This window comes from Moschus berezovskii, chromosome 22 (assembly GCF_049115385.1).
Source record: "Moschus berezovskii isolate FMDL1 chromosome 22, NW_MosBer_1.0, whole genome shotgun sequence".
Lineage (NCBI taxonomy): Eukaryota > Metazoa > Chordata > Mammalia > Artiodactyla > Moschidae > Moschus > Moschus berezovskii.
The window spans coordinates 51,471,487-51,541,281 of record NC_142481.1 but is presented as its reverse complement, the minus strand read 5'-3'; the positions used below and the strand labels follow the sequence as shown (position 1 = coordinate 51,541,281).

General features: G+C 53.2%; 2 protein-coding genes across 6 annotated transcripts; one reads left to right on the top strand and one right to left on the bottom strand.

The window, feature by feature from the left end:
• Positions 1-28,564: 28,564 nt before the first annotated feature.
• Positions 28,565-32,968, top strand: FOXF1 (forkhead box F1). The gene is made up of 2 exons (XM_055413002.2): positions 28,565-30,128; positions 31,559-32,968. The coding sequence occupies exons 1-2, from the start codon at positions 28,997-28,999 to the stop codon at positions 31,717-31,719; spliced, it is 1,293 nt and encodes a 430-aa protein (XP_055268977.1). The 5' UTR covers positions 28,565-28,996; the 3' UTR covers positions 31,720-32,968.
• Positions 32,969-39,343: 6,375 nt separating this feature from the next.
• MTHFSD (methenyltetrahydrofolate synthetase domain containing) lies at positions 39,344-63,784 on the bottom strand. Of its 5 annotated transcripts, XM_088830618.1 has the most exons (9): positions 63,720-63,779; positions 63,086-63,264; positions 60,140-60,243; positions 59,038-59,151; positions 56,975-57,088; positions 53,946-54,036; positions 51,645-51,757; positions 51,265-51,390; positions 39,348-46,108 (listed from the first exon to the last, which is right to left on the bottom strand). In XM_088830618.1, the coding sequence occupies exons 3-9, from the start codon at positions 60,200-60,202 to the stop codon at positions 45,626-45,628; spliced, it is 1,104 nt and encodes a 367-aa protein (XP_088686744.1). In that variant the 5' UTR covers positions 60,203-60,243; positions 63,086-63,264; positions 63,720-63,779; the 3' UTR covers positions 39,348-45,625. The 5 variants fall into 5 exon arrangements, with proteins under 5 accessions (XP_088686746.1, XP_055268975.2, XP_088686744.1 ...); XM_088830620.1 differs by lacking the exons at positions 59,038-59,151; positions 63,720-63,779 and adding an exon at positions 59,184-59,297 and having other exon boundaries at positions 39,344-46,108; positions 63,007-63,528; XM_055413000.2 differs by lacking the exons at positions 59,038-59,151; positions 63,086-63,264 and adding an exon at positions 59,184-59,297 and having other exon boundaries at positions 39,345-46,108; positions 63,720-63,784.
• Positions 63,785-69,795: the final 6,011 nt, after the last annotated feature.

Below are 69,795 nucleotides of genomic sequence, written 5' to 3'. Positions count from 1 at the left end.
TAGGCTCTTGGGTGGGGGACGGGTCTGGGAGGTTGGGATTCTCAGCTTGCTACTTCCCAGCTGCGTGACTCTCTGAGCTTCAGTTTCCTCTCAAATAAAATGAGGATGGATGGAACACCTTTTGAAATACAAGGCTCTTAGCACAGTGCTACACAGTGACAGTCCAGTAAAACTGGGTGACTATTTCTGAGTGTTTGTTTGGGGCCTGACAGACCCAGCTGTCCAGAGCTAGGTTGTCCAGACTGGCCATTAGGAGCATCGTGAGGACGAGGACTCAGCCATACAGCAGTGAGGGGCAGGCCTAGCACCGGCCGCTGGCTGCCGTCCAGCCATCATGAAATCTCCCCCGTGGTGTGTGCCTCTCCAGCCACCTCTGCCCCGGGATCCCTGTGCTGGATGTGGGCAAAGACAGCAGCTGTTTTCAGTTCAGTTCAGTTCAGTCCAGTCGCTCAATTACAGTGCCTTTTCTTTATATCTTCTGCTTCTTTAGGTCCACACCATTTCTGTCCTTTATCGAGCCCAGCTTTGAATGAAATGGTCCCTTGATATCTCTAATTTTCTTGAAAAGATCTCTTGTTTTTCCTATTCTGTTGTTTTCCTCTATTTCTTTGCATTGATCGCTGAGGAAGGCTTTCTTATCTCTCCTTGCTATTCTTTGGAACTCTGCATTCAGATGCTTATATCTTTCCTTTTCTCCTTTGCTTTTCGCTTCTCTTCTTTTCACAGCTATTTGTAAGGCCTCCTCAGACAGCCATTTTGCTTTTTTGCATTTCTTTTCCATGAGGATGGTCTTGGTCCCTGTCTCCTGTACAATGTCATGAACCGCCGTCCAGAGTTCATCAGGCACTCTATCTATCAGATCTAGTCCCTTAAATCTACTTCTTACTTCCACTGTATAATCATAAGGGATTTGATTTAGGTCATATCTGAATGGTCTAGTAGTTTCCCCTACTTTCTTCAATTTCAGTCTGAATTTGGCAATAAGGAGTTCATGATCTGAGCCACAGTCAGCTCCTGGTCTTGTTTTTGCTAACTGTATAGAGCTTCTCCATCTTTGGCTGCAAAGAATATAATCAATCTGATTTCGGTGCTGACCATCTGGTGATGTCCATGTGTAGAATACACAGAAGAACTGTACAAAAAAGATCTTCATGACGAAGATAATCACGATGGTGTGATCACTCACCTGGAACCAGACATCGTGGAATGTGAAGTCAAGTGGGCCTTAGAGAGCATCACTATGAACAAAGCTAGTGGAGGTGATGGAATTCCAATTGAGCTATTTCAAATCCTGAAAGATGATGCTGTGAAAGTGCTGCACTCAATATGCCAGCAAATTTGGAAAACTCAGCAGTGGCCACAGGACTGGAAAAGGTCAGTCTTCATTCCATTCCCAAAGAAAAGGAATGCCATAGAATGCTCAAACTACCGCATAATTGCACTCATCTCACACGCTAGTAAAGTAATGCTCAAAATTCTCCAAGCCAGGCTTCAGCAATATGTGAACCATGAACTTCCAGATGTTCAAGCAGGTTTTAGAAAAGGCAGAGGCACCAGAGATCAAATTGCCAACATCTGCTGGATCATGGAGAAAGCAAGAGAGTTCCAGAAAAACATCTATTTCTGCTTCATTGACTATGCCAAACCCTTTGACTGTGTGGACCACAATAAACTGTGGAACATTCTGAAAGAGATGGGAATACCAGACCACCTGACCTGCCTCTTGAGAAACCTGTATGCAGGTCAGGAAGCAACAGTTAGAACTGGACATGGAACAACAGACTGGTTCCAAATAGGAAAAGGAGTACGTCAAGGCTGTATATTGTCACCCTGCTTATTTAATTTATATGCAGAGTACATCATGAGGAACGCTGGGCTGGAGGAAGCACAAGCTGGAATTAAGATTGCCGGGAGAAATATCAATAACCTCAGATATGCAGATGACACCACCCTTATGGCAGAAAGTGAAGAGGAACTCAAAGGCCTCTTGATGAAAGTGAAAGAGGAGAGTGAAAAGGTTGGCTTGAAGCTCAACATTCAGAAAACAAAGATCATGGCATCTGGTCCCATCACTTCATGGGAAATAGATGGGGAAACAGTGGAAACAGTGTCAGACTTTATTTTTTTGGGCTCCAAAATCACTGCAGATGGTGATTGCAGCCATGAAATTAAAAGACACTTACTCCTTGGAAGGAAAGTTATGACCAACCTAGATAGCATATTGAAAAGTGAAGACATTACTTTGCCAGCCAAGGTCCGTCTAGTCAAGGCTATGGTTTTTCCCGTGGTCATGTATGGATGTGAGAGTTGGACTGTGAAAAAGGCTGATTGCCGAAGAATTGATGCTTTTGAACTGTGGTGCTGGAGAAGACTCCTGAGAGTCCCTTGGACTGCAAGGAGATCCAACCAGTCCATTCTAAGGGAGATAGATCCTGGGTGTTCATTGGAAGGACTGATGCTAAAGCTGAAACTCCAATACTTTGGCCACCTCATGCAACAAGTTGACTCACTGGAAAAGAGTCTGATGCTGGGAGGGATTGGGGGTGGGAGGAGACGGGGACGACAGAGAATGAGATGGCTGGATGGCATCACCGACTCTGTGGACATGAGTTTGAGTGAACTCTGGGAGTTGGTGATAGACAGGGAGGCCTGGCGTGCTGTGATTCATGGGGTCGCAAAGAGTCGGACACGACTGAGCGACTGAACTGAACTGAACTGAATTACAGTGCCTACCTTTTTTTTTTTTTTTTAAGATATTTGCCAAAGCCTACCCAAGATACTGATGCTGAAGCTGAAGCTCCAATACTTTGGCCACCTGATGTGAAGTGCCAACTCATGGGAAAGATGCTGATGCTGGGAAAGATTGAGGACAGGAGGAGAAGGGGGTGACAGAGGAGAAGATGGTTGGATGGCATCACTGAGGCGATGGACGTGAGTTTGAGCAAGCTTTGGGAGATGATTAAGGACAAGGGAGGCCTGGCGTGCTGCAGTCTAAGGGGTTGCAAATTGTTGGACACGACTGAGGGAATGAACAATGACAACAGTTGGGGAGGCTAATGGGGCTGGAGGACCCACTTCCAAGATGGCACCCCCGCCCACCTACGCGACCAAGAGCACAGCCAGGGCTGTGGGCCGGGGACCTGGGATCCTCTCCACGTGGGGCTCTCACAGGCTGCTGGGGCTTCCTCTGAGCATGGCGGCTGGGTTCCAGGAATGAGTCTCCCAAAGCCTTAGAAGTCTCACCCCGTCGCTTCTGCTGTCCCCTTCTGGTAGGGGTGGTCACAGAGCCTGCCGGGAATCAGAGGGAGGGCCCAGCTCCAAACCTGAAGCGGGGGCGGCAAGGTCTAGAGGAGCGTGAGGACCAGGAGAGACTGGTACGCTCATCCTTGGAACCGGCAATCTGAGTTCAAAGCCCTGCCCAGTCCCATCTATGCTGTGTGGCCTTGGGCAAGCTCCTTAACTTCTCTGAGCTTCAGTGTCTCCAGATGCAAAATGGGGTCATTCTGCCTAACGTTGGGAAAATTAATAAAAGGAGAACCTGGTGTGCTGTGGACTTAGAATTTTATGTTGGTGTCCTTTCCTGTTTCCCCATTGTGATGTTTCCAATTATACAGAGAAGCAGCTTTAGAGACTGGTGAACTCCTACGTAACCAGTAGTTTCCTTGCAAGTCCATTGCATGAACCCGACAGGATCCAATAGAGAGCAGGCAGGAAAAAACACTTGGTTCTCAGATCCCGCACCAGCCCTCAGGGGTCTCTAACAATTCTCTGTCATTCTGACTCGATACAAAGAATCCCTGTGTCTCAGCTCATTCTTTCCTGTTCCTGGGGCATCCTGCTCCGGTGCCCTTGACTTCTCTTCAAGACAGGAATACAGACCTCCAGCATCCCCTTAGCATTGCTGCCAACTCCCAACAGTAAGAGCAACTTTCTTGGAATTTTCTGACACCTTCCCACCTTCAGGCCAGACAAGAGGTCCCCGGGGAAACTCCAGGAGCGCTGGTGAGTGGGATGGGTGGATGTTCTTTGCTCCAGACCGAAGGGCCAGCCACTGGAAGTTCTGACGGCTGTGGCCCGAGACTCAGGGACAGATAGGGTCCCAGGAACAGAGTCCTGTCTAGACGGTGGAGGCTGCCGGCTTTGGGGAGGCAGAGCAGCTCTAAAGCCGGCTCACACCCTGAGCCAGTCAGGGAGCCCAGCGCGCTGGGGAGCCTTTCTCGGAAAAGGCCCCGCTCCCTTCCCACGAAACGGGCAAAGCCCCAAACTCCTCAGATGCTGCCACACACACGACTCTGTCTGGAGCCCGAGCCCGGTTTCCACGCTGGCGGGATGGTTTACCTATTTAAGTCATTGAACCCTTTCTGTTTGTTTCACGAGGAAAAAAAGATCTGTTTATTCTAGCCACATTGTTTGTTGTTTAAAGGAATGAAATAATTAAAACAAGAGGAACTTTCTGTAGGCTTGGATGTTTTTCTTTACAAGCTTAGAAAATGTATAGATAACATTATTTATCTTTTTCTTTTACAACACAATTTAATGAATTTTATTCACTGCTCAAAGATTTACAAATATCATTTATGTAACAAATACACACAAAATTATATACTTAAATCTGTACGGGTTCCTGGGGCTGCCAAAACAAAGCACCGCTACCTGGGGGGCTTAGAACAACAGAAATGTGTTCCCTCACAGGTCCAGAGGGGGAGTCTAGAGTCCAGGTGTGCATAAGTCTGGTCATTTTGGAGGAACCGCCCCCGGCCTCTCCCCCTGCCGGCCGCTGGTGCGGTCACGATGCCCGCCCGGCACATAGACGCGGACGCTCCGACCTCTGTCTCTGCCGCCATGCGGCCTCGCCCTGCATCTCTCCGTGCGTTCTCCGCTCTGTGTGTCTTTCTCTTCTTTTTCCGGCTGCACCGGGTCTTAGCTGCAGCATGTGTGATCTAGCTCCCCGACCAAGGATCAAACTCAGGCCCCCTGCATTGGGAGGGTGGAGTCTTAGCCACTGGACCACCAGTGGAAGTCTTTATATCTTTTTTAAAACTACCCTTATTGCCCATCTTTGTCTAAGCTGGATTAAAAAAAAAAAAAAAACTAAGACAGCAGGCACGACAGTCCCGTCCCAGGCTATGGGGCCGCCCTAGCTGTGCTGTCTCCATCACCAGATGGTGGCTCTCCACACCTCCGGCGAGCACTCAGCATCCTAGCAACACCCCTCTCTCCCCACCCTGTCCATGGGGACGGCCCTGGAGGGCAGCGAGGAGCAGCCATCCACACAGGAGCCCACTGTCCTGCATATTTTGAGGGCGTAAGCACCCAGGAGGATACGTGACCTGCTCAAGGTCATGGTCAGTGAGGCAGTGGGGATTTGGACTCTTGCCTTACAGCTCCAGAGGCTGAGCTCCACCTCAGGATGCTCCACTGCCTCCACCCTGGTTCTGAGGGTCCTGCGCTTGGAAGCCGTTCGTGTGGCTGTGAGCAGCTCCATTCCACCGTTTCAGCACTGCATACGCTCTACTACATACACACAGCTCTGTGGTCCAGTCCATCCCCCTGGAAAGGGACATCTATGCCACCCCTCGTTCCAGGTTTCCCAAGCTCCACGCTGAGGAACAGTCTAACTTGCTCCACACTGGACAGACATGAGACTTAGTTTATGCCCACACTGCTGCTGGACTGCAGGATCTGGGTTTGGGGTACAGTGTGGACCATTTCCATGAAGGCATCTTATTCAGTCAGGATGTAGGCTGTGGGAGTCTGGACACTTGTTCTCTGCTCATAGTCAGGGACCCCGAGAGGGCCAACCTTTAATGTGGAGGTTGAGGTCAAGGTGAGAAAGGCCAGGAAGGGATTCTAGAGTCCTGGTGGACACTGAGCTCATAGGCCACTCCCCACAGTGACCAGAGTGGGCCTTCTCCAGTGCCAATTAACCCACAGTCCACTCGTAAGCTCCAAAGATAGTCTTGACAGTGCCAGCCCCCTTGGAGGCACAGGGCAGCCCTCCATCCAGGACAGCTGGCCCTCTCTCTGCTCTGGGCAATAGGACGATGGTCCTGGACATCTGAGCCTAGGTCCTACAAAGGCTGGAAACCCCTACTTCTCTCCTCTTAGGATCCAGGCACCTACGGTTAAGACGCAGGGCCACATGGTGAGGGCACAGGGAGGAGAACTGAGGCGCTCCAATCTAAACTCTCATCTGGGCTCCCAGCACTAGCCAGGAGAGCAGGCCAGCCTGGGTGTCCAGCCCGGGTGATGCAGTGGAGCATCACAGGGAGTGGAAGAGCTGCCCAGCTGAGCCCAGTCCATCCACAGAACCTCAAGAAAGAAGAAGACGGTGATTGTTTTAAGCTACTACATGTAGGATGGTCTCTTACTTGTTAAGAGACACAGAAACAGGTCCACGGATGCACACGTATGTCCACCAAAAGGCACATCCTAAACAGTCACCCTACGGGTGATGGACTCCATGTAGAACCAAGTGCACGACATCCAGCGACAGCAGAAGGAATTCAGAGCCAGGTCCCATCACACCACGGGATGCCGTGTAGCCATGGGGGAGAATGAGCCGTGCAGCTCCCGGCAACCACCCGGGTGAGCCCCAGACACACAGCGCGGAGGGCAGACAGACGCCGGGTCAGAGGGGCACACCCCGTACTGTGTGGCCCCTTCAAGCCGTGCTCACGTGAGGCAGGCTCTCTCTGCTGCCTCGTGGTCCATCATGTGTACACACGGGGTGTCCCAGACACCCCGGAGGCGGGGGGCGAGTGGACTCATCACCTCCCACAGCCCCCGCCTCGTGAACCATCACCCTGGGGGTAAGGAACCTGGGGGCACAGACTCCAGTCCATTGTGTGTGTGTCGGGGGTGGGGGTGACTGGAAGAGGCACGAGGGGCCTCTGGGGGCAGGTTGCCTTTGAGAAAACCCGTCCAGCTGATTTGTGGACTTCTAGGTATGGAGGTTTTATTTCAATATAAAGTTTACTTGAAAAATGTAAATGAGACTTTTTCTGGGTAATCTACAGCTGTGCAGCAGGTCGTGCCAAAGTGCAGTGGCTTTACTATTTCTCACAGGGTCCGTGGGTGGGAAAGCCAAGCAGGGCAGGCCGGACGGCTCTGGTCGGGCGCTCTCATGTGGTTGAGGCTCCATGGGGGCCCGGTGAGGTCATCCCCCGGCTCCTTCACTCACAGGTCTGGGCCCTGGGCTGGGAGCCTGGAACCACGGGGGCTGGAGCTGCGGGGGCTTCAGGGCCTCCTGTCTCCATGGGGCCTCTCCACACAGTGTCTCCAGCACAGGGCTTCTGAGGAGCTGACTCCCTTCAAGGATACTTGAGGCTCAAAGGCATGTGTCCTCAGCGGGCCATATAAGCTGCCCCCTTGCTCCCCTACCCTGGACATCACCCATCTCACTTCCGCCACATTTTATCTTTGAGGCAGCCTCAATGTCCTGCCCAGCTTCCAGGGAGGGGCATCCAGACCTCCATCCCTCTGGGAGAAGGGGGAGTGAAGAATTTTCAGATATGCTTTAAAACCACCATTCTCTTTGCCAAAAACCTTCAACAGTTGACCACCATATTCAGGAAGAAGAACTAAAGAGTCTCTTGATGAAAGTGAAAGAGGAGAGTGGAAAATGTTGGCTTAAAACTCAACATTCAGAAAACTAAGATCATGGCATCCAGTCCCATCACGTCATGGCAAATAGATGGGGAAACAATGGAAACAGTGACAGATTTAATTTTGGGGGCCTCCAAAATCACTGCAGATGGTGACTGCAGCCATGAAATTAAAAGATGCTTGCTCCTTAGAAGAAAAACTATGACCAACCTAGACAGCATATTAAAAAGCAAACATGTTACTTTGTTGACGAAGGTCCATCTAGACTACTGATTTTTTCAGTAGTCATGTATGGGTGTGAGAGTTGGACTATAAAGAAAGCTGAGAGCTGAAGAATTGATGCTTTTGAACTGTGGTGTTGGAGAAGACTCTTGAGAGTCCCTTGGACTGCAAGGAGATCCTACCATCAATCCTAAAGGAAATCAGTCCTGAATATTCATTGGAAGGACTGATGCTGAAGCTGAAACGCCAATACTTTGGCCACCTGATATGAAGAACTAACTCATTGGAAAAGACCCTGATGCTGGGAAAGATTGAAGGCGGGAGGAGAAGGGGACAACAGAAGATGAGATGGTTGGATGGCATCACCGACTCAATGGACATGAGTTTGAGTGAACTCCGGGAGTTGGCGATGGACAGGGAGGCCTGGCATGCTGCAGTCCATGGGGTCGCAAAGAGTTAGACACAACTGAGTGACTGAACTGAACTGAACCATACTCAGGACAAAACCTGCACTTTCTGAGTCCCACTAGATGGGCAGGATCCCTCTGGCCCCTGCCCGCTTTTTCTCCTCTCTTTCTACTTTGGCAGCCTTCTCTGCTTCCCTCTTCCCTAACTCCAGGCACGCTGGCCTCCTGGGGAGGACCATGGCAGTCATCCCCCTGCTGCGTGTCAGGGCCTCTGCCCCTGCTGAGGATGGCCTCCTTGTCATCAGGCCTTGCTGACTTCAGCTGAGCCCTCCTCTCCCGTCACTCCATCTCACTGCCTGGTTTTCCATCTTCACTGCACTTCATTCTGTTTGAAACTAGCTTTCCTGTTTGGCGTGTCCTTTCTTGCTACTAACTGTCTGCCCACGAGAACGGAAGTTCCGTGTTCACCACCTCAGTGACGTCTGGCACATCTCTTGAATGAATAGATGGATAGCTAGTGGATGGAATGGTGACACAGAACTATGAACAGAGCCCTCTCTGGACACAGAGGGCGGGACCTGTGTTGCTGGCTCCCAGTACCCACTCCCTTTTCATATGCATCTTCCTGATCCAGAGAGTCAGGAACTACATTTCCCAGACTCCCTTGCATCCAAAGTGCTAGCTGCGAATGAGATTCAGCCAATGAGATGCAGCCAGAGACGGAGAGGAGGCAGCCTGGAGCAGATTGGCTCCTGCTGGGTTCTGCAGGTGTGGCAGCTCCCAGCGTCCAGGGGGTGGGAGTGAGAGGATGGGGGTGGGAGGCAATGGGCGCGGCTTCCCAATCTGATCCTAGGCACAGCCACCCTTGAATTCAGCTGAGCCAGTGGCAACCCCCTGCCTCCTGTCTGAGCTGAGGATGCAGCTCTCGGAAAGTCGGTTCTAGAGGCCCCGCTAGAATGCACTCCTTTAGGCTGTCCAGTCATTTTGGAGGCCCAGATCCCCCGTGTTAAGCCCCATTCTATGTAAAATGCTTGGAGGATATCGTCACATCAGTCGTCATGGCTGGGATGTGTAAGCAGATGAAAAGCTATGACAGTGCAGTGTACAGCCTCCACATTTATACAGATGAATCAGCAGATTTCAAAACATCCCGAGAAACATGGGAGGCCCCAGCCCACCTCATGGAAACTGGGCACAAGACCAAGAAGTACGCAGATGCTCAGAATGTCCAAGTCCACTGCTCACCTTCCTACCCAGGTGTTTAGTACAAGACCTGGTTGACCGGCCACTCTGACCATTCTGTACAACAGCAAATACAAAATCCTTTTCTTATGCTACATGACATGGTTTTTTGGCTTTTTTTTAATGAGGGAGTGGCAGAAATCCGTGTCACATGTGATCTAGTCCTGGCACCACCACTGAGCCTGCTGTGCCAGCCTGGATGAGCCTCTTACCCTCTCTGGGCTCCCTATGTCTCACTGTAAAATGGGAGAAGGAAAGGAAACCATGTCAAGTCCCCTTTTAGCTTTAAGTGTCTACGATTCCTTTCTGTTCATCTCTCTCTGTGCGTGTGTGCTTGTATATATGTGGTGTGTGTGTGTGGTGTGTGTATATGGTGTGCGTGTAGTGTGTGTAGTGTGTGTGCGCTGTGTGTTTGTGCAGTGTGTGTGTGTGGTGTGTGTGTGGTGTGTGTATGTGGTATGTGTGTGTGTGGTGTGTGTGTGTGGTGTGTGTTTGTGTGGTGTGTGTGTGGTGTGTGTGTGTGTAGTGTGTGTGTGGTGTGTGTGTGTGTAGTGTGTGTGTGGTGTGTGTGTGGTGTGTGTTTGTGTGGTGTGTGTGTAGTGTGTGTGTGGTGTGTATGTGGTGTGTGTTTGTGTGGTGTGTGGTGTGTGTGCGTATGTCATGTGTGTGGTATATTACACACACCACACACACACCACACATACATACACCTTATCACTGAGCTCTGCATTGCTCCCTGCCTCCACTCCCCACCCCACTATGTTGGTCCCTATGAGGACAAGGTGATTTTTAATTTAAAAGAAATTTTTCTACCATAAAAATCATCAAGTATACAAAAGTGAAGAAAATGCTCTGCCCAGCCCCGTCTGCCCAACTGCTGCCCAGTCCTGCTTCGTCTCCACCCCTCCCCTGCCCCCCGGCCCCGGGTTACTCTGAAGCGCACCCCATCGGTACACACCTCACTCAGTCTCTTTAAAAGACAAGGATGGAGCTGGTTTAGACGGTGACGAACTGCTGCTCAGACAAAGCATTTTGCATCCCAAAGCTGTCTTCGAATTTGGGTCACGTCTTCCCAGTTTGGAAAAGTCCCCTCATCAAGAACACATGTTCCAGATGCCTCTGAGGCATCAACAAGCACATCCATGCTCACACTCAGTTTTTTAGAAAGCAATTTTTAGAACTTCAGGAGTGATTCTAGGATGGTCCAAAGTCCACTGTGCTTGGAAAACTCTGAACACGGTATGGAAAGTGGGCTGTTTATTTGAAAACCTACCTGTGCCAGGCCTCAACCTCTGCACCACCACCTACAGCTCCTCACCCTGCATCTGAGGGTCTGTGTCAGTGGTTGTGAGTGGACAGCCAGGACCCCAGGGATTGAGGCTCTGGAGCCAGAGGCTGTGTTGGCCCTGGGCTCTGTCATTCGGAAACCTGTGATGGGACGAGCCAGGCCTTCTATGGCTTCCACGACCCCATCTGCAGGATGGGAGCAGTCCTCTCAGAGTCGCTCTCAGAAAGCTCTTCGGGGGATTGAAGGAGGTAACAACACTCTGCGTGGCGCCTGATGCACAGGAAGTGCTCCACGAACACTGCTGTCCTGGGGCCATCACTCTGGTGTCCTAACTGAGATGATGGCTCCCAGTGGCCAGCGTCAGTCTGTGCACAGCACCGGTCTCCCTACAGGTCAGCTGTAGAAACCCAGGCTAACCTGAGAGAGAACAGACCAAAATATAACCCCAGAGGGAAAATGTTGTCTCATTAGCCTAATCCTTCTGGATCTTCTGCTATTTCCTCCGCTGCTTGAGTGAGCCTGACACAAGGCAGGCATTCAATCTCAACTCTTGCAGGGGAAGAAAGCATAGAAACACTCTTCTGAACAGAACGAACTTAGTTTGTGCAGGAGTCACCATTTCAAAGGCCTGGAGAGCACAACTGGAGGATTGTATATCGTAGGCCGGGCTCTTCACCCGAGCAGCTGGCCCGCCGGACGGTAAACACACTTCTAATGAAATAAAAAGTTTTGGGCAGCAGCGTCTCCATGCCAAGCTGAATGTATTTGTCATGTTGGATGGAGACCCTCCCAGCAACACAACCTGAATGGCAGCACGGAGCCCAGCCCTGCACAGTGAGCCTGTCTCCAAGGCAACTCCAGCCTCTCTAAGCTGTTGCCTTGGGACCCACCTGAGGCCAGTGACTATGAGGGGACACATCTGGGGATGCTCATCCGCCTTTACCGCCTGTGTCATTCTTTGCCGTCTCTGCTCTGTGGAGTTCCTGAGTAATACAGCGTGCAGCCCAGAGACACTCCAGCTTTTAAAGCACATTGATCCCTAGCAATAGACCATACGTATATTTATATTAATTGACCAACAAAAGTTACATCTTGTGATCTCATTTAATGAGAACTCCATAGGATTAAGTATTTTTAAGATTTATTTATTTTTTTGGCTGTGCTGGGTCTTCGTTGCTGTGTGCGGGCTTTCTCCAGTTGCATCGAGCGGGGGCTACTCTTCATTGCAGGGCACAGGCTTCTCAGTGCAGTGGCCTCTCCTGTAGCAGGGAACGGGCTCTGGGTGGGAGGGCTTCAGCAGTTTTGGCTCTTGGGCTCTGAGAGCACAGACTCAGATAGTTGTGGTGCCTGGAGGTAAGCAGCTCCTCGGCCTGATGGAGTTTCTGGGACCAGGGACCTCTTGCATTGCAAGGTGGATTCTTAACCCCTGGACCACCAGGGAAGCCTGTGATTAAGTAGTGAATTTCTCCCTGTGCCATTGGAAAAGCCTGGATCCGCATCACCCAGGGGCAAAAGTCTATGCAGTGCCTGGTGTGTGCGTCCTAAAGGTGACAGGCTGGGTGACGGGCTGGTGCCTCAGAGAGCTGATCAAACTGAGAAGGAGGGCCTGACGTCCAATGTGAGAGGTAGCCGGCCTGGCCTCCTGAGTGCTAACACAGGAAGGAGAAACAGAGGCTCAGAGGTGGGTGGCGCCTGGCCATGATTACCGAGCTGTGAGAGAGAGCGTGGCCTGGCACTCAGCACTCCCCTCTGGAAGTGGCCACGACTGGGGGGTGCTGGCGCCCCTCCCCCTTCCAGGAAGTTCAGGGGGACCCCCAGGACTGGCTGCTGTCTCACTGCAGATGGGCAGCATGGGAGCAGGGAGGTGGCTGAGCTGACAGGACTGCACCTGGGCCAGTGAAGGCCTGCAGAGGGGAGGTAGAGTGGGCGACCTGGCTGCTCGATGTGTGTGTGTGCACGTGTGTATGCATGTATATGTGTGTGTGTATGCACATTTCATATGTGTGTTCAACAGGAAGGTCTAGGGATCTGCTCCTGCCCCAACACAACCCACATCCCTCTGGCAGGAGCTCCCAGAATCTCTGGGCAAGATGTCCATGGGGGAAGGGATGGGATTTTGGTGTCCTGCCCAGGCCGGAGGCCAGGGGAGTTGGGCCTTGGCCAGTGTGGGTGAGGGGCCACGGCCACTTTTCCCTAGGACACACCTGCCCGGCCTGGGTAGTGGGGGCCCACCAGCCTTGTGATTAATCTCCTCCCTCGGAGGCCCTGGGCAAACATTTAGACTGGGGACTCCCTTGTTTCATTTGTCCAAATATTTGTAGCCTGTGGGTCACTTGGTCATTTCCTGAGAGGCTCAATTTGAGGTGGCTTCGACCCACACACTCTGTCCCCTCAGCTCTGCAAGGGCCAACTTGAGCATCTCCAGCGTGTATGGAAGCACAGCTGGTGATGGTCTGCGCCTCATTCAAACTGGGCGCATTCAACCCCGGACGCCAAGTCTCCCCAGCCTTACCTTCGTTCACTCATTCATTCCAGCACCCTATGAAGTTGCTTTTTTTTTTTTTTTTTATCAGCGTCTTCATGATTTTTCTTTGGACCATCATTTACTAAACTCCCTCCTGGGTCAGACTTATTATCCTGAGCTGCGAGGGAGAAGGTGTTACTTCTCCCCCATTTCACAGATGAGGCGACTGAGGTGCAGAGAAGTTAGGTCACCCACCTAATGCTGCACAGGAGAAAGAGAATCACTCTAGAAGCCACATGCTCTGACACCACACCCCACCCGCCAACTCCCGACCATTCCGCAGGCACATTCATGTCGCTCCTCTGCAGTGCAGCTCCCTGCGCCCTGGGGCGGCGCCTCCTGGGTCCTGGGAAGCCGGTGGGGGCCTGGGGCAGGGGCGCGGTGCGAAGGCAGCAAGGGCCGGCAGCGCAGTTTGTCCTGCCTGGGGTCGCCTAGAAGCCGGAGCCTGTACTTAGTTCTCCCTGGTAAATAACAGCTCTGGTTTCTGCTAAAAGGATTCTTTCCCAGAACACAATAATTTTCATCTCCTCCTTGCTACAACCCCTAGTTTATGGCTAAATATACGCCATAATGAGCCGCTGGCCTGATAGCGTCGTTAAGGAGATATTTGACCTCGGGTTTAATTGCAGGATGGAATAAATGGCTGGGACGCGCAGAAGGGTCCCCGCCAGCTCGCAGGCAAGTTCAGGGCTCGGCATCTGGCATCCGCCAGCCCCGGAGAAAGTGGTGCGGCGGAGAAAGCGGCTCCCGCAGCGCCTGGGCCGCCGAGGAGGGCGAAGGCTCAGGAGCCAAGTGCAGCCATGCGGTCCATGTCAGCGCCGCCTGGAGCCCTTGGGTGTGCGTGGATTTGGGCGGCTGCTGGAGCATGGAGAGTGGCCCTCTGGCGACTAACTCCCTCTTTTTGCCTGGACCGTGCTTTCCAAAGCCCCTCAGAAAAAAGCCCCTACTACCCTCCCACCTCTCTGCTTCCCCTTGGCAGAAGGCAAGGCCGGTTAGTTGGGCATTCAGCTTGGGATGCGCGTATCCACCAATCGCAACAGACTGAATACCGGTTTGAAGTGTTCCCAGCACAGACGGCTGGAGAGGGCGAGGGGAGAGAAGGCAGCCGGGACGCGGGCGCCCGGCACCTGTTGAAGGCTACGGAGAGGGAGAAACGCGCGCAGGCGGACCGTTTGGTGACGCGGCCCGCAGCCTGGGAGGAAAGTCGCCAGGGGCTCCGCCGAGCGACCGGCCTCCGGGCCGTCGACCCCGCGGCTTCTGCGTGAAAAACGTGGCCTGTGACCTCGGCGCCCCCGGAGGAGAGGGGTGGATACCGGCCTGCGGCCAGCGGAGGCTGCACCCGGTCACCCTCTTGGATTTTTCTCTCCGCTGCTCAATGTCAAGGCTACAAAAGCCGTCAAGGGAGTGTCAGTTGAGCGGAGGGCTTTGACAAATGGTAACCGTTTGAAAGAAAGGAGTGCCAATAACCGTGACTTGGGCCCAATTTATTCCATCTTGGTGGTTCTTATTTGGGAGACAGTGTGTAAGAAAGGGACTCTGCACAGCAGTGAAAGCTACAGGAATGCTTTCTCCCCAGTGCACCTCCCACCTCAAGATCCTTTGGTCTTGACTTAAGAACACCCGCACCCACCCCCCCACCCCCAACAGCTCGACTGCCTCCATTACCTAAGCCCCGGGAAGTACGCCAGGATCTAACCTCCCAGACCCAACAGAGGGGTCCGAAGTCAGCTCCCAGGGGTTGGCGTGGAGCCCTGAAGTGGCGGAGTGAGGGAGTGGGCACAGACTCCAAGTTACCTCCTCTCCTGGAGTGAGTCCTCCCCACCCCTGCCCACAAGCTACCTAAACCTGGAGTCAGTGTTCCGTCCAGTCTGGGAAGAGTCCACCTGCAAAGTCTATGGCTAAGGGACAACTCCCTATTTTCCTCTTCCTGGAAAAAGTTTCCTCTCTTTGGGTCCCACAACCTCTTTACTGCTTGGGTTCTAGTCTGATTGCTGAGTCGGGCCAAGCCTGGCCAGCAAAGCCTATCTGAGCACTGTCTGTGGACTTTGAAGTACCCAGGAACAGAGACTGAGAACCCGGAGTGTGGTGCCCGGATGCTGCTGGTAGCTCCAGTTCCCCAAGCTGAAAGCCCAGGTGGACTGTTCTCTGGGCATCCTGTACACAAAGTTGGGAGGGGCAGAATGGATCCAGAAGGTGGGAACAGCATCCATGCAAACAGAGCGTGGTGAGGAGCTACAGAGATGTATCCGACAGCCGGGATCTCCCAGCCCAGCCCTCCAGGAGATTAGATGAGGTCCCACTTGACCATACAGCTGCCAGGCTCCCGGGGCACAGTGTTTGGAGAAGGGCTGGGGGTGAGTTTCCAAGAGGAAGCATGTGGTTTTGATCCCCGAGTCAGCATCACTGTCTCCGTCCAGCACACCTCCCGAATGCAGTGAGAGCCTTCCCGGCATCTCCCCACAGGGCCCTGCTTTTTCTGCTCTGGTTCTCGTTCAGCTAAAGGAAAAGGAGGTGAAAGCCAGCACAGGCCGTGCTGACAGTCAACGGAGGAAAAGAGGGCGATGGGTGTGGAGAAAAGGAGAAAACAGTCTCTTGATCTGAGTGAACTGAGGTGGCCTTTGGAAAGTTAAGGGCTTTTCCCCAGCAAAAAAGTCATCAGGGCCAGAAAGCAAAAGTCAAAGCTTGGGGTAATTATATTATTTTAAAAGAAAAGAGACAAGGGAAAGGCTGACAGCAGGGCAGGCTTGAAGCTGCATCTGCCCCAGCGGGCGGCCCCAAAGGACTTGTCTGGGTGCTCTCAGGGACGCTGCAGGACTTGAATCGCGATTTTTCTTCCCCAAAACCTGACTGTGCTACTGAGGGTGGCGGTGGTGGTTGGGGTGGGTGATAGCAAACAGAGTCCCCACTCTGCAGCGCGGAGGGAGGACACAGGATCATTTCACCCAGTGAGAAGGTTCCGCTGAGAGTCCCAGGGACCCAGGGTGAGTGCCTTTTGATTGGACCTGGGAGGCGAGCACCGCGAGGGCCTGAGGCTGAAGCTCCATCGGCGGGCTGTTTGTAATTCCATCCTTTTTTCATTAACATAAACACCACTTGAACAAAAATATACAGGGCCACCTACTTTGCCGGGAAAGACGGCCCAGCGCCCACCGGCCCCTGCCGGCCGGGACCCCTGCCCTCGCGGCGCGCCCCGGGGTGTCCGGGTCCACGCGATCCAAGCGGCGCGCGGGGCCCAGGCGGCGGCCGCCTTTGTGTGACTTTGGTGCTTGAGGCCTCCCGGGTCTCGGGCCGCCCCCCCCCCAACCCCACAGTTCAGCCTGTCATCCCTGCGGGCCGCCACCGGAGCCCCGACGGAGGTGCTGAGTTGTCAACGTAAATTCCTAGTTAAGCCACTTGTTGATAAAGCCTCGGGGCAAATTGGTCCCTCTTTACCTGCCCGACCCCCGCCCTTGCCGGCGCGGTCCTAATTGCAGCAGGAGCTGGTGGCAGGAGGCAGCCTTGCGGCGAGCTAATTAGGTTGGAACCCGCGCGGGCTTCGTTCAGCTTGATGCCTGTAAGGATGGAGGAAGAAGCCGGGGGCGAAGGGTGGGGGGTCCACGCGCTCTGGGACCTCCGGCCAGGGGTGGGCTTTTGGTGAAGGAAGAGAAATAATTGCGGGGTGGTCTCTGTGGTCCACGTAAAGGGACGCGGCGACCGTCTGGCGGCTCTCCTTGGAGCGCCGGTCTCCCGCGTCCGCGTCCACGCAGGCTTGGCCTCTACCCCGCGCGCACCGCTGAGCGCTCGATCCTTGCGCCGACCGGGCTCTCCTCCAGCGCGCCCCGCCCCAAACCAGAACTCAGCCCAGAGCGGAGGTTCTGAGCTTCGCTCTCTCCACCCCGCTTTGGACCCCTCATTTCGGGACCCACACACGCACGAATTAAAAATCGAGAGGGTTTTGGAGACCGCAATGGGAAATGAACCTGCCTGGTCCAGGCCCCGGGTCCAGACTGCGTCTCCCCACGAGCACAGGCAGGTCAAGAACAGAGCCGATTCCGCGTCTAATTCAGGCCCAAAAAACGTAGCTGGAATTGTCCACAGAGGAGACTTCTGACGATTTTTCCTCTTAACGTTATTACCTAATTTCTCGTCTCCGCTATTTCCCGTTACCCATATAGACACATCCCCAGCAATTTTGCACTTTAAGTGAATTTTCCGGTTTTGCAGAAGAGAGGAGAAAACAACACTTGGAGGCACCCGGGCTTCCTGAACCTTAGAGTCTGACTAGGCGTCTCACCCTCTAGCGGTAACCTAGGCTGCATCCAGAGTCCAGCGGAGACCCTTCCTATCCACCCCTCTCCCCTCGTGAGTCCAGCGCCCGCCGTATCCGAGACTAGGCAGTCCCACCACTGTTGAAGGGAAGCGACGGGGCCGGAGACGCGCTCGTACTTGACTTCCAGAAGGCGCCTCTCCGGGAGCGAGAGTCCTGGGTGCGCCTGGGCGCCCAGAACCCGGCCTTTCCGCTCAGACGCCCGCAGGAGAAGGCTGAATCCGCCCTCCTCGGCTCCCACCCAGGCAGGACCAAGCGAGTAAGAAGGTGGAGCTCACTGCCCCCATCTCCTAAGACCTTGCCCCTGCCCGAGAGTTTTCGAATTAGCAACTCCAGCATCCGGCGCACGCCCCCTCCCCGGGGATGGTCGAGGTAAAATAAACACCGCGTTCAAGCAAGCAGAACCCATCATTAGCCCAAACCATGGTTAAAATAATTGATTCGTCGCAGGAGAGGGGCAGTAACCAGCCGGGTCTGCCCGGACCCTGCCGCCGCCGCCGCCTCGGTGGACGACGAGTCACGTCGCAGCCAGGCCGGCCCCGACCCCGAGGGGTGGCGCGCGCGGCGCGGAGCCCCGGTGGGCCCGGATCCCCGCGGAGAGAAACGCGTTCTGAGCTTGCTGCGCGAGTCAGAAGCCACCGTTTCGGCCGAACGCCAGCTCTCCACAATTATTTTCTGGGAGGCGACTAAAGAAGGCTCGAGTCAGACTCCAAAGCTAGAGTGAGTCTTGGCTGCTTAAAAAGGAGAGAGAGAGCGAGAAAGAAGTTAGGGGCAGGTAGGCGGCCGGCGAAGGGGCAGACGGAGAGACTGAAGCTAAGTCCTTCAGAAAAAGGTGCTTTGCAAAAATCGCGGAGAAAGCGTGGGGGTGATCGCGAAGGAGTGTTAGGATACTCACTACGGGTCTCCCACAAAGGGCAAATTTGACTCCTAATTGAGTTAGTTTTCATGGAGAATTACATGGGTCTTAGCCCAATTTAGGGGTGGGGTGGGGATGACCCCGCCGAAGCTTAGCCTGCAGTTGCAACGTGAATCCAGCTCATTCTTAACCTTTAACAGGGGAAAGGGAGGTGGCAGGAGAACGAAGATAAAAAGATCATCTTAACCCTGAGATATAACAAAATGTTTAAAATATTTTGAGGTTTGCGCTTTTAAAAATAGCAGGTCTTCCCATGTCGGGGATAGAATTTTTGCATGTAATTAATTTCTGATTATTAAGAAAAATACCTGGGATAAAATTAATTGGTGACGGAGGAGAGGAATGAAGTATTTAAATGAAAACCAAGTGCCCCCAGGAAATGTTTTTCAAACGAACCCCCTCCTGGAGCCGTGTGTGATCAAACTGCTCCAAACTTTGGCGTAGCTCAAGCATTGAGAAACTTCGTTATCAAAATAAAAGAACCAGAAAGTGTGAGTGACTACTTTATGTTTACACTGTTGTTTTGTAAATTTTTAAATTCTATGGGGTATGAAGCGGCTGGCTGATAGGAAGGTGGGCATTGGCTGAGATGCAAAAATAAGAATAGTATCGAGGGACACGGAGCAGTTTTAAAGGCAAGGAGCCGCACGGGGCCAGCTCTGCAAATTGCCTCAAGTGGAGCCCCAGTGCCTGGGCTGGTCAGGACCCCTCCCCCCACCCCACCCAGCAAGGGATCCCACTGGAGGTTTGCTCTTGGGGGAGACAGAGACCCATAGGCCCCCAAGGAGCCAGTGTGCTCCAATGTCTGTCTTTCCCCAAATGCTCCTGCACCCATCTAACTCCTCAGAAAAGAGTGGTGATACCCTCTTGTCAGGGCGATACCCTGGGGGAGGGCAGTCGAGGGTCTTGATGAGCCCCCACTCCTAGCAAAACAGACGCCCTGTTCAGAGCGGGGATGTTCAGGCCAGGCCCCATTGCTCACTGTCCCTGGCGTTTCTCGGAAAATGACTCTTGGGGAGGGGGTCAGTGATCCCGAGCCCCTTTGTCCCATGGGTTGGGGGTGACTGGCTGGAGGGTACTCTTTTGTTGTTATTCGAGGTGGAAAGCTGTGGGGGACGTGAAGCATAGCCTCCCTTCTTCCTGGAGGTGCCCGTGCTGGGACGACCCTCCTCTACTAGTGCCCTTTCGAGGAGGAGGGAAGTGTCTGAAACTGGAGCCCTCACTCTGGGCCCTGCATTCCTGTCTGCAAAGTGGGCTCAGCGACAGACAGCCCGCTCCTCAGCCCAGCACGGCTACACAGCAGGCGCTCAGTGGTTCCCTAAAGGCAGCGCTGTTCTCATTCGGTCTTCACAGGGGCCCCAGGGTGGCAGTATCCGTATTTTCACCACCATGCAGATGAGAAGAGGGGCTCAGAGAGATCTGGAAGCCTCACAGAGACTGCCCAGCAGCTGGGACGGAAGAGGGAGGGGTGGGACTCTAACCCAGGTATCTGTTGGCTGGGCCCTTGCCCCAGAGCTCCCTCCCCATGAGGGATGGGAGCCCTCAAGGGGCTCTGCAGAGGGTGACTGGGGACCAAGCCTGGCTGGTGCAGGGGCACATCTGAGACTTCATCAACCTGCTGGGTGTCAGCACGTCAACTCTGAGTTGTCACCGGCCAGTGGAGGCTCTGCTCCACCGACCCACGGATGACGCCCTGCCCGCTGAAGTAGGTGCCACACCACTAGGGGTGGGGGCAAAATAGGGTGCCCAGGGGAGGGAGCCTGTCCAAAGTCTCATGCGAGCTGACCCTCTGTTCGAGTTCACGCCGCCAAAGCTCAGTCTGCCTAGGTGAGACCCACAGAACCTCACCCCGCACCCCCAAACACCAGGGATGAGACAGCACCCCCAGTGATAACAACCAGGTCAAGCCTTACTCCCAGTTGGACGACTACCACAGAGAAGGAGGTGCTGTCCCTGTCCTGGCTCCGCGACTAAGGCACAGAGAGGCGAGGCCGCCCTCAGGCCACGCAAGGAGAGGCAGAAGCCAAGTCTCTCTAGTTTTATTTAAGCATGCTGCCCTGGTGTGCACGGATGTGGCTGCTCCCACCCCCAACCTTTAGCCCCCTCTCAGACCCTGCTCAGAGCTCTTCTGTGTTTCTTCTCTGGTTCTCAGGCTGCCCTGTGAATGGGTACTGACCTTATCCCCCACTTTAAGATAAGGAAAACCGGAGGCACCCAGAAGTGAAATCACTTGGGAAGGCTCTCCTGGCTTCGCGCTGCCCTGGCCTCCTCGCCCTGCTTTCCTCCCCCTCGGGCCCCCGGGGACACTGGAGAGGGCCTCACAGGCTTTCCTGGGAAAGCCCACCCCAGGGCTAATGGGGATGAGGTCTGGGACCCGCTCCTCTGAAAATGGGACACAGAGAAAATATCAGAGTGGCCACTGCCTGCCCAGTGCCTGGAGCCGCAGAGGGAGACGTCCAGTTTGTGCTCAGCTGGGGCCATGCATACATACACACACACACACACACACACACACACACACACCCTCTGAATCCGTCTCTTCCTCCTTAGATGTCCACTCTGGCCTCAAGCAAACCCCCTGCGCCCCTCTGGGGGAGCCCCTGCTTCTCAGTCTCTGGGCTCCGGTGACCTCTCTGGAGCGGGGAAGGGTCTCCCTGTCTCCGGTCACCCATGCCTCCGCTCTGGGCGCACAGGGCAGGCCGCCTCGCACCACTTGGCTCCAAAGTGCACCCTGTCGTCTCCTGCACCACACACACAGAGCTGGCTCCCACACGGAAAGTGCAGAAAACACTGCAGAGAGGCTGTGTGGAGAGGCTGTGCAAGCCCACACGCCCACGTGCAAGTCCTGGCGGGGGCGGGAGGGGGGCATGCCCTGGGGCTGCCTGGATACAACCCTGCTGGGACAGAAGGACCCAAACCTCACCTAGTCGGGGAGGCATGGGGAGGGAGCATCACCTCCATTTCCTCAGCAGACCAGGGGGCTGTGGGCTGCCCTCAGGCAGGTGGAGCCTCTCCCTTCCTTAGCCTCCCTGGGCTGCTCCAATTCGGTTTGCTCCCTAGAAACAGCACTTGTTTCCGTGTTTTCAATACCCTCTAAGAGGGAATAGAGCTTTGCAAGCTGTCAGTGAAGACCAACAGGCACACTTTGAATGCACACACCAGCAAGTTTCTGGGAGCAAATCGCAACTTTTCATGAAGAAACAAATCTGAGCACCGCCCTTCACCTTGGCCTTGCTCGGCCTGGCCCTCCCTTCTCTCATCTCACTCTCTGACAGCCCCTTCTTCCCCACAAACTGTGTAGGTTATCGTATCTCCCCCTCAAGCCTGAGAACCAGAAAATACCTGATGTTTAATTTTCAATGTATTTTCCTTTTTTTTTTTAAGTCAGTCATTTTCACCCTCTTGGTCTTCACTGTCCACTCCCCCAGCCTCCAAAGGACTTCTTTCCATTGGTCGCCCCACCCTGCGAGCCAGTGTTGAGGACTGGCCCCTTTCTCTCTGCTGCACCTTTTGGGAAATGCCTTTCTCTCCCTCCGTGTGGATCCCTTGCTCAAAAACAAGATCTGGGAGGCACTCCCTCTGGCACACACATCCTCACTCCCCACCCCCATGCTGGGACGAATGTCTTCTCTGTCTCTTTCTGAGCCCAGCCATCTAGGCAGCAGGGATGAAGAGATCTCAGCTGCTTTGGAGCCCGCCCGTGGGAAGGAGCACAGCCGCAGACCAGGCATCCGGGGCTGGAGCCCCAGGACGCGCACTGTCCCCGGAGCGCTCTCTGTTCCTCAGAGCAGGATGCACCGCTAAGGCCAGAAAACTCCCAAAAATCTCGCGGGGAAGAGGGCTGTAAATTCCTGGTTTGCAGCATTGTCAAATATTTCATTGAAGAACGTCATGGAAAATGCGTGCTTTTGGGTAAAAGGCCAAGTGGAGGGGCAAGCTCAGGACTGCAGCAGCACAAATACGAGTTTCTTTCTCTCTCTCTCTCTTTTTTTTTTTCCTTGACCAAAACATGAACTTCTCCGCAATGTACAACTGACAGGGGAGATAAACTGCCAGGCCTGGGCCATGGATGGCCCCCACCACAGCTGCCCCCCAAGCATGGTCCTGGGGGGGTTCCCCACAGGTGGGGTTTCTGAGCCCCGTCTGAACCAAGGGGGTGTGGCCAGGCCAGTGCGACCAGAGGGTGTGGCCCTCTCCTCCTCACCTGGGGTACCCCAGGAAGACTCTCAGAGGGCCCCAGACTCTGGCTTGCCCTTGACAAGAGAAGACAGCGGACTGCCTAGGTTTGGAGTCTGGCTGGCAGCAGCAGGCGAAAAGTGCAGCACGGAGCGGGAGGCTTCCCAGTGGCATTCCCTGGGAGCCCTGGGGCTCCCCAGGATTTGGGGCCCCCTTCTAGTGCTCACCCTGCCTGCATGTCTCTGCGACTTTCCTGTGTGGGCTGTAGACAGAAGCTCGCACGGCTCTGCGGTCACAGCCCTGCAAAGACTCGCACAGAAGGCAGATGGTCCTCCAAGCCATGCCCCCTCCCCAGCACATCTAAGGGCAGGAAAGCTGCTCTGTCGCTACAGACAGAGTAGGAGAAACCCGAGATCCAAACAGAACCTGCCTCCCAGGGTTACCGTGAGGGGTTCCGACCTAGAGTGGACCTTGGGGTGCCTAGTGAGGGTACAGAGTCGGGCCTCCATGGCCGTTGGCTGTGTGATCTCCGCATTTTGCTTTCGGGTGTTCGGCTGTGTGCAGTCTCCTACTCACATCGCCACACCCCACTGCAAACACACCGCCTGGCGCTCTGGGTAGACGCGGCGTCCCTGTGCAAACCCCTCTCCTTGCAATAGCAGCCCAGGGCGCTCCGTGTGCACAGGCCTGAGCCACGTGCAAAACCGCTGTGTCGTGTCCAACAGGACCCGTTAGAACCACACCTGACAACAGTGCACACAGCTCTACACCACATGATCCAGAGCCTGTGACATTCTGTCCAGAACATGCGAGCCTGTGCATAACCCGACTACTCTGTGCGCACAACCCCAGTCACACTACACCCACTTTATGATAGCCGGTGTACAGGACACCTCCCAGTGCACTCCAGTATTCCACACACAGTGCCCTACACTGTTCCCATCTTAAAATATCCACCACCATGTACCCGCGTTAGTGATGTTCAGCCTAAGAAACAGTCATGCTTGCACACCTCGTGCTATTCTGCGCATGCAGGCCTGACGCTGTGCCCCCACCTGACACAGTGGCACGCGTGCTTGTGGGGCTGTGCCGGGCGCCCTCTGACAGTGTCCTGCACAGCGGCGCTCGCCAGGCGTGTGCGCCTTTAGAGTTTGCAGAGAGAAGCATCCCACTGCGTGCACAGATCATCCTACAGCTGTGGGGAGGACACCCGCTCTCCTCCTGACCCTGACTTTCCCCCCACAGTCTCCCGACCCTGGGGCTATGTTTTCACCACAAACATCCCTCCCCCAATCCCCACCGAGGCCCCCAAGCCAGGCGGCTTCCTTTACTGCCCAGCGCCCACGTTGGTCTGGGGTCCGCCCGCACTACCTTGTGTCGCCTTTGGACGTCGCCCGGGAAGGGGTTCGAGGGAGCGGGGACGAGGGCGGCGCGGGCCGGCGGTAATGCAGAGCAGGGGCGGCGGCGGGCGGGGCGGCTGCCCTCGCGGTGGGTGGTCGGCGGCCGCCCCCGCCCCCGCCCGCGCCCCCGCCCGCGCTGCCGGCCCGGGCACAATCCGAGCTGGATCTGGTTCCCTGCTCGGGTTACGGCGCGCTCTCGGCCCGGGCGGCTTCACTTAAGCAATTAGCCAGTAAAAATACCTCGGGCTTGGGGAGTGGGAGACATGGCAGGCGTGTCTGTTTTTACAGCCCCCTCCCCGTTTGGGGATTCCTGTGGCTGGCGCTGGAGCGCAGATTTGATTTGGGGTGGCAGGGGGTTCTTGATGGATCTTTAGCGAGAGCAGAAAGCAGCCGGAATCCCCCGTCTGCATTTTCTCCGACCGTCCCTGGAGCTGGGCCCCTGGGGGTTTTGTTTGTTTCTGTCTGTTTGGATAGCCTGGCTTTCTGGGCAGTCTTGTCTAACTCCCAACAGCTCTAAGAAAAAGATGCAGTTATTCAGTCCCATTTTTTTTTTTTTCAGATGAAGACACTAGGTCACAGCATGGGGAATCACAGCTAATAACACTGTATCATATACTGGAATGGTCCTGAGAGATCTTAAGCGTTCCCACCATAGAAAAAGAAATGGTAACTATGTGACAGGATGGAGTCACTTTGCAACACATACATGTATCAAATCAACTGCACACCTGAAATTTAACCAATGAGTCAACTGGGGAAAAATAAATCAACAACTCCTGCCTGCTCCCTGCCAAAAAAACAAAAACAAAAAACAAAACCCAGGAGGAACTAATGCACAAATGGCTTATGCAACATTCCTACACAGTGAAGTCTGGATTCAAACCCAGACCACATCCGATTGTGGGTCTACATGTAGAGGGTCTCTGCCCTGTACTTGGGGGCTGTATCCTAATTCTGCAGGGTGACCTGGGACACGGGGCAACGTCACTGAATCCATCTGTAAAGGGAGGGACACTATTGACCTGGTAGGACCGTCTGTGAAGGTTAGAAAAGTATCTTCGGGGGTGTTAGCCAGAGTCTTAGGTTCAGTTCATGGATGCGAGGTTGTGGATTCACAGGTGGGCTCCATGAATTTGTTGAAACCTTGAAAATCATTCTACAAAGGTCTTAGGTATATGTCCTTTGGAAGGGGTGTGTGTAAAGTTGTAGATTTCAACAGCTTATCAGAGGGAGTCACAGCCCAGAGAAAGGTTAAGAACATCCGAAAGGTGTTCATAAGGCGAAGTTCAATTATTGGCTGCGTGGCCAGCAGTCGGTAAGCTCTATTATTACCACGTGCTTGAGGTGTCTATTATTCTATCGCCAGCAGTTCTCTAAAGGGTCTCAGTACCCTTGAGCCTGGAAAGCCAGGGGTGGGGTGGGGGCAATGGAAGCATTTCTGAATTTGCTCTCTCCACCCCAGGCCTGTGAGGAGGCATCTGGGAGGGTAAAATTCCAACAGCCAGCCTTTGGAGGTGGAGAACCATGGCGAGGTGTTCGCTTGGCAGCACTGGCCGAGCCGGGCCAGGGCCTCAGTTTCTCCATTTCCAAAGTGTCCGATCTACGAGAGCTCTCGGCAGCATCTGAAGAGCCCAAAGCTTGGTCTCTGGGCACCTGGAAAGCCCTCCTTGCCATGCCTGTGGTTCTCTCCAGAATGGGAGGCCTCCGGATCACAGAGCCGGAGCACATTTCCTCCCCCTTTACCTGCTGCCCCAGTGGAGATGTGGGGGCAGGGAGAGCCTCCCTCTGCCACGCTCCTGAGGCTTGGAGGCCATTCAGCCCCTCCCTGGGCACAGTAACTGCTGGCCTTCCCCCTGCAAAGTCTGTTCTACTGCTAGACCTCAGGGGTAAATGGAGGCCAGGTGGGGCCCAGCTCCACACTTCCTTCCAGGAACGCCAGAGTTTTTCCCCAACCCACAGGAGCCCCCACAGGGAGCCAGTGAGAAGCAGTGATGTGCAGGAGCTGGGAAAACTGATTTGGGGTTAGCCCAAGGATGGACTCTGGAGCCCTCTCCCCACCTAAGAGAGGGCCTAGAGGGAAGGGGGTTGCTGGGAAAAGGCCCCCCCATCTTCATGCTCCATACAGTCCCCTCATTTTGGAGGCGAGCTGTCAGTGGGGGAGGAGCGAGAGAAAGGGAGGGGTCACTATCACTTTCTGGGAGCCTTCGCCCATCGCTGCCTTGGGAGAGGGCCATCTCCCTGGCTAGCGTGTCTTCTATAAAGGTCAGACTCGTTCCCAGCAGCGGGCGGTAGCGACCCCTTCGCGGGACTTCCCTCCCGGCGCCGCGGGGCCTCCTACCCTGCAGCTGCCGTTTGGTGGAAGAAAAAAAAAAAAAGTGATGGAGAGAGAGAATATGAGAGTGCGTGTGCATGGACGTGTGCGCGCGGGAGTGGAGCTGCCATGCTTGTGCGGCCGGCTGTGCGTGGGCGAACGCGCAGGGCAGGAGTGTTTGCACGTAACCGAAAGTGTGTCCTCAGCGGGTATGCATGGCCTGAGCGCTCGTGCGAGGGCTGGGGCGCCTGAGCTGTGTGAGGGGTGTTCTCTGGAAAGACGGATGGAGGCCGTGCGCCGTGCTCAGGATGCCTGCGTTCGGCGGGTGCCGGCCGGGCTGTGTCAAGCGGAGATGGGTCTGCCAGCGCGCCTCTACCTGCGCGAAGACACAACCACACACTACGCGGTCACGTCTCTCACTCCCCCCTTCCCCAGCCGGCCCCTGCCAGCGTGCGGAGCCGAGACCGCGGGAGAGCCGGGCGGAAGAGCGGCGCAGAGAAGGTGGCTTTGCCTAGAGCGCGCTCCGCCGGGGCAGGCTACGCCGCCGAGACGCCCAGCTCCTCGCACTGACGTGCCAGGCGCCCCGAAGGCGACGAGGCGTCTACCGCCGAGGCTGCAGGCGTCGGAGCGAGGGAGGGGTGGGTCAGCGGGTGACAAGGAGCCCAGAGAAACCAGGGAGGCCGGTGGGCTTTGAAAAGCGCCGCGGTGCCACACTTCGAGCCCGGCACATGCCTCTCGCCCCTGCTCTCGCCGGGGCACGGCGTCCTGACTCCTCGAGATGACCCGCGAAAACACTCCTCGCCTTCTTCCTCGGAAGTCTGCGGAGCGAACTGCACTCACCTGGCTCCCCGCGTGCGACGTCGCGCCCGGCTCCTGCGCCGTCCTGCGCTCGGCGCCTCCGCCCCCCACCTCGTCCTAGCCTGCACCCCAGCGCCCGGAGGGTGGCGGAGGAAGGCTGCGTGCGAGCCCCCTGCTGCGGGCAGCCTGGCGCGCGAGGGCCGCCCGGGCCCGTGCTCCCCGCCCGCGCAGACTGCCTTCCGGAACCTGGCCTGGCGCGCAGTGTCAGAGGCCCCCGCGGCGGCGGCAGGCCGAGCCCACAGGGGCATTAGGCCAACTCCCCCCCGCGCACGCGGAATTCTATTATTATTATTAAAGAATCCCCCAGAACGTGTTTACGTTGAGCCGTATAAACTTCCTGCCAGGGCCTTTACCATCTGCGAGAAATCGGAACCTGCTCTTGCGAAGCGGGGACACAAGCAAGCATCGCGGGGCCAAATAGGCGGGTTTTCAGCGTGTATGTTGGGGGTGGGGGTGTCAGCTGAGCTATGTGTGGGCTCAGATCAGAGCGTGGCTGGTGTACACACGAGTGAGAGTAGGTGCGAACTAAAGCTCCTTTGGGCCTTTTGTGTGTGAGCGAGCGCGTGAGTGGGCACGCACATGCCTGAGCGCCATGTGTGCGTGAGTGGGAACGAACGCGGTTGTGTTTGCAGGTCTGAGTCTGCGAAATTTACCGCGTTTGCCTGTGCATCAGTGTACGCACGAGTGCACAAGTTAGTGAATGCGCCCCGCCACTCGTTGAACGAGCCCGTGGGGTCCTGGTTCCCCGCAAGGCCAGAGGTTCTCACTCGCTCCCCGAACGACCCGCGGCGCCGGAGACAAAGCTGCAGCGATCCGCCCTGCGCTTTCGTTTTCCGCCCGCGCTCGGCTCCAGCGGCTGCCCGCCTGCTCGCGCGCTGCTGGGCGAGTCCGAAAAGTCCCGGGCGCGGCGCAGTCCTTCCAGGGGCGGGGAGAGAGGGTAGGCGGTCCCTCGCTAGAACACCCGCCCGCCGGCCGCGGGGACTTGTAGCCGAGCCGGCTGTGCCCGCGATGGCCACGACCCGGCGGCCACAGTTGCGATTCGCCACCGGGCAGTACGCGTCGGGGAAGGCCCGGGACTCCGGCTGCGTTTTCCTCCGCGCGGCCCGGGTAGGGAAGGCGGGGTGGGGGGCGGAGGGGGGGTGGCCAGCGCGTAGCTGGGCTGAACCCTGGGCCGAGGGCGCATTAACACTTGCTCGCCAGGTTGGTGGAGGCGGGGCGGGTTCCGCAGGCGGCCGCTGGGAGGGGAGGGTGGGGGCCCTTTAAGCGCCCACCACCGCGGGGTGCCGGAGGGGGGCTGGGAGGGGAGGGAAATCCTGGAGGGTCTTACGCCGGCCCGCGCGAGACGCCGCCGCCGAGAGACGACACGGAGCGGGCGGCCTCGGCTGGAGTCGTGGAGCCGAGCGCCGCGGGTGGCGGGGACCGAGCGCTGTTCCCCGCGGGGGCGCACAGCCACAGGCCCGAGAGGGGGTGCCTCCCCCGCAAAAAAAACCGGTGTGTGTGTGGTGGGGGTTCCTTGCGGCCTCCGCCCAGGCTGCAAAGAGGTTGCTCTTAGCCTCTGCTCGGCTCCTTCCCTTGTGGGAGGGCGGGAGGGAAAGAGGGAGGAGAGTGGGGGGGAGGAGGGAGCGGGAGGGAGAGCGGGGGGCTCTGCGCCAACCGCCCGCGGACCCGGCCGCTCCTCGGGGAGGACGAGCGGGCGGGGGAGGGCGCGCCGAGGCTCGCTCCGGAGAAGCGGCCGCCGATGACGGCAGAGGTGCAGCCAGCCCCGCGCGCGCAGCCCCCTCCCCCTCGGCCCCCTCCCCCTCCCCTTCCTCCTCCTCCTCCTCCCGGCTCTTCGGCCGCGCAGAGCAGCAGCGGCAGCGGCGGCGGCGGCAGCAGCCACCCGATGTCTTCGGCGCCCGAGAAGCAGCAGCCACCGCACGGCGGCGGCGGCGGCGGCGGCGGCGGCGGCGGGGGAGGCGGCGCGGCCATGGACCCCGCGTCGTCCGGCCCGTCCAAGGCCAAGAAGACGAACGCCGGCATCCGGCGCCCGGAGAAGCCGCCCTACTCGTACATCGCGCTCATCGTCATGGCCATCCAGAGCTCGCCCACCAAGCGGCTGACGCTCAGCGAGATCTACCAGTTCCTGCAGAGCCGCTTCCCCTTCTTCCGCGGCTCCTACCAGGGCTGGAAGAACTCCGTGCGCCACAACCTCTCGCTCAACGAGTGCTTCATCAAGCTGCCCAAGGGCCTCGGGCGGCCGGGCAAGGGCCACTACTGGACCATCGACCCGGCCAGCGAGTTCATGTTCGAGGAGGGCTCCTTTCGGCGGCGGCCGCGCGGCTTCCGAAGGAAATGCCAGGCGCTCAAGCCCATGTACAGCATGATGAACGGGCTCGGCTTCAACCACCTCCCGGACACCTACAGCTTCCAGGGCTCTGCCGGCGGCCTCTCGTGCCCGCCCAACAGCCTGGCGCTGGAGGGAGGTCTGGGCATGATGAACGGCCACTTGCCGGGCAACGTGGACGGCATGGCTTTGCCCAGCCACTCGGTGCCCCACCTGCCCGCCAACGGCGGCCACTCGTACATGGGCAGCTGCGGCGGCACGGCGGCCGGCGAGTACCCGCACCACGACGGCTCAGTGCCCGCCTCCCCGCTGCTGCCCGCGGCGGCAGGCGGGGTCATGGAGCCCCACGCCGTCTACTCGGGCTCCGCGGCCGCCTGGCCTCCCTCCGCCTCGGCGGCGCTCAACAGCAGCGCCTCCTACATTAAGCAGCAGCCCCTGTCCCCCTGCAACCCCGCGGCCAACCCCTTGTCCGGCAGCCTCTCCACGCACTCCCTGGACCAACCGTATCTGCACCAGAACAGTCACAACGCCCCTGCTGAGCTGCAAGGTGAGTGGGGAGCCCCGAGCTGTCCCCAGGACTGAGGGGTTGGGGGTGGGTGCGGCGGACATCTGTGAGCACATTACAGACCTAGCCCCCAGACTGCTGGCGCCCTGGTCTGGAGCCTGCGGCCACCTCCGTGGAGTGCCAGTCCCCAAGCTGCACCATGAAGGCCTCAGCTCCCCAAGGTGTCTCTCGGTCCACCTCTCTCCGTCTGAGGGCTGAGTGCAGCCTGGAGTCCCCCCATAGACTAACATTCCGTTTTCCTTTCTGTTTCAACGCCCATATAGATGCTGGCTGCCCCAGCCTGGCCAGGTAGGCCCCATCCTCACCTCAAAGACTTAGACTCCAATATTCTAAGTTCCCTCAGGTCCCTTAGCCCCCTGACACCTGGGCGAGTTCCCAGGATGGAGCTGGCCCATCCCTGGGGCAGCTGGCTCGCTCTCTCTGCTCTCTCTGCTTCGGGAGAGCCGCCTCTGCTCTGAGCCGGTCAGGACGAAAGAGTTAGGCCCAAAGCCGGCGGGGCTTGGCGCTGGCGCTCAGAGGCTCAGAGCCTGGCCTTTCGGGAACCAGGACTGGGGCATGCGAACATTGAGTCTGGGGCTTTTTGTGGCGATAGAGGCTGAGAGGGACCCAGATCAAAGGTATGAGCTGCGGGCCCCAAAAGACTGTTTCTCAGGATCCAGGTTTCCAGGCCCACAGGTACCACTCCGCTTCCAATCCTCCCTGAGAAAAAAGATTCACAGTCATCTTCCCCTCTGGATCCTCAGCATGTGCTAGCAGCCTTCTGGGTCTGGTTCTTGAAAGAGCTTGGAGGGATCCAAGCAGGGGCCTGTCAGGAGTCAGCTGTCAGCAGCCTGCGGGAGGCAGGAGCCGGGCCTGGAGGCTGGAGGGCTCTCTCCACGGGGGTCACCCAACTGGGGCTGCTTCAAACTCCAGTCGGGGTTCCAGCGGTCCCACAGGCTCGGCTCCTCAAAGACCCTTCCTCTGGAGAAGCCCTCTTTGCCCCTGTGTTGGCCCCTGCCGGCTGGCTTGTTGCTCTGGGGACACGGCCGCCTCCGGGGGCTGGAAGGTGGCTGCCCGGCGCCAGGCCCAGGCCTCAGGCTGCCCTGGAAGTGGAGGCCGCTGGACCTTCCCTGCTGGCCTCTCTCATCCCTTCCCTGTCAGCCACCGGGAGCCCCCAAGCCAGGCTCGGTGTCCACGGAGGGAGAGGCTGGGGCAGCGGGCACCCAGGGTTGCAGGGATCCTTGACCGTGTCTGGGGAATCTTCCCTCTGGGCGCTGGCCTGAAACCGGGAACTGGGACGTGGGAGGCCTCGGCCCAGCAACGAGCCAGGCAGGCCTGCCCCTGGGCGCGCCCCACCATAACGGTGCTCCACCTGGAGCCCGGGCCTCCGGAGGCCACCCTTGAATGCCCTCTTTCCTGCTTCGCCCCCGCAGGCATCCCGCGGTATCACTCGCAGTCGCCCAGCATGTGTGACCGAAAGGAGTTCGTCTTCTCTTTCAACACCATGGCATCCTCGTCCATGCACTCGGCCGGCGGCGGCTCCTACTACCACCAGCAGGTCACCTACCAAGACATCAAGCCCTGCGTCATGTGAGGCCACAGCTCCAGGGCCCCTCCGGGCAGGGCCAGTCGGGCGCAGGGACTTCGGAACCCGTCACCAGAAACTGCTTTATTTTTTATTTTTATTTTTTTTTTTGAGGTATAACCGTCAGCAGAAGAAAAGGGTTTGACCCCTCCCCAACCGGATTATTGGGAAAGGGATCCCGCGAGGCAAAGACCAAGCAAGGTCGGCACCTCGACACCCCCCCCCACCACTCCCTCAACAGTTTTTTTTAAATGGTGATGGCGGGGCCTGATCTGACTGCAGCTGTTGATAAATAAGTATCTATTTTTGATCGACTGAAGCCGGCTGAGAAGGTGCTGTGTTGGGGAAGAACTCTCAACATCTGAACATGCATTTCTGCTACGGTCTCTCCCCCTCTCCCCCTCCAACGGCAAACGTCGGGGAAGGTTTTTAGGAGAAAGGCAAACAACGTGTGAAACCGTCATTATCAAATACTTTTATTTTTTGGTTGAGTATTTATCGTTTTATTTTTAATTTTTTTTTTTTTTTGGAAAGAATGTCTTGGAATGCTTGTCTCCTTTTTAGAGCCGTCTCTTGTAGGGAAAGGAGGGGGCGACAAGAAGTCGCCCTCTCCCTCCCCACCTCAGAAGTCCTCCCGTCAGCCACAGGTGGATCCTTGTGCGAGTAACTTGCATTTCTGAAGCCACTGCTCATCTTAGGAAAGAAACCAGGAGCCCAGAAGCAGGCGGCTCTCCCGGCCTCTGCCACCGTCCTCCTCCGCCTTCCTCTCCTTCCTTCTCTTCAAGCTTTTTTGGTTTGGTTTCGAACTTTGACTTGCTTGGTGGGTGTTTTTTCTCCCGAGACCCAGCTGTCTCCGATCTCTACTGTAAACCTTCTGGTGGGAGCGTGAGGCAGGCAGGGCGCCGTGGGGACGGGGAAGGCCCGCTGAACGCCCTGAGTCAGGATTGCGGTGACGCAGAAAGGTTAAGGCACTTTTTAAAAAAAACGCTAGCAAGGCTCATCCTGTTATTTATTCTACTTTCTTTCCCTAATAATCGAAACACCGCATAGGCTCCTCCGTTTATCAGTATTAATGGTGTGACTTTGTTGGCAATATTTGCCGCGTAGAATTTTTTTTTTTAGATATACATTGTAAATTTGAAACTAAGTCCGATCTGTGTAAAGACAAATTTCCATATGTTTTATATAAATATATATATATATAAAATGAAGGACTTCCCCCCTTTTTTTAGTATTTTGGCTGCTGGGGTGCAGCGTTTGTGACACGTATTTTAAATTCCCTTCTGCACTGTATAAAAATGACAATTTGAGGATGTTTTTGCCTTTTGTGTATTTTTTCCTAAAAAAGAACAAAAATAAAAATGTATAACATTTGTATATGGCCTTATATTGTATCAACTAGAAATAAAATTGCATGAGTATTTTATTGGGATTGCAGAATATCTTCAAAATATAGACAGAAACCAGCCTGGGAGCGCCAGTCTTATTTTTTTTTTCTTTTTTGTATTTAAAGTATGGATGATTCTTAATCTTTTTTCCCCCTTTTTATTTGTTGGCTAATCCTTCTCTTTTCATTCTTCATTTCACATTGAAGTGAAATCTGGACAAGAATAACTATTTTTCTTGGCTTCTGTTTTTTAAGAAGAGCCCTTTGCCCCTCTAAATGTCATTTCTTGTTTTAAAAAACAATAATCAAACTTAAAAAAAAAACTGTAGTTTTCCCTCCCTCAGGGAAAAACATACATATATATATGTGTGTGCATATATATATGTATATATATAAAATATTTTACACTTTCTTTTTGGTCACTCCAGGACCAATGAGAATTGTATTTTGAGTTTCAAACTTTACTGTTTCCAACTGTTATCAATCGTGGAGCATCTCCTTTTATTTTTTTGATAGGATTTTTTTTTTTTTTGGTGCCCTACACTTGGTTTTCCTCAATGGTGAAGCAAGTAAACTTTGAGCAAGAAAAAAGCTGTTGGTGGGAGAGCAAGGTGATAGGCACGTTTCCCCCCTAAATCATTAGGGGGGAAATCCATGTTAAAAAGTCCATCTCCCCTACTGACCCTCTTTCTATTCCAATTCCCAGCTACCTAGGAAAACAAACACAGTAAAGTCACATTGCCGGTGCAGCCGTTCAAGACCCACCACAGTTTCTCCGCGTCGTGGGGTCATGAGCCTCTGAACCTGGTTCTTCTCAAATTTGACATTTTGGACGTGAGGGCAATTTCTCCGGTGCTCTGTTACATCAAAATTATCAATAAACTCACCCGGGCAATTAATGCCCAAACTAACAGCTGTCTATAAAACGGAGATAAAGGGGACAGGAAGAAGCCGGCGACTTTGTCCCTCAGGTCTCAGTCGGCCGGAGCGGCGGGCAGCGTGCGGGGAGCAGCTTCACCGAGGGCAGAGGAGGCCCTGTCCTTGGGGCGGAGGCTACCTCTCCTTATCCCCTGACCCCACCGATGCCCTGGAGAACGCGGCCAGAGAAAAGCCCTCAGGCCTCGGGTGCGGAAACCGCTGTGCTGGGGATCCAGACAACCTCGGCAGGCAGGCAGGAGGGGGCCCCCTCCTTCCTCTGTTGGAGCCTGCGCCCCAATTAGGACAGAGGCTCCGGGGAAGTGGGGCTGATTAGGAGAAACCCAATGCCGGCCCAGTCGGCGCGCGCCCCGGTCTTCTGCTGAGGTGTCCCCAGACCCTGCGCCCACTCCCTTGGCTCCTTGGCGCACCGGAGGCCTCTGTGTGCCCTGGTAACACAGGGCTTTGGCGCCACTGGACCAGAGTCCGGGGCGGCAGTGAACCCCAGTTTCCTGTTCATCTCCCCTGCAGCGCCTTCATTTCGGCGGGATCTCCCAGCACGCTCACATCCCCGCCAGGCTGGATGGGAGGCACCCAGAGGGACTGGGGCAGGAAAACTGGCCCTGGGGAGCCCAGGGATCAGGGATGGGCCTAACCTGGGGCCTGGGGACGAGAGAAAATTCCAGCCTTCCCCGAAGAGAGGAGTCTGGCTTCGGGCAAACCCAGAAGGGCCAGATTCTACGGGCGTAACTGCTTCCACATCCACAACCAAAATCTCACAAGGCCTGCTTCACAGGACTGCATTTGCTCTCGTCGAGGCCGACCTAAGGCCCATTTTGTCTGGCTCACACCAGGACCGCGGAATGAAGCTCCCACTGCCAGGTGCCAACACAAAAGCCTGCACAGTTTGTGCAAGTTACCAGCCTAAAATGCAAATGCACTTCTAAGGTGGTCACAGGCCCTGCCCTGGGTGCGTAGAGTATACTTCTAGCTTAGGAACATCCTCAAGAGAATTAATTCAAAAGTCCTGTGCATACCTTTAGGGCGTTTGTCCTGGAACAATGCAGAGAGATACCCTAAAGGTATGAATACCCCCCAAAGTAACAGGCCAGGGGGTGGGGAATCGGCCAGGACAGAATTCAATAGGGTTTCTATAAGAGGATGACACATCCCGCCTCTGCTGCAGCTCCCTGCAGCTCTCCGCGAGGGGCCGACGCCCTGGACTCAGCCGCGCCTCGGCTGCAGGCCATGGCGGCCCCAGGCAGCAGCTGCAGCAGCGCCTTGGCGCTGTGTCCTGGCTCCCCGGCCCCTGGTGGAGGGGATCTGCAGGCCTGGCGACCAGTCTGCACTCAGGGTGTGCGCTTGAGAAGGAAGGGAAAGTGCCCGTTGGGTCCTGCTGTTTTCTTGGCTCTTGGGGGGGAAACCGAAGGGGTAGGGGTGGGGAGGGTGAGGTACTGAAAGCCTGGCTCCCCGCCGGCAGCACTCCTGGAAGTAGTGCAAAGACAGAGCTGGAGCCCCAGCCCCACAAGGCTTGACCCGGGCAAGCCACATCACCTCTGAGCCTCACTTTTCCTCACGTCTAATAATAACATCATGTAGACCTATGGGCACGGTGGTCAGCGAGGTGATACCTGTCGGGAGCAAGAGGACAGCCTAGCTCTGGGGTGCCCAAACAGGAATGGCTATGAGATTCAGGCATTTCTAATCCTTCTCCCCTTCATTGTGGGGATGGGTGCCAAACAAGACGCAAGAACTCGTGTGTTACCAGGTCGCCCTCTCAGGGACTTGAGTGTCCAGCTTGGCAACCGCTGGACTCCCCATCTTCCAATATAACGCACCTGCATGTTCATTCCCTCCCTTCCCAGGGAGGAGGAAGACATCATTCCATTTGGCTCAAGAGATGGAATTCTGACATGGGGTTGAATCAGGGGTTCCGTTAAGGACCCACCCCAGGACCTCCTAACCTCTGGTCAGGAGACCCCTGAGCTCAAGGGCTTCCCTTCTGAGAGAGTGACTCAGGGACTGCCCTCATCAGAAACACCAGGGATGTCTGTCTGCTCCAACTGTGAGTGGGGGGTATCTGTGTGTGTGCTGAGAGTCATTGCATTAGAATCTCTGGAGGAGGGACCCAGGAATCCTCAGGCCCAAAGACTTCCAGGGGGTCCTGATGGGCGCCAAGTTTAGAGTCTCTCCTCCGAAGTTCTCTGGGCTCCTGAAAAAACCTGGGAGAAGATACCTCACTGTGGCTTCTGCTGCCCCCTCCCGTCCAGCAGCCCAGCCAGCTGGTGATATTAATGGAGAAGCAGCTGACGCAGGGTGCCTGGAGCCAGGGCTCACAGACACAGGGCTCGCTCACATTCAGGAGATGCCCGGGCTGGCCTGTGGCCACCCTCTTTACACGGCACCTCCATTTACCTCCTCAGCGGCCCTCCTATGCAGATCCTATAATTCACTGCTCCTGCTTCCAGATGCAGAAACCAGCTCGAGGAGGTTAGGGGACTTTATCCAGACAGTGCTGGTAAGAGGTGGAACTGAATGCAAAGCCCATGTCCCCAACCACTGTATTAATACCACATGGCTCCCGGACACCCATTTTCCTCTAGCCACAAGGCCTAGTGAAAAAAGGGAGAAGTCGAAGTCTGGTCATGATCCAGCTTCTTACCTGTGCTGAGGAAATGATGATGGGCAGGGTCTGCATAGGGGACTGGGGTCTCTCTGATCCCCTTGCTGGCCTTTGGATGGGGTGGGAAAGCTCCCCGAGCAGCCCCAACTCAACCCCTGACATTCACCTCCTCTCTGGGACAATGAACCTGGTTTTCATGGGTTCCCACCATAGACCCCCTTGAGAGATCCCTTCACTTCCTCAACTCCCCCTAGTCCAGTGGAGAAAAACTCAAACAAAAGTTGAAGCTCAAGGCAAGAGAGGCCAGTTGGGGCAGGACGTGTGGCTACAGACTCTTGCTCTGCTTCTGGCATCTTTTGGGCATCAGTGGCTCAGAGTTCTGAGCTGTTTTAAGGAGGGAGGGGCTTGTTTAGCACCTCCCGCTGGCAAGCTATGACGGAACACTGACTTACTGTGGGACCATGACAAACCACGGCCGCATTGATTTCTGGGCCTTGGGGATGGGCAGGGGACAGGGACACTCGAATCTGCAAATGTGAAATACCGTTTTGTCAAGAAACACAGGCAGAGGACGAGCTGGCACAAATTCACTCGTTCAGAATGCTGAGCACCCACTACCCTTTGCCACTGGATCAGATAGGATTTAGCGGCGGACACACCGCTGCTGTCAGGGATCCACACACCAGCACACTGTTTCCAGCACCAGGATACTTGGGGTTGGTCATGCCAACACCCCGAAGAGGTGATGTGCACCAAGGCCAAGGCACCCAAGCCCTGAGTAGAGGCAGAAAGCTGGTGCTGTTTAAGACCCTGATGTTGGATGGTTGGGCTTCCCAAGTGGGCACAGTGGTAAAGAATCCGCCTGCCAATGCAGAAGACTCAAGACTCGAGACTCGGGTTTGATCCCTGGGTAGGGAAGATCCCCTGGAGAATCTCTTGGTGGGGTACAGTCCATGGGGTCGCAAAGAGTCAGACATGACTGAGCGCATGTGCACGTTGGCATGGTCGCCAAGGTCCCCTCTGACTTACAGAGGAGGCTGTCTGTGGACGTGGCCAGGTGGGCCTGTGGAGAGGACGGCGGCGCTAGGGGCAGGTGGCAGCCATGCCCTGTGGCTGATTTCCCGCAGTGCCTTGTATCAGTGGGATAGCAGCCCAGGAGAAGCACCACGGCTGGACAGTGGCTGAGGAGGGACATTGGTGATATGCCTCCCCAGGCTTGTCTTATTAAAACCAGGGAGGAGGCCCAGACCCCAAGAATCCTACTGTGTCTAGGACTTACCACCACAGGGCACACCAGGCCCTCAGATGTCCCCTGGAAGAGGGTACAACGTCTCTGTATCTAGAAGTTTCCCCCAATCTAAGCCCCAGAGTTCAGCAGGCCCGCGCTTCTGGATCCTGCAGTAACACCTTCTCATGGTCACAACTCAGGTGAACAGGGAGGGCGGGCCATCTCTGTCCAAATGGTGCGAGGCCAAGCAAGTCCTTCCCTGGGGGAGAGCTAGGGGTGTGGCTGTGAGTGGGGCAGGGACCCTCCTCGGGGAGGGAGGCCGGGAGGCCGTGCGTCGCGCCGGGAATTCCGCCGTGGACTGCTTCTGGGGCGGCAGCGCCACCTGCTGTCCACTCCGCAGCTTGTGCTGGGACAACAGCAAGGGCCCTCGGGGAAACCCAATCTCACATGAACGTGGACAGAAGCTGTGCACGTGAACCCGATTTTTGAGGTGTTAGGACCTTGGATTTTTGTTGAGGGGCAGCTGGCATATTTGGGGAGAAGGTCAAACTAAGTGAATTTACTCTTTTCCTAATTACACAAATGAGAGGGCTTATTTAAAATAAACTATAGAAAAGTGAATGTTAAGAAAGCAAACACGGCTTCAAACCCATCCCTGGAGACAGCATGTCAGCCCCAGGAGACATCTCCCTGCACACAGAGACCCTGCTGTCCCTGGAGAAGGATGACAAGCCCAGTGGTGGAGACCCTGGGAGTCAGAGGGCCCGAGTCCAAGCCCTGACTCCACTACTCCCAGCTGTGAGCTCGGGCGGTTGTGATGGCTCAGCCTCCTCTACACCTCAGCTTCCCTGTCTGTAAGATGGGGGTCACGGTAGGAGCACTTCTCTCAAAGCATTCAGTGGATCAAGAGAATCTATGAAGGGCTCACAGGCGAAGAAACCGAGAGAGGGCAAGCACTCTGCCTGAGGACACAGTGAGGGCCTGTGGAAGCGGGGTTCACTGCAAACCCCGGTGTGCATGGCTCCCACACCACCTACCTCCACTGCCAGATCAACCGTCTCTGCTGTCCCCATGGGCCACCGTGTCTCCCAGCTCCCCAGGAGGCCTCCTGGTGGTTGAGAGGTGATGGATCTGTGTCTCCCTCGAGGACAGTCTTCTCCTCGATGGTGGGGAGAGGCCCTGGGGCTGAAGGCCAGCTCTGCTGTGTGACCTCATCAAGTCGGATAAGCTCTGGGAGCTGCACCTTCTGCACCTGGAGAGTGGGGATGACAAGGCCTGCTCCATGGGATTCTTCTAAGGGTTAAGTGAGAGAATCCACTCTCAGAGGCAGGGAGGGATGTTTTAGTTTGCTCACAATTCAGCACTTCAGGGTCTGAGTTTACTGCTTCCGAACCATCCGAAGTCCAAAATGCCCACATTACATGGTCACATGTCAGCTCCCATCATAACCTTTGTGGACTTGTGGACGTTGAAAATAAAGAATTCCATTCACAGGAAGAAATCCTGCCCCACTGGAGGAACAGGAGTGTGGGTTCCACTCTTTAGAAGTCTCTGCATGTTGGAAAGATTGCCCAGGCAGTCTCCAGTGAAAACCTTGGATGATGACAAGGATTGAGGAGGCGATGGGAACACAGAGGGGAGGGCGTGGGGGGGTGGGGGACAAAGGGCTCTGCCTCGCACCAGGGAGCAAGCCAGTGAGACTCAGTGCCGGAGGTCCCTCACCTATCCATGCAATAACACACAGGTCTGTTTCTAGCAAGAGGAGAGGCTGGCCCGGTGACCGGCAGATGGTGGGCTTCCAACAGGGACGTGCAGATCAGAACTGACAGGATAGACTTGATACGGGGAGTGGACAAAACCCGCCACCTCCTGCCGTGAGACTCCCCTGCAGGCTCCCAAACTGAGCAGACCCCAGGCCCAAGGGTGCGTCTGCCACTAGCACGCGCGTGCCCTGGGGGAATCCCCCCAACCAGTCCTTCTTGTAGAACACCGCCCGGGTTTGTCTGCCTCATTCTACCTCAGGTGGTCAGGCAACGGTGACCCACAGGGATGGGACAGGAGACACAGAGACAATTCTGCTTCAGTCTGTGATCAGCCACATCCTGACTCCTGGCTTCACTACCAAAGCTGGGTGACTGTGGGCAAGTTACCAGTCTGTGAATAGCGATGTCCCTCGAAAGTGCCTATGAGGATCAGGTGAAATTACACATTAGCATTATCTGTTTTGTATTTCTAAATTACCCCTTCAGTAATGTATGGGTATTTTATATAAATATGTTACACATTAACATCATTATAATATAAATGAAACTGTGCAACTCATCATTAATGATGGAAAAATTACCCTCCAAACTGAAAGCAGCAAAAATCACCCACTTCACTCCTGACTGCAATCTGGGCAAAGTTCAGTGGAACCAGCCTATGTCTGCTCCAGCAGGCATCAGCTGGGACAGCTCTTCTGGGGCTGGGGACCCATTTCCAAGATGGCACACCCACGAGGCTGGTAGGCTGGTAGTGCTGGTTCCTCTCTGAGAGCCCTCTCCATGGGCAGCTTGGGCTAGGCTCTAAGAACAAGTGTCCCAAGAAGATGGGGTGGAAGCTGCCAGTTCCGTAGCCTCCTCAGGAAAGGTGTTCAACAGTGTTCACCCACTTGTCCCAGAGCCCAGATTCAAGGGGATCTACACAGATCTCTTCTCTCAATGGGGCTGCTGAAGAACTTTGGGTGGCATTCTACAACTTCCACAGCACTTAAGACAGCTCAACAAGTTAGAGGCATTCTTTTCAGGAGGGAAGACACAAGATACCAGCAGAGGATGTCACCCTACTCCCAGCTCCAGGATGGGGGAAGGTCAGGTAGGCAGTGCCCCATACTGTGGAAAGTGATTGTTTGTTCACCTGCACACTGACCTCTTCTTCCTGCTTTCAAGTATGGAGTTTTGTGTAAGATTTATTTTTAAGACAGACCTCCCCATGGTAGCCCTACCGCTCAAAAAATCCACTTTGAAAACGACCAGAGAGTCCACAGTACCTGTTGTATTTGGAACACTGGACAGGATGGATCCAGATACAGGGGGCAGGAGTGTAGCAATCCCCACTCGTTATTCCTGCTGAGTGCAGGGGGTGTGAGGACTGAGGATCTGGAAGCATCCTCTGCAAGCCCGGTGCTTCCCTGGAGCCTGTGGGGGAGGGCTGATGGCAATGTGTGGCCAGGCTCCCGAAGAATGAAAAGAAGAGATGCAGGGAAGGACCTTGTTTTGCTCCTCTGGCAAAATGCAGAAAGCTTCATTTCATACTGTCATCTCATATCTGGCTCTGGTTCCTTAAAACCCAGTGCAGTTTTCTCAAGCATGGCCAGCAGGAGTGCCAGGATCTGCCACTGCTGTCTGCCATGGGTGTGGGTGTGAATGGGGGCTGGATTTGCCCCATGTTTACTATCCCCAGACCTGATTATGGTTTGCTAAACGGTGCTCTCACCTGATATTTTATCTTCTCACCAATATCCCTCTTCACCAAATGTAAGCTGTTACGGTTTTAGCTGCACAGGCTCTCTTTTCCTGGGTAGCTGACTCTCAGCCTTTCCTCCTTGCAGCCTGTGTCATCATGTTTCTTTTTCCCTCTGTGGCACCTGAGAGCAGGTCTGTGTGTGTCCCTGAAGGGGAACCAGGGTGGCCAAACGATGGCTGAAGGATGATAGGAGGGCAGACCTACACAAGCTGTGGTGGGACCCCTCCCCTCAGACTCTAGGGGGTTGGCTCCCTCACTTTCTGGCAGCTCAGGGGTTGGGGGCTGGGTTGGGGAGGGTGCGGTGTGAACAGTGCCGCCCTGGCTCCTTTGCTGGAGGTAAGATACAGTCATCCCTTGGCATCTATGCGACTGCTTCCAGGAGCTGCTGTAAATAACAAAATCCACTGATGCACAAGTCCCTTGTATGAAATTGTGTCAAACAGTCGGCTTTCCATATCTGTGGGTAATGCATCCTGTAGTCAAAATTCTCAGTTGGTTGAACCCAGGGATGGCGAGGAATCAGCAGGTGTGGACAGCCAACTCATAATGCAGGAAGCCGGCAGGGTTTGGGGGCAGAGGCTGAGGTCCAAATGACCACTTCACCTCTGCCTGGGTCTGGAGCCTTGAACAAGCCGGTCACACCTTCTGAGAGCCCCGTTTCATCTGTAAGTCACCCACCGGCTGGTGCAGGTAAGGCACTCTCAAAAGACAGAGCTCTCGTCTGCTGGGATGTGCAGTCCCGGCCTCGGGGAGCCTCCAGTCCAGATTGCCCAGGTGTGAGATGGGGGCAGAAGCAGGCAGAGACCTGAAGTGACCATCTGTACCAGGCTCAGCAATGCCAGAACTGGCTGTGGGGCCAGGTTGGGGGACCACTGCCCCCCTAAGTGGCCTTACTCTTCTCATTTGCAGACATGGGCAGAACGCTGTGTACTGCTTCACAGTTGAGACAGTGTGTGCTGGGGCCTGGGCCCACAGAGAACATGGGACACATGTTACTTGTCTGCGCTGGGTGGCCAGACTCCAAGAACTAGGATGGACACGCTCACCTGCGCGTACTAAGGGGCCACTAAGTGCTACCCTGAGCAGTCCAGGAGCTGAGTTTAGACACAGGAGACACACGCTGCAATACTCCAAAAATGATTTAAGTAATACTAAATAAAATCATCCATGCATAGTGACAAATGTTAGAGAACGTATAGAAATCACGATGCAGAAAACACAAGGGTTAACACTGCAGCCTGGAGAAACACTGAGAAGACAGCTCATCCTGGAGGGTTCGTATGGGTTCCAAGAGGGATGAAGGAATAAGCTCTTCCTTAAATTCAAGGTCTTGTCCATCCCTTCCTAACCCAACATTAGAAAACATTCTCTTCTATTAGCCCCAAATTCCTTTACATTTATTTTTATGTTTAGATACTTAATTAGCCTGGAATTTATTTTTACACTTGGTATGATTTAGCATTACCGACATAATGCACATGAATTTGAGCAAACTCTGGGAGACAGTGCAGGGCAAGGAAGCCTGGTGTACTGCAGTCCATAGGATTGCAAAGAGTTGGACACAACTTAGCGACTGAACAACAATGATTTAGAAATCCAAGCTGCTTTATTCACCCTTCAAAATAACAAATCTAGAGGAGATCCTGTCACCAAGTCCATTCACAGCTGAGCATGTGAAGCTCAGAGAGGAGGTGCCTGGCAGCAGCAAGACGGATGCCCTTTGCCGAATCTATGTGGTTCTGAAGCATGTGTGTTAACGCTAGCTGTGTTTTAATACTGTACAGAGGAAAGACCGGAGGTAAATAAGAGGCAATGTCAAGGCTGCTTACGTGGTGGGGTGAGGGATGACACCCTTTGTACAATACTTCTGACAGCCCCAAACTTCCAGAATGGAAAAATCTAAGTGATGGCGAGCAGTGAACCTCAAAAGAAACAGAACGTTAGAACCAGCCGGGCCTTAGGAACAACACGCTTGACCCTCTCGCTATAAGCCGAGGACACAAATGCCCAGAGAGGCTCCACGACATGGCCACATCATAGGAACTGACAGCAGAGATAGCACAGCCCCAGGACCTGGCCCCCGTGCAGAGCGGAGGCTGGGTTTCTGGAGAGGGTGATGCTCTGGCGTGGTCAAGTCTCACATCACAGGGCAGAGCTGCACCGCCGCTCAGGAAACAGGATGGGACCCAGGAGTCACAGCAGAGCCACTTAAAAAGTTCATGCAGTCTCAGCAACTTGTCAAGTGCTCATTTTCCATTATTCTCTTATTATGTGAACTACACGATTATGACGCTGACAAATACTCAAGAGCCCTGGGAACAAAAAACTGGGTCCCTGATGCCCCTCCTGGCAGGGCTGAGAACTCTGGCTCCAGGGTTGCCCGAGGCGGGCAGAGGGGAGGCACACACATGATACATCTAGGGGGCTGCTATTTCAGGCCCTTGGTCCTGTCTGCCACCTACTAACCTACTGTCCCAACATGAAGATGATGAATGCACTCAGATTATCTGTGTATCAGCACACCTGCGTTTCTCTAGCTAAAAGTGACAGGAAGCCCAGCAACCTGGCCCAGTCCGCAGGGGTCATCCCTGACATGCAAAGCTCAGCAGTCCGAGGAGCTGGCTCCAGGCTCACCAGGCACCCGGCCCCAGGAGTGAGACGCGGACACAGCCTGCCCCTCGGCTCTGACTGATGGATCCCTTCATTTCTCCGCACCTATCAGTAGGTGGTTCTCGAGGCTAGGGGATGGACGGCGGAGTACAGGCAGGGACAGGCTCACTTCCTATCCTCCCAGGGCGCTGCTCCAATGGTGGCAACCAACAATGAAAACATCAACAAAAACTGAGCATGTCAAACATAAGAGGTGTTCTGGGAAAGGGGGAAACCCAAGGGGAGTGAGGAGTTCAGATATCAGGCCGCTCCTCTGGACTGGGCGGCCAGCTGGTCTGGAATGGCCAAGCTGAACAGTGACCAAATGACACCAGCTGAGGGACAGGGGTGTATGGTTCGGGCAGAGAAAGGTGAGCCCAGAGGCCTGACAGTCTGGCCTGCGTTAAGATATTCTACTCCCTGATTTTGTTCACGAAAATGTGCAAAGAGGCAGCATTTAACAAGCAAATCTAAGGGTCAATTCTCTTCCCGAAGTCTCCACCAATGAGAAAATGCATTTTCAAAGAGAGACTGAGTGCCTTAAGAACATTTTCTTCAAAGTGCGGGCAAGGCCTGCCCCCTTGAGGCGTAATGATGGGCTCAAACCATGCTCAGTGAGACCTTCTGGTGAAAAAATAAACACTTCCAATGAATATACATTTGAAAAAATAAAAAATAAAATTTCCACTTAAATGCTTATCTTGACTTTTCACCCAGGATCAACTGCAAAAGCGCTTCTGTTTAGAAAGCACAGTTCAGCCAAAGTCCAGCTTGATTTTCAGGAACAGAGAAATGGAGGGAAAGATGCAGAGAACTCACAGCAGTGGGCAAATGAGCGTGAGAGCATCTGTTTGGCCTGGGCTGTGACACAGGCTGGGACCACTCACTTTTCAAAGCCAGGATCTCCTAGAGGAAGAGCTTCCTGCTGTGCGGGGGTGGGGCAGGGGGTTGTTCACCCACAGGGAGGAGCCTGGCTGCAATGGTGAGAAAGGGACAGAGGTGACACCAGACGGCCAGGGGGCCCTGCCGGACTGGCCGCCATCTCCAGCACCAGGACTGAGATGAGATGAGCAGACTGTGTCCCGGGGACTGGACTGAGCCCCCTGGTGCCCTGGGATGACCGCACCTTTCCCCCTCCAGCAGTGCGAGGCCAAGAAGCTAGGAACACAAGGGTCACTTCTGGTTCCACCCGGCTGCGCCTCTGCAGCTGGTCTCTGCCAAGGCCTCTCCTGGCAGACTCTTCCGTCCAACTCCTCTTAATCCCCCACGCCTCTCAAGTTCAGAACGCAGACCCCCTAGACTGCTGTCAGAGTTTACTCCTGCTCGTTTATTGCCCACTCAGTCCCCTCAACCAAGAAACCAGCAGGGCTGTGACATTACACAGGCTTAATGAAAAGGATGTGCCGAAGCCCAAATATGAACTTCCTGCCTCCAAGAGACTCCAAGTACCTCACGGGCTGACTTCCTGCCCCCAGGAGACACTGGGCAGCAACTGAAGCTCTGACTTCCCAGAAAGGACCGAACTCAACAGCAGCTCGGGCAGCAACGGCTCCACCATGCCCCACTGTGCTGGGCTCTGAAGTTCGCTGGGGACCAGAACGTGACGTCGTCATGGGCTAGCAACGGCCGGTTGATGGTCAAGGAGTGGCTCTGCGGTGTGGCCAACCACAAGGTCACTGGCCCTCTGCTGCCTGGCCAGCACCACCCTCACTGTGTTGGCGCCCAGGCGGAAGCCCTGCAGGCAGGCGATGGCCTGCTGGGCCTCAGCTGGGTCCCGGTAGTGAAGGAAGGCCCTGTGCTGTGGCCCCTGCCAGGTGAGCCGCAAGGGTGCCACGCCCAGTGCGCTGAGAGTCTGCTTCAGCTTGCTCACCCTGACATCCCGGGGGAGGTTCCCAATCTGAACTGAGCTGGGAGGCACAGAGCCTGATTCTGGTGGGGCTGCGTCCCGAGGGCTTCTGGCGGTGCTGGGGGCGGCCTGGGTGCCCAGAGGGCCCTGAGGCCTGTCCCGGAGGGTGACGTCTTTCCCAGCCTGCTCCTCTCGGTGGCGCAGGCTTCGGAGGATGGGCATCTTCCCCATCATCTCACAGCTGATCTGAAAAAGCAAAGCAGCAACAGCTATTTTCGGGGCATCCAGGAGGGACCGCGGCTTGGAGGGACCAGAGGGAGGAGACATCAGTCATGCAGGTGCCTCTGCCACATGTGCTCGCGGAAGACTCAGCACCCTCAGGCCAGACATCTCCCTTTGCCACTCTGCGTCCGCCCAACAGGCTGCGGCACCTGGAAGGAATTGGATGGCTTTCTCCATTTTCCTGTGGGCCCAGAAGGCAGACAACAAGGCGTCCTACGCAAAAGTGGAGCTAAGATCACTGGTATGAGGGTTACAGGGTTGTAAATGGCAACTGCCCTGGCGACCCCCAGGATGACAGGGCACTTTCTACCCCCATATCTGTCCCCTCCCCTGACCTACACCTTGGGTGGGGTGAGGTCTTTAATGGGGCCATGGGGATCTCCTACCCCTCCTCCTAAGGGCTAAACCCATCTAGGTGTCACTGAAAAAGCACAAACAAGGCAAATGTGAAACAGAACGCTACACTCAGAACACTTTCTAGCAATGGGTCATCAGGCTACGAAACAACGGATTCCACACACGTTATATCTCAGCCAGTAGGACTTTCATACAAAAGACCCTTTTGGCTTTTGGCTAAGTTGATCAAAGAGCACTTGTAGCAACAGAGGTGACAGAAGAACCCCAGTGCTCGAGGTGGAGGCACTGTGCTGTGTGCCAGGGCACTGGGGGCTCTGGGGGCTGAGCGGGGTAGAATTGGTCTCATGTGTCTTAAGGAACCACATAGCAGAGAAGGAAGAGAAAGACATGCTCAGGTCTTTTTGACAAATCGTTCTTTAGAGGTGCATTCTGGCTTCTGTTTGGGGCACAAAGCACATAAACAATCAGTCACCAAGGGAAGTCCCTGGTGGTTCTCTGGTCAGGACTCCTCGCTCTCATTGCTAAGGGTGCAGGGTCAATTCCTGGTCAGGGAACTAAGATTCCGCAAAAAACAAACAAAAAAATCAGTTACCACGAGGCAAGCAATGGTCCAAATGCAGGCTTCCAACAGACATGAGTACCTCAACACAGATCAGCACACAAGATGAACAGGTCTAATTTTTCTATAAAAATAAACAGTTCAAATAGTACCAGAGTTCTCAGTATATTCAGAATCACATGTAACTTAGGGCAATGGTTCTTATCCTTGGCAGGGTGTCAGAGACCCTGGAGAGAAGCTGAGGTTCCCTCCCATAAAGGAATCCCCTACGCTGTGTACAGTATCCCAACACCCGTGCATAGACCTCCAAACTGCAACAGGCACACAAGTCCCAGGTTGAGAATCAACGGATTAGGATAAGATTGGGAAGAAATAAGAACGCCCAAGCATGTCAAATACCCGCTCAGAGACCTAGAGGCTTCTAGCCCCCACTGGCTCCCACTCCCAGTGCTATGCAGGTAGGTAACTCCACTGCAGCAGAGCCTCGCCCGAAGGTTAGAGCCTCCCCAGCGTCTGGCTGCACAGCTGAGTCTGGAGCCATGCGAGTCTTTAGGACAGAGCACAGAGAAAAACTCCCTCCTCCTCACATTTCCCATTGAAGTGAAGTGAAGTGAAGTGAAAGTTGCTCAGTCGTGTCTGACTCTTTGCGACCCCGTGAACTATACAGTCCATGGCATTCTGCAGGACAGAATACTGGAATGGATAGCCTTACCAACCCAGGGATCAAACCCAGGTCTCCCACAAAACAGGCGGATTCTTTACCAGCTGAGCCATAAGGGAAGCCCAAGAATATTGGAGTGGGTAGACTATCCCTTCTCCAGAGGATCTTCCTGACCCAGGAATCGAACTGGGGTCTCCTGCATTGCAGGCAGATTCTTTACCAACTGAGTTATGAGGGAAGCCCCACTGCTGAGATGCAAAAAGAAAACAAAAACCATGTCTTTGCCATGAAGACACCCACAAGATGGGGCCATGCTTCCTGATCAAAGGGCATTTTCCTCCACTAGAGGCTCTGGGTCCCAAAGAATCCCAAAGACGTTCTGAGTCCAGCCAACCCCATTCCTTCCCACATCCCTGGTCTGCGTTCTTAATGAGTTCAAATTCTTGCCTTCTTTCAAAGTGTTTAGCAGCAGATTTAAACTGGTCACATTTAGAGTTGTAAGGATTTCTTAAGTTACTGGATCATTTAGAAAGGATGATCAAATTTAAAACAGTAATCACAGTCAGATGAAACTTGTGTTTATGTCTTTGTATGGAAGAACGAAACGTTACCCCAGTCCCCGCACCAGCAGTGGGAGCCACCAAGGCCACACCTCGTAAACACCGTGCATCCACTGGGCCCGCTGTGGGGCTGTCTTGGCCGGATGACTGCCCCTGAAGTGCTGAAACGCCCATGATTTTTGCCCAGTGGATCCACGGGGCTAACTTCAGGTAGAGGTGCATGTTCTTAAGAAGCCTGGCCCCCGGCAAGGCTCCACACTCACGCAGCAGATATCCATCCCAGACCATGTGTGAAGCACACACGCATCCTTCTGTGCACGTCCCCGGAACTCCCTGACCCGAGCCGGCACTCGGACAGACTGCAATCAGCAGCAGGGCAAGGAACGCCCTCCAGCACACTGCAAACCGACCGAGTCCACAGCATCACCATGCTGGCACACACTGAGGAGTCTTGGGAACAGAAGTGCAGCAATGCGAGCCTTTTATGTGAAACTGCTCATTCTGAGAGCACTGTGTTCTTCAGGACAGCAAAGCGCAGCATTAGTGCCCTCTCTGCAGCCCCGCCGCCCCATGCCCCATGAGTTCTAAAGGAAAAGCCTGTCTGACGAGAGGGCCTCTTCACTTCCCCAGCCCTCTGCCCCGTGCTGTGCTCCTTGCGGAATGGCACATGTGGGCTGATGGAGGCCCAGAGGTGATGGCCTCTGAGAGCCCAGTAGACAGCCTGGATTCCCACATGGGGACACGCAGGGGTGCTTTTTCCTGTTTGGCAATTAGGAACATTTGTTCGGTTTTTTTGTCAATTTGCCATGTGAAATAAAAGATTTTGCTTGTTAATCAAAAAGGAAAAAAAATTATGCCTTCTGTAACTAATCATTCTATTTAAAAAGCTGGTATAAAGCAAAATTGGTTTTTTTGTATGCCCCAATCACTTCTTGCTGAAGCATGCAGATGGCTGCTGCTGCTACTGCTGCTAAGTCACTTCAGTCGTGTCCGACTCTGTGTGACCCCATAGATGGAAGCCCACCAGGCTCCCCCGCCCCTGGGATTCTCCAGGCAAGAACACTGGAGTGGGTTGCCATTTCCTTCTCCAATGTGTGAAAATGAAAAGTGAAAGTGAAGTCGCTCAGTCGTGTCCAACCCTTAGCGACCCCACGGACTGCAGCCTACCAGGCTCCTCCATCCATGGGATTTTCTAGGCAATAGTACTGGAGTGGCTTGCCATTGCCTTCTCCGATGGAGATGGCAGATGGCAGTCATTTATAAATACATGCTCCCTTTAGAGATTAAGTTTCAAACCTGTCCCCTAGAAATGCATGCTAAGCCCAACACAATCAGAAATCTCACTCTCGAGGCATCTGCCGCCAACCCAAGACGACACTGGTTCCAACCTCACCCCTGGCCCACACTGGGGTCACGTGAGTCTATGTGCGGAGCATCACAGAAGGATCAGGATCTGCCCAGGAGCCATCCCGACACAGCACTACAACCAGCACTGAGCCGCGTCCACCACCTCCCCATCCCCAAGGTGCTCTGGCTGCACACCCTGCAAGGCCAGGCAAGAATCCGGGGGCCGGAGAGTCCCCGCCTTCACAGGACCCACAGAGGGATGACCAGCTGGTGGCAAAACTGACAACTCAGGACCCACGGTGAGGGATTCTCCCCACGGCCTCACTGACGATCAGCATACCCCGGGAAGTCGGTGTGTAAGCCGAGGTCCCGGCAAGCAGGCATTGGTGTGGCTGAGGGGTCTCAGGAAACTACGGCTGGACTGTTTCCTTTTCATCTAAGAGGGATTATATTCATCTAACACAACTGAGAACCTAACTTGTCCCTGTTTTCATCTTTTTCTTACTAAATTACGGGTATTCTCCGAGGCAACCATCTCCTCTCTCTGGCGAGGCCTCCAGAACCCTCCCTCCCTGCACCACAGCTGGCCCTCAGCAATGAAGAGCAGCCCCCCTGGTGCATGCTCCCAGACCACGTGCTCAGCCCTGAGCACTACCCCCTTGCTCCCACGGCCGGTGTCTCAGCCACCACTCATCTAAAGGGAGACTGTGGGTCTGGATTCCAAGGAACCCTAAGTTCTAACCACCCTGAGGGATGTCTCAACAGTCATGAAGGACGCTGCACCTTCTCTCTGCTCTCACCAGGGGTGATTCCAGCAGAAGTGCAGGTATTCTGCTGGGAGGCCCTCGGGGCGGGGTGAAAGCACAGGATGTCCCCTCTGGGCCATCCTTGGCGGTGGACACTACTGATTCCCACGCCCAGAGGAAAGCAGCCTTCCAGCCCTGGATGACTCAAGTGTAAGGAATGTGAAATATGGACAAACATGCTAATTTGACCAAGAGTTTCAATCCAATCAGAGCACAACTTCTCCAGCTTTCTTAGTAACTATGGCTATTTTCCAGCAGACAGCATCATAACCTAGAGGCTGGCTTCTGGGGTCAAACTTCTATTGCCAACCAGTCTGTGATACATGCTACTGCCTCCTCTGGAGATAAAGTCACCATGGCATCAGCTTATGAAGCTGTGGGTACTGCCTCCTACCCAATTCAGTTCTGCATGGAGATGCAGATGGCACTGAGAAAATCTGGACTTACAAAAGGAAAGCCTGATGATTAGGACCATGTGTAGCTGGGGTGGCAGAAGACAGCTCTTAGAGATGAAAACCAGCTGGCAAGTAGATTCAAGGCATTAGCTCTTCTAATGGAGCTGCTCACCTCCCTCCACTACCGCTGGTGTCATGTGCAGACCTTGAATCCTGCCTGCTTGTAGGAACTGGTGGGCTTCTTAAGTATGTTCTCCAGCCCATGCCTGGAGACTGATTCAGAAGCTGAATTGTTCAAAAGCTCAGGGGTGGCTCTAACACACAGCCACTCAAGCCTGGGGATAGCAGTCCTGACAGACAGAGAGCAGAGGGAGAGCAGAGGTGTCTGTGAGCCGCGGGCCGATGCTGGCCTCGCTCCACGTTCCAGTGACCCACCTTGGACCACACGATTCCCGCTGGCTTGGGGCGCTCACACCCTGTGGTGATGACCCGAGTTGGAGTGAGGATATAGTCCACAGTGAGGTCGTGGTCCTCGAGGAGTGCTTCAGGTATGTCGACAACCTGGGCAAACAGAAGTGGGTGAGGGAGCTGCTGGGGATACGGCCCCAGCCGTGTTCGCCACAGTGCTCGATGGAAGGACGATGTCCCCCAAACCCGTCCTGCTCCAGGCCGAGCTGCTGCACCACCAAGCTCATCCAGCCCGGCCGAGCCACACCCGACACGGCACAGAGAGAAGGCAGAGACCCAGCTGCCTGCCCTGGCCCTCGCGCCCCATGCCCAGTGGCGGCTGTGCTTAGCCTGTTCCCAGGAAGCACCTGGCAGTCATGGACGATGGTGACCACTGGTGTCCTCTGGCTGACCGCTCCCATCGACACCATCATGGCGTATTCAAGGTCGGCATAACCTTCTCCTTTCCCAATTCTCCAGCCTAGGAGGCAATGCAGAGAAGCAGCATGTGTGGGTTCTGGGGAATCAGGCAGGAGCACACTTCTCACTGCAGACTTGGAGGAGTTCAAGGGGAAGCGCCATGCAGGACGCGTACACAGTCAAGGAACTTGGCACCCTGTGCTCCTTTACAAAGGAAGTAGAGCTAGCACTTACGGGAGCTTTATGTTAACAGATTCACATTTAAAAGGGATGAAAGAGTAGTTTTTAAAGCACTAAAAACAAGTTCCTACTAAAGGCAAATCTTTTTCATTGTGCAGGGAAAGCAGGAAGTCTGCATCAGGGACCAGATGTGAGCTGGCTCAGCCTTGCCTGTAAGGCACTAAGCAGGTACCTCCCTGGTGGTCCAGTGCTTAGGACTCTATGTGTCCACTGCAGGGAGTGCCGGTTCAGGCCCTAACCAGGGAACTAAGATCTCAGCCCCCCAGTTTGGAAGGAGGCATTTTAAGCAGGGCTATGTTGCTAATTCACAAATGCGGCACAAGAAAAGGATTTATTATCTGAAGCTCAAGACAAGCTGAGCAGGGGGAAAGGATGCAGGACAGCAGATGTGAGCGTGCTGCACGCTCCCAGCCAAGTGCAGTTACTCCCCTCAGAGGACGCCCAGGCCAGCCAGGAGCGCCGACTTCTGGGGGACGTCAGCACCACTGCCGAGCGTGGAGGCACCACCACTCAGGCGCCCCTTAGGAGGGAGGCCTGACTGCGCTGCTCCTACAGCGAGGAGCCTGCAACCACGCACACAGAGAAGAGAAAGCCAGTGCAACAGCAAAGCAGCAAAGGGCACGACAGACCAGAGGGGCCGGCGACAGTGCTCACAGCAGAAACATTCAAGCTCACCCAAATCACATGCAAATCAAGAGGCAACTCAAATACCATTGCTCACTATCAGACACAAAAAGTGAGGTGTGATAATCCTAGTTATTAACAGGGGAAGAGGGAGAGAGGCAAGGCAGACGGTGTGCGAGGATGTGAGCTGGGCACCCCTGCTGCAGTGTAACTTGGCGACATCAGGATTTAAAAACCCATTGGTCCCGTAATTCCTCTCCGAGGAGTCATCCCACAGATAGTCCTCAAGGGCCCCCCTCGACCATAGGACATGACTATACTACATCCTCTGCGTGTCGCACACAGAGGGTACCCTGAGGACATAGTGTCTGTAACGGGAACATGTGGAAAACAAGGTACCCAGAATTGTAACATCCCGCTCCTAAGCATCTCACACAGTAGCTCAGAGCAGGAGCAGGGGAAAGGGTGAATTTAGAGTGATAATATTAAAGGCTGACACTGAAAAACACAATGCTCAGGGTTGGGAACAAAAGACTTAGAGCACTTTTTACCAACGATTTACTGGGAATTGCCAACGATTTACTGGGAACCTACTGAAGGAAGAACATGGTTTTAGCTGATAAACTTCCAAAGAGAGATTTGGGGATGAGCATCTCCGGACAATCTCTTAGTGGGAAAAGAAAGAGAACGCTTTCCTAGTGGCAAGGGCCCCAATCGTACACACAGGTTCAAGTCTGCAATGTGCTGACCCCACTCCAGAAGCAGCAGCTTATTCCTAGACAGCACCAAGCTGAGCCTGGAGTGGGGCCGGGCAGAGGGGAAGAGGCCCCAGGAAACCCCAGACACAAGATCCAGGGCGGCTCAGCCCAGCACACAGGCTGGCAGGGTGACCCATGCTGTCCCAGCTCACAGGCTTGCGGGGAGAAGGCTCAGGCCCCACAGGCAGGCTCAGGACACCCCGCACTGACCAGGAGGCTATTGCTGAACAAGAAAAAAAGAGGTTCAGAACCCAGCGTTTCTCCATTTACTGGAGGCTCTCCAAAACCAACTATTTACTGACACACTGCAAATAAATCCAGCTCCAGTTCCAGTTAACTTAAGAACAGAGAGGAAATCTTTCACCACCTGAAAAGAGATGACCTCATGTCATTTCTCCTGTTAAGAAAAAGTGGAAATGCTGTAAAGGTGTTGAGTGGGGATAAGAGTGGGAGGGACTGAGTTAATTCTTCAACATGAGTGATAGATGCAGTGGTTTCGAGGCCAGGCATGAGTCCAGAAAGCTGAAATTACTCACTGTCAACATCTGTAAGGCGACCGGAGCGCTGGGGGAACAGCAGGCTGCAGGGTCAGTGGTCACATCTCAGAGTTTCTGTTCTTAATCTTACCTTTTTCAGAAACAGCCACGGACCCCACCACAACTAAGTCCACAAGGACCTTGGAGTCCAAGCCCACGGGAGTGCTGTAGTTCCTCACGCCCTGTGAACAGACACGCAGCCTGAGAACTCCCCGCGCAGTGAGACCGCCTGCCTCACAACCCACGGGGAGGCGCGCTCAGGCTCTGAACCTCCCGCGGGAAGCAGGTGAACCACCCCACAGCAAACGACGCAGCATCGCGGAAGCAGTAGCTCAGGAAACCATGGATCAGAACCATTTTAAGGCAGTTCCCACAATTCTTCACCAGGGGGAACTGACAGCAGAATGAACAGGATTTTCATTTCATAATATTCAGTAAAGCATTTTCTCCCAGGAGGCAGGAGAGCACAGTGATTAGAACCCAGGGTCGGGAGCCCCAGGAACTGGATCCAGACCCCTCCTCTGCGGCCTCAGCAGAAGGAAGCTCTCGAACATCAGTCTCTTCCGCTGTGACACAGGGACAACAGCCCAGCCTCGTCCCGCACGTTGCAATGAGATGACAGAGCACAGGCAAAGCACCCAGCATGTAAGACATGGCCATTAAGCATGTGGGACATGTTAGTTCACCATGAACACTGGAGGCTTCTCTGCATGAATAGCCAATTATTCAACCAAAGAGCACCCAAAGGACACCCACTTATCCTAACTAACAAGGCCTGAGTGGAGGCACAGGGAGGCTACTGCGGCCACGACTCTGATGACAGGCACTGAGGAAATCAAGGGAACTACAGTCAAACACTGCGTGGCCCAGTACTCTGCAGGAGTGGTCACCGGATGAGTGACAAGCCCACGACAAGTGACTGGTCCAAGGACCAGTACTATGATTACCTTGGGGCCTCCCAACAATCAAACCACAGTCATTGGCCCCAGGTGCCCCCACTGTGGGAAAGCCTGTCTTTCCTTAAGCTCACCACACCCATGCAGGCAGGCGTTTCTCGCCCATGGCTGGCATCTTCAAGCCTGTTTCAGGGGGCTTAGTGCCTGGCAGCCTTGGGGAGCAGACACTGGCATCAGGTTTTCTGTGCTGTAACCCATCTGTCAGGCCCTCCCTTTTCTCAGTGGTAGCCTCACCTGCTCAGTCTGACCAGACAGAGCATGAGCAAAAAGGAGCCTCCCTGACACTCCAAAGTCGTGTTCTATTTAAGCAAGAGACACTGGAGGGGCAGAGGAACTTAGGCAGTTAACAGACCCTTCCATCTTTCCCCTGAAGTGGTTCCCAGAACACTCCTGAGTCAAAGAGTAAATGCAAAGACAATGATAGCAGACACAGGTGGCTGGGGTGTGACAGCGGCAGGAGGCTGAGGTGCAAACTCAGAGACTTGCCTGCCATGAAGTGAGGCGACATTACAGCCTCCTAAAGTGATATGCACGGTTGCAGCATTTCACTACTAAGCTTCAGTTCAGTTCAGTTCAGTTCAGTCGCTCAGTAGTGACCGACTCTTTGCGACCCCATGAATCACAGCACGCCAGGCCTCCCTGTCCATCACTCCCGGAGTTCACTCAAACTCATGTCCATAGAGTCGGTGATGCCATCCAGCCATCTCATTCTCTATCGTCCCCTTCTCCTCCCGCCCTCAATCCTTCTCAGCATCAGAGTCTTTTCCAGTGAGTCAACTCTTCGCATGAGGTGGCCAAAGTATTGGACTACTAAGCTTAGGCCACCTAAATAATAATCGTACTAAATCTGCATCCACATTAGACATGTCTTTATGACTCTCTACTTGCCGTTTTCCTCTACCACAGAGGAAACAACACTCTGAGGTTCATGACTCTGGATGATTGATTTCTAGCCAGTATTTCATGATATAAAAGAGCCCAAACACTGTTCGATTTACACTCAAGCTCAGTCGTGAGAGCCAGTCTGGCTTTACTCTGGCCGGGTCATACTTTCAGGAGTGCCCCGTGAGAGACCGGCCAGTGCTGGTGTGTCACAGAGCCTCCTGGGAATGAGCTGAGTGGCAGTCACCTTTCAAAGGGGAGGGGGATGCTGTGAAGGGGGACACAGACCACTGCACCGGCACCACAGCCACATCTGGCCTGGACTTCAGTACGAGGAAAAGGGCTGCTTTTACTGTCCAGAACCCATGATTATAACTGACCAGACTCCCTGCCGGCCCTCAGAAGTGTGGGCCCAGGTCTGTGGCCACGTCCACCAACTGCAGGGGAGCATGTGGTAGGCACTTTAAACACTGACCAGACCAGGGTCATCTCTTATATTTTCACGTTTGTTTTCCCTTTATTTTTTTTTCCACACATTTTGTTATCTTACTTTATTACATGTATTTTTGTATGTCATGCCAAATGCTGTTTTTGCAATAAGACAGATTATCAATAGATGACAATAAAGCATTCACTTGTTATACACTGAAGTGGAAAATTCCTTTTAGAAAGGTATTTCTTGATGCTCCATTTCTCCTTTCTACCAGATTAGGAATCAGATGATCTCGGGTCAACTATAGAACCCTGAAAAAAGTCACCAAACTATTTCTTTGTCTATAAAATACTAGACAAATTTCATTATAAGAAACTCTAGTATAATGTTTACAGTATACTGGTTTCATGACATTATGAGGCAGTAAAAAAAATTTCTAAATTACTAAAGCCTTTATTACTTCAGCACTTGGTGAGGCAATTTCCAATTGAACATATTTTGGAAATTCTACCGTTTCTGGTGGTATCCGAGAAAACGCTCTAGGACGCTGAACAGCATCAAAAGTTAACTCTAGAGGGCGCAAGAGTACCAGAAAATTGGCTTTTCCTTCTCTCTTTCTTACCAGGAATTTACTATCTGTCACCTTGGTGCAAAAGAAAAACCAAGTGCCTGGCAGCTTTTCTGCTGAGCTCCTGTAATGACAAGATTGCTGAACACCTCACACCACTCTTCATTCGGTATTGCTAAACACAGACTTCAAACCTGTGGCGGAGTCACACTGTTCTAACTCACCGGAGGGCACGGCTGAGAGTGGTTCTTCCCTGCGTCTGGCGCTGCTTCCAAACTCACCTGAGAGGTGGCACATTTTCTCAAGATGTCTTTAGTTGCCCCAGGGGGTGGAGTAATCTTATTAAACAATCCCGTTCTCAGTCGTGGTGTTGGAACCAACAATGTTTTTTTGCTCTTTTAAAAGAAAAGACAGTGAATAAATTACAAATTTTAACATGGGAACTTTCTTATGTATTGTTTTAACATTTCAGGAACAGAAGCAAGCTACTATTACCTGTATTTTGGGGTATGTGTCAAGAAGATGAGCTGGTTTGCAAACTCAACTAAATAATACTTGGGCACGATTTTACTTAAGAGCAGTTTACACTATCCTGACTCAGAATAAAGGGGCGAGGGTTTGTAAAACTTGCTGATTCTATTCTACTTGCCATTCAAAATTGTTCCCAGTGAAAATGATGATGTAAATCCAAAAGAAGTCTGTCCTGAAAAAAAGTCCAACCATAACCTTGCTGTGCCTTATGCTCCTGGAATTAAGCCCTATCCAGGTACAGTGATGTTTTATCTTGAAGCCATGTTAAGACATTACCCCATCAAGCACTTATATCTAATCTGCTGCTCAGTAAATCAGTCTGAGAGATCAGGACCCATTATAATCAATATTTAACACTGACTTGTGTCAACAGCTGTTTTCTTCTATTTAATTTTCAAATGTTTATTGCAAGACCCAGAGCAGGGGTTTTCAGAGTGGGGGCCCCTGGGCACCATTTGAAGTTCTGGGGTGGGGCCCAGAAGCCTGGTTTAATAAGCCTACCCAGGACTCCTGATGCACATGTTAAGTTTGAGAACCACGGCCAAGGACACTGCTGCAGATTATACAGGGGAGGGCCATGAGGCAATTATAAAATGTATAAGCTCTTTTATGTAAGAAATAGCATATTTTACTTTTCGAGCAGAAGATGACAGCCTAAGACCAATAAAAGTCCTATAAAATTACAGTTTGGCTTTCTTAAATCACGGTTTTCAACCCCAAGAAGAGTTATTTCAACAGAAGTAACAACAGAGGTGGGTGACTTTGTCTGCAGTCTCCAGACTCTGGTGTACTGCCCAATACTCTGCTAACCCATTGGTTGTAAACTAGAGGTCCCTGGGGAGCTCTGAGGCTCACCAAAGTCCAGGTCCACTCAAGCCTGACTCAGAACTGGACATCAGCAACAGTCTTTCAAAGCTCCCCAGCAGGTGCTAACTTACAGATAGGGTGCTCAAATCTGTCTGGATACCTCATAGCTTCAAAAGTGCGTTTACTATGACCAAGTTCTAGTAATAGCACCAGATGAGGGTCTGGGGTCGAGCCTGGGAAGCTGTACCCCCAGGCATGCTCTGCGGCCGTGTGCATCACTATCCTAGCCTGACAGAGTATGCATCCCCCCACCCAGGATGGAAGGTGCCTGCAGAGCAAGGCTTCTCAGGTGTAGGGAAACTGAGTTGCCCCTGAGGCCCAGCAGCATACAGCAGGATCCCACAGACCCCACACTGCCCCAATGTCAGTCATTACATGAAATGAAGGCTGTCACCTGAATGTTACTGCTTTTATAGTTTTGTTTATATTTAATTTACATGTGTATTTTGATTTTACAATCACACTGGAGCTATGAAATTAAAATTTATGCCAAGTTTTATATTTATGCTTATTAAATGAAATTATAAATTAAGGCAACCCCGGGGGGAATTTTTCTTCTTGAAAAGGGGCCTATTATATATAAGAAGCACTGTTCTAATTCATGTGTTTGGGGAACTCATTTATCAGATTTCTTACTCGTAAGTCATCAAATTTCAAAGAATTATAGTATCACAAATGTAGTAGAAGAAATATACATATTGTAATCGTTCTCTTCTGGAGAGGTACGTCAACGCCTTTTCTCTTTGAATTCAGACACATTCAGGACTTCTGACTGACAAACAATGAAAGAGTTCTGAATGTCCTGGGAAATGCAACTCCACGGACACATTTTGCATGGAGGGAGTCAGAACCTTCCCTCCAAATGCAGAATGGTGCCCACTCGCCAGCCACCTGCGGCGGGCAAGCAGGCCAGCAGCCAGGGTTCCGGCTCAGGGAATGGGATTACCTGCAGCGCCAGCAACCGGACGCCTTCCAGTGGTTTATCAGGGTCCACTTTAAGTTCCTGCGTTCTGGCAAAAATCTCGAGGTCTCTGATGTTTTGGCAAGCCAGATAAGAGCCCTGGTTAGGTAGAAAGACAGAGGTGCACTTACTTCAAGGACGAAGAAACGGGCGTTTTTCTGGGGAGCATCAGGGTTGACTTTAATGGTTCTGGCCATTTTGAACGCCTGCAAACGTGGGAAATGCTCGGCAGCCCGAGAAGCACCCTGTTTTTAAATGCAAGTGCACGTTACAAAGAGGCCACTGCCCTGAGCCACCTGCAGCCTGATGCTCCAGCACTTCCCCCACACAGGCGCGGGGGCCAGTTCTGAGACCAGGTCTGGGGTCACCCGAGAAATGTCTAAGGGGGCAGCCAGGGTACAAAGGGCTTAGAAGCCAGCCCCGCTGGTTGGGGCTCCCTCTCAGAGTACGTCGGCCCTTTGGAGCCAGCTGTGTGAAAAGGCACCTCAAGGATCAAAGGCTTCCAGTCGGGAAAAATATTCCACTCTGTACCAAATGGGAAGCAGTAACCTCAGTACCGGAGAAGGCAATGGCAAGCCACTCCAGTACTCTTGCCTAGACAATCCCATGGATGGAGCAGCCTGGTACGCTGCAGTCTGTGGGGTCGCTACGGGTCGGACATGACTGAGCGACTTCACTTTCACACATTGGAGAAGGAAATGGCAACCCACTCCGGTGTTCTTGCCTAGAAAATCCCATGGATGGGGGAGCCTAGTGGGCTTCCGTCTATGGGGTCACACAGAGTCGGACACGACTGAAGTGACTTAGCAGCAGCAGCCTCAGTACCACCTCAGGGCAAGATGCAACTCAACCACCAATTCTGCACAGAAAGGCAAGAGGCTCTTGAGAGTGAGTGTTAAGTATTAATAACATGATGAAGGACATCTCTAAGAATAGAGACATCCTGGCCAGCTGGTTCAGATTTCACACCACTCACTGTTCAGCGAGTTCAAATTCACCGTGAAGCAGGGTGGTAACTGTCTTACTACTGTTACTCATTCAAGTATATCCCAATTTCCTTGTGAATGTTCCAGGAATGCTTCAGTACCTTGAAGTTGGGAATCCTGTGATGAACAGGCCGGGGAAAGTCAGCTAAATTTTGTGATTCCATGTAGTCCCAAATCTGCTCACGAATGTCCTGTTTGGAAACACCTACGGGAACAAAGGGTGTGACTGATAAACACACAGACAGGAACCCCACAGCACAGCAGTCCCAGGGCCCAGTGCCTGCCTGCTCCCACTGCACCCTCAGCTCTGCCATGCCAGACAGAATCTAGGGCTTCTGACCCCTATGTCGAAAAACCAAGGTCGGTGACATTTTACATCTCAACAAATTGTTATAGTCCAAACACAGTGTACATTTAACATAACCCAAGTGCTTAATGAAGCCTATTCTATGAACCTGTAGTGGCAGCACAAACAGCACTCTAGCCATGGACCCAAGCATTCATAAGTCCTTTCTTGGAGACACGAGTTCTGCTCAGTCAAGGCTCTGTGATCTCGCTCGCAGTCTGTCAGTCTTGAGACAGCTGATTACCTCCCTCCTTCTGCAAGGCCTGTTCGCTTGCCTGATATATAAACCAGCTGCTACTTTGGATTACTTACTGCTAGATCTCACTTTGGAAATGAATTTTCAGGCAACAAATATTCCTTAATTATCTGATTAGGGAAAGCCCTTAGAAATCCTGCATTAACTACCTGCTCCTCTTGAAATGGAGAACTACAAAAAGCAGTTTCCAGTCAAGTGGGAAAAAAAAAGTGGTACATTCATATAAACTCATTTATATGGAGTTTTGTTTTTCTTAGTCCAAAGGACTATCCTTGCACCTGTGCAGAAGTTTACACCAAATCACTCTGCTGTGACATGGCACCTCTCAACACCTGGGAGGGAAGGAGGGGCAGCTTCACTCTCTCAGGTCCTCAGTCTCCCCTGAGTGAGTTAAGGCTGCTCAAAAGTAACACAAAGCAGCAGTCCCACAGCAGAGACCTGGAGCCACCAACCCAGGCGGTGGGACATGACTGGTGACTGGCTTCTCACCATAAACATTTATGAATTATGTGACTTTGAATCTTGTGAATAGATTATATTTTAAATAACTTTTTTGTAAACGGAGTTTTAAAATGCACAAAGGCGTCTGTATAATGAAGAGCCTCTCTCACTGTCTACTGAGCACCAGGTCCCTTCCCCCGAGACAGTCAGTTGCATCTGCTTGTCCTGATGAATTTTTCCCCAGGCATCTCAGGCTTCTCTCAGAAAACACTCCACTCCTGTCCCTCATCCTCTTTCCCTAAAAGGGCACCTGAGACAAGCAGCTACATATACTGCATTGAGCTCCATTGCTGCTTATTACCCTGCAGATTGGCCCACATGGTATGGAAAAAGCACCCTCATATTCTTCTGCAGTTGCAGAGTATCCCACGATGCAGGCAGGTCAAATTTTACTCAAACGGTCCTTGACTGATGGGCAGGAGGTCTCCAACCTTGCTACTGACATATGCCTTTACAGGCCTAGCCAATTTTATAATGATTTATAAACTTTTACACGCAGTTTTATCGTGTTAAGGGCCAGAGCAAAAGGTTTCCAGTGCTTATGCCCTCAGGCTAGACACAGATCCCCTTGGAACACCACCCATACCAGGCCCTTCACAGGTAGACCCCAGAGCATCCTGGAGCCCACTGCAAACACTTCGGTTCCTCTTGATCCTAGCTGTGCTTCTGAACCACGGCAGAAATCAAGACTGCAGATTCACATGTATTTAGGGAACAAGCACCTCCAAGGATGCAGGACTATAGTGCCGTAGGCCTGGTTAAGGCCATGTAGGCAGTTTCCAGGACTTGGCTTGTTCTTTCCTGCTGGGAGCACTGCATTTTCTGGTCTCTGCCGGAAGTCTGTTCTACTTCCTCTGTCAGTCAAACCCTCACTCTTCAAGGCCCAGCTTCAGCACCACCTCCAGGAAGTCTCCCCTTCATGCTGCTCCAGTGCTCTGAGGATCCCTGACAGAGTGTGGAAAGCCCTGCTGTCCACTTCAGCCTCATCTCCCGCCACCCCCAACCTTGAATTTAAAAAGTGGCCCAATGTTGGTCCCTGGCCCCACACATCTGTACCCTGTCTTTTTCAGGTCTTTGTACCTCCTCTCCTCCCCTCTCTGGTTCACCCCTTCTCTCCAGTCAGGACTAACTGACACAGACATTCCTCCTTTGGGACCCTTGACTCCTGAGGAACCCAAAACACCCTCACTGTTTGTTTGTTTTCCAAAACAGAAACCATTAAAACAAATACCCTGGTGGCGCACTGGTAAAGAATCTGCCTCCCAATGCAGGAGACATGGGTTCAATTCCCGGTCCAGGAAGATCCCACATGCCGAGATCAAGCCCAGGAGCCACAACTACTGAGTCTGTGCTCTAGAGTGGGGGAGCCACCAACTACTGAAGCCTGAATGTTCTACAGCCTGTGTGCCACAAGGAAAGCAGCCTCAATAAGAAGCCTGTGTCCTGCATCTAGAGAGTAGCCCCTACTTGTCACAACTAGAGAAAAGCCCTTGCTAATAACGAAGACCCAGGACAGCCAAATAAATAAACAATTTTTAAAAAAAGCTATGACATTACTTTCACTAACAACTCAGAGGTCCAACAATATCCCCAGCACTGTGCAGGACGCTGTGTGGGACCCAGGAATTGTAGGAATTGCGGCCCTTGCTCCAGAGTAAATTAATCATCACATCTGAGTGACTCCCATTTAGTGGTCTAATTGCAAGGGGAGGGAGAGAATAAAAGGGCAGGTCTCTGCCCTTGGAAAGTTACCAAAACATGGGAAATAATTAGGATAATAAAAGGCGACATATATTAATGTGAGAAATGCATGAACCCTGTTCTGTAACTGCCCGTCAGGTCAGCCTGGGTCTCCCTCCTCCTACCTCTAGCCCCAAGCACAGTCCTGGCACTTGGCAGGCGTCTCCAAAGGTCTTTGTTACCATTCTACTGAGCTACCAGCACCTGTTTCCTGTGCTGTTTCCACGCTGCCCGGGCAGTAACGGAGGAGGGGATTTATTCACATTTCTCGAACTCGGCTTTAATAGACCGTGGGGCAGCGAGAGCCTCAGTACCATCTTTGCCAGGCAATCCTGCAATCAGTCACCGAAGTTCAGGGGCTCTGTGGCGAGCCTCCTCAGGGCCTGGGGCAGAGGACACAGGAGGCAGAGCTCACCGGGGGGACGGGGGTGCGGAAACGGATACCACCACCTACCCAGAAGGCAGCCCCCCTTCTTCTGCCTACTCCACCGACAGCGTCCCAACCCCGCTCAGAACCTTCGGCGACCCCGCCCGTCCATGTCCCCCTTCTGTCTCTGACGGTTTCTCTGCCCAATCCCCGGGGACTCCTCCGCGACCCCTCGCCCGTCCCTCAGGTGGCCCCTCCGCGACCCCCGGTCCGTCTCTCAGGCGGCCCCTCCGCGAACCCAGGTCCGTCTCTACGGCGGCCTCTCCGCGTCCCCCCCCCGACACTCAGGTGGCCCCTCAGCCTTCCCTGGCCCGTCTCTCAGGGAGCCCTCAGCGTCCCCTGCCCGACTCTCATGTGGCCCCTCCGCGTCCCCCGCGCGTTTCTCAGGTGGTGCCAAGGGCCGCCCCTCACCCGCCCTCGGCTCCATGGCGACGCTGTCAGTGCGCGACACCTCCCTCGGCGGAGTCCCGCGCGAAGTGACGTCACCGGTGCGCGCACTCCCTGCGCCTGCGCACTGGTCTGGACCGGGGGTTGGGGGCACGGTGTCCTCGCCGCCGAGGCCTGGTGGGAACACTCCGCTGCACGCATGCGCGTGCGAGTCCGCGCTCCGGGAGGAGGGCAGTGTGTGTGGCCCTTGAAGATTTATTCTCAATCAGGCCAGCACTGAGCGCTAGGTCTGACGGGCATTTGCCAGAAGTTGGGTGGGCAGAAGAGGGGGCTACCGAGTGAACACCCGTAGCCTGTCCGAGCCCACTGCCAGTTCAAACACACCCACCTCCACTTTTAGTCCCCAGAGGCCCCCTACTCTGGGAAGCCGACCGGGATTGCTCCTCCATGACTCAATTCCTCTCCTGTGAGACTCTACAGATGTTAAATGGCACGGTCTGTTTTCTGCTCCCTCTCTTCTCTCCGCATCATCTTCACACAAACACCTCCTAAAGTGCTAAAAAGTAAATAAATAGAATAATAATTCTAATAACAACAGAAGCTGGTTCCCGAGAAGCTACATTCCCTTCCCCCTGGGGAGTGAGTCACTCTGCTTCGTTCAGTCCTTTGTAGGCCCCTAGGATCTCCCTCTCTTGTGGTCACCGTGAGACCCAGTGGTCACTTTGAGGGAGGATGGTGATTCTAAGCCTGATGTATTTCCTGGAGCTCAGAATACCCAACCCACAGTCTGCAGACTCGGTGAAAAACAGCTTCCTCACCTCTTTTTCTCCCTGCCCTGTCCAACAATCAAAGCCCTGTCTGCACCTCCCAGGGAGCAGTCTGCTTTTTCTGGGCTCTGATAATGAATCCTTTTACCCTACAGGGTTAATTACAGGCTTGTAAGTTGGTGGTATAAAAAACTAAAATGTCATAGACATTGAGTCATGTGTTCAGAAGTCATGCCTTCACGCATACACTCTTGACTGTGTATATATATAGTCATGAAATTATATAAATGTATGTTTCCACATAGACTATTTACATAGAAGTTTGTATTTTAACTTTTAAGTTGTCTCTAATTTCCAAGACACTAACCCTAATCTTAAAAAGGCAGCAAAGTAATGAGTTAAGAGATCCCAATTCCCTCATGTGTAGCTGAACATTTCGGGTTACTTAAAATCTCTAGACCTGTTTCATCACCTTTAAAATGGTGATATTAACAGTACCTACCCCAAAAGAGGATTAAATGAGATGTCACAGGCAGAACATCTTGGCACACAGTGGGCATGCATTATATTTTCTCTTTATTCATTAGGGAGAAAAGTCTTGGAAAAGTCATACATTCATTCAATAAATACTTCCTGTCCACCTGCTCCAAGGTACCCTGCAAGGCACTAGGGCTGCAGAGAAACGGCAGAGTTGCCACTGCCTGGAGAGGTAGGACTTGTGTAGCAGACATTAGGTTGCTAAACAAAAGTCAGCTCATCATCTGCCTGGGCCCAGGGAAGACTGAAATTCCTGTCCCTGGGGTGTGTTGGGGCCATGTGATCAGCTCAGTGAGTTGCAAATGGGAGAGACGTGTCACTTGGACACTTAATTCCCAGGGCAGAATCTCCCTCTCTTGCCCCTGCCAAAGTGACAGGAGAGGCAGCCTTTGAAAATCCAGGCTCCTGAATGACAGCCAGCTGTTGGCTCAAGACTATGAAGTCAATGAGACTTGGGTTATCACTGCAGCATATACCAGCCTCAACTGACTGATACACTGTGTAAGCAAACCAACTATACAGCAACAAGGAAAAGGCCAACTATAAAGGACTGGCATCCATTTAGCTCTCTTTAAGAAGAAACCCAGACACGACTGAGCGACTGAACTGAACTGAACTGAACTGAAGAAGAAACCCTGGTGCTTGGAAAGATTGAAGGCAGGAGGAGAAGGAGATGATAGAGGACAAGATGGTTGGATGGTATCACCGACTCAATGGACATGACTTTGAGCAAACTGGGAGATAGTGAAGGACAGGGAAGCCCGGCATGCTGCAGTCCGTGGTGTTGCAAAGAGTCAGACACAACTGAGTGACTGAACAACAAGAAGAAGAACATAGGTATATCTTTAGCACTCTGTTTTGGAAACATCTACAGTACTCTATTAGATTTCTCCAATTTTGATTGTGCTAATTGAGGCAGTGCTTGAATTATAAAGATAGTTAAGCTCCTTAGGGGCTTCCCTGGTGGCTCAGATGCTAAAGAATCTGCCTGCAATGCAGGAGATCCAGATTCAATCCCTGGACCGGGAAGATCCATTGGAGAAGGTAATGGCAACCCACTCCAATATTCTTGCCTGGAGAATTTCATGAATAGAGAATCTTGGTTGGTTGCAGTCTATGGGGTTGAAAAGAGTTGGACATGACTATATTTTTAAGGTCAAATCAGTGGATCCTAAAGGTAATCAACCCTGAATATTCATTGGAAGGACTGATGCTGAAGCTGAAGCTCCAATACTTTGGTCACCTGGAAAGATCCAACTCACTGGAAAAGACCCTGATGCTGGAAAAGATTGAAGGCAAAAGGAGAAGGGGGTGGCAGAGGATGAGACAGTTAGAAAGCCTCACTGACTCAATGGACATGAATTGGAGCAAATTCTAGGAGATAGTGGAAGACAGCGAAGCCTGGTGTGCTACAGTCCATAGGCTGCCAAAGAGTCAGACACACTTAGTGACTGAGCAACTACAACAGGCTCCTTAGACAATCAGCTTTAACAAACAAACAAACAATCACAAGTTAATGTGATAAAATCCGTGGTTGTTCAAGATTGTTTTTCAGAAACTTGGAGAACACAAGGACAGGAGACACTGGGGGCCAGTTGGGCCCCCACAGTAGTGTTTGCAATATGGAAACCCTAGTTTCCTTCTGTGGAAAGATGTTTGCTTTGTGTCACATCCCTTTTTAATTTCCAAAGTAACAAAGGTGGTTTTCTCCCATTTGTTTTTAATTTTGAAAATTTTCAAAGTTAGAGAAAATTTGCAAAATCAATGAACAATGAATACCCACATACCATAGGATCAGCAATTGGCCTCATTTTAGATAAATTTCTCTTTCTGTCTCCTCTCTATACACACCCTCCCTCTTAGTTGAATCTTTTAAAAGTTGCAGAGATCAGCTCTAAATATTTTGACATGCATCTTTTAAAAACAAGACATGCTCTTACTTGATCACATGTAATTATCACACGCAAAAGAATTTTAACCTTGATACAAGACTACTACTGAATATGACGCCAGATTAAAATTTCTTCAGGTATTCTCAAACCTGTCCTGTTTTTTAAAATTTCCTCCATCTAGGATTAAGTACTGTGTTCAGTTGTCAGGTTTCTTTAATCTTTTAGTGAAGAATAGCCTTTACTCCTGTTATTTTGTTGTTCATGGTGCTATATTTTATGAATGGTGATTTGGGAAAGTTTCTAGCAGTGACCCACTTTTTGCCCTGGAAAAAATTTCAAGATGCTGGATTGCAGTGGATTTTTAAGAAACAGCATTGACTGTGATGAACCCAAGGGTTCATCAGATCCCAGGTAGCTTTTGGAAGCCTGAGACTGCTCTCGTGCCTGGACCCTTTCCCTAAAACCTCGTGAGCCCAAGAGAAAATGTCCTGAAAATAGTGAGAAGAGACACAAAACTCCTTTCACTTGTCCAATCTTTGAGCTCTCTGTTGTGCCTCAAAAGCAAAAGCGGATGCAGAGATGTTTAAGTCTCTTTTAACTTTGGTTAAGGTTATGGGTTGTTACTGCCAATGTCAGGCACACACATGCTGCACAAACATTTTTGATGAATTCCCTGAAACTCACGCTACACAGAGGGCAGAAAGACAGCTGCCGCGGGGAGTCACGGAGGAGAGCAATTTGTTAACAGCCCTGGAAAAAATATTGCCAGACTTGTAGACACCTAAGAGGAGCAGGTTTTATTTGCTTAAAACCTCAGCAAGTCTCCCGAGAGAGGATTTCTTGCTCCCCAAGCAGTTTCAGAGACATTTCTGTTTTCCAACACATCATGTTCTTGACACATTGCAAAACTACGGAAAATGTTTTGTTTTTTCTTGATCCACGCTAGGCATAGTTTATTTATCTTCTCTCTTCTTTATTCCTGCCGTGCAATGCTAAGGTGCTTCCATAAGGTGTCAGCACCTCCATTGTAACCAAAACGGTTAACCCCCCGCCACCGCCCAAAACTATTTTAAGGGTAGTTCCCTAGTAGGCCTCAAGGTGGCGCCGACACCACGGGGCCGCCCCAGCTGCCTCCAGGTGCAGGGGCCCGAGGCGCCCAGACTAGGGCTCCATGTCGGGTGGCGGGGGATTGACTTCGGGATCTTCCGCCGTTATCGTCGCTTATTATTCTAGTGATGCACGGGGCCCTCTGGGGCCCGATTAGGCTTTCAGCTCACTGACAGCGAGGTCAGGAAAGGAAGAAATCAGCAGCCTCCAATCCAAAATACTTTGGCAGGAAAAAGAAAAGATCGGAAACATGGTTTTTGCAAAGTCCAGGTGTGTGGAAGGTGTTGTTTTAATAACCTGAAAAAACATCTCTCCCGGAGTCCTACTGAGCGGAGAAGAAACCTAATTCCAGGGGCAAAGGAAAATGTCTCTCTCACCTCTTCTGTCTTGATTATAAGGACTTTTTCCCTCCCACCCCACTTTTTTTTTTGCATTGGGGGGATAATTTAGGCAGTTCAGCCTAGTTCTTTTCAGATGTCATTGGTTTAAACCTGGACACCCTTGTAAATAGAAACTCAGGCAGAAACTGCCATTTTGGGATTTATTTTCCGTGGTCCTTAGCTATTTTGGTTTTTGCCCTGTGATGTGATAAGGCTTTAAGAGAATTTTTTTAACGCACCTCATAAAAGCAGGGTAAATAATATTCCTGCAAGAAGTCTACAGACTGAGGGGTGTTTCTTGATCAATAGTTTGCATTTCCAGTAAAATTGTGAGAACTTGGGCTGCCTGTCACGTAGTCGAGGAGAAAGACACTTTTTGCTAAAGGTTGTTTAAAAAATAAAAACGGATGTGAAAATACTAGAGGTATGAAAAAATAATAAGGTTGTAGTGGAAGCTGGAGGGGTGGGAGTTCAAACCATTCACCTGTGAGCTGAAGAGTGGGCAGTCTTATTTTACTTCGTTGCCCCCTAAAAATCAAATTAGAGAAAGAACCCAGAGTGCCCATAAAAAATGGAGTGAATGTTTCAGAAGCAGAATATTCTAGGTAATAGGAACCTATTTTGTAATAAATACTCTCCCTTTGATTTTTAATTTATCAGGACATAATACCATTCATCGGTACGAAGATAAGATTTTTCTTTTGTTCCGTTTTTGAAAATGAATGAAGTGTCCCTAGCGCGTTCTATTCATCTCTCCAAAAGCTAAGGCTGACGGTAGATTCTCGAAAACCCTTTTCTTGGGGATCTAATAAACAACTGATGGGGACAGTGAGGAGGGAAAAAGGAATCCTGAAAAAAAAAGTTTTATCCGAAGTCTTCTTCCCTACCCAACCGGATAGACAACTTCCAGAAGAATTCTGACCAGCGTTTAGCCCGTCACAGAGTGTCCTGCCCCTTCGGGGAAGCAAGCGAAAAGGGACCTGATTATTCGAGGTGTTGAAGAAATAAATACTCAGTGCACAAATAAACAAACTTCCCGGGATTCCTCGAGAGAAGGAGAAAGCTCTGAAGGGCGAGGACCTCCGAGTCGCTCTAGGTTCGTATCCAGAATAATACCGTCTCCCGAGGTGTCTTGAACCGTTTGCAATCGCTTGCCCCATCCTCGCACGGAGCCCGGGTGCCCAGATAACCTTATCAAACCGCAGCCAAACAAAAAAAGACTAACATACAGAAAATCAACGCGGTGACTCCTGAGGGGGCTTCGCCAGGAGCGGGAGGCGGGGGCTGCGGGTTCCTGCCGGCGGGACCGCGGTCGGGAGCCCGCGCTACGGACGCGCGTCCCCGGCGAAGCCCCCGCCGACTGCGGCTCGGGTTTCTCCTCGCGGGCAGGGGAGCCCGGCTCTGCCGCAGGGCCGGG

Excerpts from the sequence above, each read along its gene's own strand:
- FOXF1 (XM_055413002.2), top strand. The coding sequence starts at position 28,997 with ATGACGGCAGAGGTGCAGCCAGCCCCGCGCGCGCAGCCCCCTCCCCCT. Across the intron at positions 30,129-31,558 it reads CGCCCCTGCTGAGCTGCAAG|GCATCCCGCGGTATCACTCG; the intron begins GTGAGTGGGGAG and ends TCGCCCCCGCAG.
- MTHFSD (XM_055413000.2), bottom strand. Across the intron at positions 59,298-60,139 it reads ACAGGATTCCCAACTTCAAG|GGTGCTTCTCGGGCTGCCGA; the intron begins GTACTGAAGCAT and ends ATTTAAAAACAG. Across the intron at positions 46,109-51,264 it reads CGGGAATCGTGTGGTCCAAG|ATCAGCTGTGAGATGATGGG; the intron begins GTGGGTCACTGG and ends TTGCTTTTTCAG.